Source organism: Euprymna scolopes, chromosome 1 (genome assembly GCF_053919585.1).
Source record: "Euprymna scolopes isolate OS-2025 chromosome 1, ASM5391958v1, whole genome shotgun sequence".
In the NCBI taxonomy this organism is placed as follows: domain Eukaryota; kingdom Metazoa; phylum Mollusca; class Cephalopoda; order Sepiida; family Sepiolidae; genus Euprymna; species Euprymna scolopes.
The window spans coordinates 113,773,770-113,845,858 of record NC_136482.1 but is presented as its reverse complement, the minus strand read 5'-3'; positions in this window follow the sequence as shown (position 1 = coordinate 113,845,858).

Genomic DNA, 72,089 nt, shown 5'->3' with positions numbered 1-72,089 from the left:
AACGCAGACCCCACAAGTTTATTATACCACCCCTATTTTAGTTGAAACATACTTATCAAACTATTCTTATGTACATCTATATCAAAAACCCTTGTAAACGTTTTTTTTTCATTTTTATTTCCATACTTTGGGGACCAGGCGCGAACGCAGACCCCACAATTTTTATGAACTACCGTTCTGCCAGATCAAACATATCTATTCCTGATCCTGGATACATCTATCATTATATGTAATCATTTTTTTTAAATAGTCAATCATATAGGAGCCTATTTGTGATCAGACACACACACACACACACAGACGTTCAGCTTTATATTATAGATATATATTTAACAGGCGTCCTAGTGCTGCCCGGGGAACCCTTCGTTTTTGCCTCCATACATGTCGCCATTCATGAAATCATAGATATATCATGTATGACATTATCTATGACGTCATGTATGACGTCATGTTTGACGATATTATGCCATCGTATATAGTATACCAGCTATGTCGTCATTGTGAACAAACCCAGAAGCAAAAACCATACAGAGAGGAAGAAGTTAATCGCAAAGGAAATTAAATTTGTAATAAATACTTCAACAAAAGCAACCGATACGTAAACTTCTCAATTATAGAATGCAATCTGCTAGTTATGATACCGATTTTTCAAAATGATCACATTTTCATCTTAGCATTATTTTATAGTTTAGAATGTAAAACAATTGTTTTAATTTAAACATTGTGTTGACATTTTGTTGAATTTAACGTTGAAGATTTGTGCAGTGTTAGAGTGGACTAATTCTTGAAGTCCAGCAGATAATCCACCGGACGGATAATCGAGTAGGCAATTATGTAGCTGGCACGTCGTAAGTTACTGCTTAGTGGGTAAAGTTTATTTTTGGTTCTTTGATATGTTGTGACGTGACACATACCATATGACTTCCGATCACCCGGAGATAAAAATTGTACACGGAGCATACAGAAGATTGCGTATTTTATTTAGAAACACTATATTGCACACTAAGGTGAATACAGTGAAATGCTGTCAGTGTAATTAGACAGTTTCTAGTCTCACGTTATGTCGCGATATTTCCTCAAGAGAGTACAAAATTCGTAATATTTAGAAGAGTCCATTACAAATGAAAGAGTAAGTCGCGATAACAAGACCTCTGCCGGTTTTTCCGTGTCTTTAGAGCTCCTCATCAATTGTCATCACTGAGGCGAACGGTACAACTACTGGTTACGTGTTATCTTTTAATTCGAATCTAGCTGACATTTGTGTGCATTTTCCCACACCAGCTGAGAAAACTTCAAGAAAACTTTCTTTTAATATTCATTTCAGATTGTCCATCTCTATCGTTAGCGTTTCCTAGTTTTGACATTTATTGTATTTATAGGCAGATCTATCGAATTGGATTATTCTATCCAATCTGTTGTAAACGGATTTTCTGTGTTTTTAATTTCTTTGTCGTACCGTTAATAGTAACATTAGTAATTAATTTTCCTTCCAAAGTATTTCGACCCAGTCAACGGTATCAGCTATCCTTCAGCAATGCATGATAACATTGACTTGCTGTTGACTTACTTTCATAATCAGTGAATGGCTATTTTTGTTGGCGTGGAAGACTCATTTCTTTTTAATTTTCTCTTAAGAATGCTGATTTGATTTTTTTTATGTATCTCCCTTATGTATAGGACGCCAGATTCTTAAATGTTCGTTGTGTCCTGGTTAACGCTAATCAATTTTGTAGTGTATGCTTTTGATTAGTTTTAATATTTAGTTCAATTTTGCGTCGAATTCCAATCCTTGTACGAATAACATGTATTTGAAATCGCCAGCACTCAGCTCAGCTAGTTTAAAATCGTCGCAATGTGTGCTGATTTTTAATTAAAATGCTAAATAATCCTCGTTATTTTCCTTGGGTTAAGTCAGGTATTTTACACATTTTATGAAATAATGATGTTTTTGGTGTTCTTTTAAATCTTCTACTGTTTTAGAACATTTGTGCCACACGTTTTAGCAATGAAATGTAATCCTAAATTATTTTGTGGACTGTTGATTCCAGTGTTCAAATAAATAAACTAACCTTTGTAGCGACCGCTTAATCAGTATAATCAGTGTTATACAAGTCTTCATACACTCTTAAGTACTAGGAAAAATCCTTGCCTTCGTTCGGGGCGTAAATGAAATTAACAATAGCGTTCAAATCCGTGCTTTATAAAAACGCTATGTTACTTTCCGTGGCCTGGCTTTATTTGCTGTATACAGTTTTAACTTTGGTCAAAATCGTTTGTTCCTTCTTTCATCGGATTTTTTTGATTAGCGATTATCGATAATTACCGAAAACATTCTGATATCAAACTAAGAATACTGCCGGACCTGTGAAATTTCATAAAAATCAGCCAGGCCGTTTTCGAGTCAATACGTTCATTTTATATAATAATAATAGAGATAATAGACATAATCATTAGGCTTAAGAATTTTCAAATGCATGAATATAATCTCCCTTATCCATCCAACGAAATTACGTCTTTTCTGTTTTCTTTTTTGGAAGTGGGTGAGAGAGGCTTAAAGAAAGAAAGACTTGTCAGGGGTGATGTCTGCAAAATTGAAAAAAATATACTTACGAGTAACCTTACTCTATCCGTCTATCTAATTGTCTGTTGTTCTTTCTCTTTCACAAGCGTATTTATGTATCTAATCTTTTTGATGTTTTGTGTGATTTTTCTCCTTTCCAAAAAGAACAGCTTACGTGTTTGTTTATCAGTAACCTAGATACTCGATGACAAGACAGTTGTCAATACCGCATGGGTAAGTGAACAATTTCGGAACCGTTTAATATTAATTTATATTCTAGTTTTGGAAACTGATGCTTGCCGATCAGGCTATCTGAAGATATTTGCTTTCGGACCTAAACTGCATCAAACGTTGATGTTATGATTTTATCATTTCAATTTGCAAAATTCAATCATTTTCTGCGATTTCAAAAAAAAAGCCAACCATTTCCCGACTTCAAAGCAAACAAACCAAGTACAATGAAGAAATGTTTGACGGTATAGAACGAGTTGAAGCGTAAAAAAGCTTTTTTGTACCGAAATTATGAATTCGGTAGTAAGTAACCTGAAAAGGGTTTATACGCTGTAAAACAAAACAATAAAAACAAACTCTATAAATAAATAGTTAGAGATATGTTTAACTTAAAGCATGATAAAATTTTTTTCTAAAATTACTGAAGATGGCATTAATTAATCCGAAAGTGGTGGACATGCCTTAAAACGAAACGACTAGACTCGCTTTAAAATGTTTAATTTTGCCTTTGTTTCATTAGAAGTTGAGGTTTGTTTGTTTTTGTTTTTTTTTTAATTTGAAATTGATATGATTTTAATTTGAAGTTCAACTTGTAACTACTGGCTAGTAGCTTTAACCTACAAATTGTATAAATGTACAATGAAATATCAGCTGATGCTTCCAGTCATTCCGATTCCCTGTGGCATAATTAAATTTGGAATTGCAAAGTAGCTATTCTATCAGAGAGAACGAGCGAAAACTGAAAAACATATTAGGTCTGCGTATAGCGCCTGGGAAATTAGCACAAAGAGCCCACATAAATATGACTGCCTATTTAAGAAAACGGGTTATTACACGCATTAATTATAAGTGGTCCGTTTAAATTTAGACGTTTCAAAATAGATTCATTCTATATTGAAACTAGAAAATGCAGACATGAGAATATTAATTGTAAAAACTATATTAATCTGTTTAAACACAACTGATAAAAAGGTAAATATAGTCAAATATATATAGGCAAGAATAACAGTAAACGTTCTATATAGACAAGGAAATTGTTAAGAACTAGAAAATACACATAAGCACGAATGCACACACATATACAAACATCTCTCTCTCTGCCTTTCTCTCTCTCTCTCTCTCTCTCTCTCTATATATATATATATATATATATACGAGTGTGTGTACGCGGTGTAGCTTGATCTAAAACATGGTTTTAAAAAACGTGAACTGTAACAATTTTTTTGATAATCTCTCTCTATTCCCCCTTCTCTCTCTCTCTCTCTCTCTCTCTCTCTCTCTCTCTCTATATATATATATATATATATATATATATATATATATATATATATATATATATATATATATATATATAAGCAATTCTGCCTTTTGGAGCATTTTGGACCATTTGGAATTTACCTGTTGGATTGGAAATTATTAATTCGACCGTGTTTGGATTTTACCATTCTTGGATTTTTTACCCTTCACCGGACTTACCATTCATGTTAAATATTTTTATCATTTTTCTTTTACCTCCTACTCCCCTTACCTCACCCTTTTTTAACCAAGTAAGATCTGTGACTTACTTGTAGTTTCATTAAATACTTTTACATGCAAAATACGATCCCGCATTTTGCTAATTCCTGCCCTCTGATGAGAAGGAGAATATTTCTTCGAAACTCCGCGGATTAAGGACTATCCACTTATCTTGTGCTTCCTTTTCAAAATTAAATAGGTTTTTAACTCTTTTTCAAGATGTCTTATAACATGTTTTATTAAGCATTTGTTTATATATATATATATATATATATATATATATATATGCATATATATATATTTCTGTGGCACTATATCTTCTTATGATATATACCAATCCTTATGTAGGAAGCTCAGTGTAATTAAAAAGCAATATATTGAATAAATGACAAAAGACTATATGGTAAATTTCATGATGTTGACCATCTTATACTTCATTCCTTTAATTCAGTTGACATTTACAATTCTTGACAGTATCTGTTTCGTAGCGCAAAATCAATCGCTTAATTATTATATCAATCAGTGAATATATTTGAATATATTATGCCCTTAACTCATCAGAAGAAATAGAAACAAACAATAAAAGAAATGAATTAGGTTTTGACATGATTAAAGTCCGATAATTGGAAAATAAGCTGAAAATACCTCATAATATGTTTCCATTGAGCTAATTCATAATATATATACATATATATATATATATATATATATATATATATATATATATAGAGAGAGAGAGAGAGAGAGAGAGAGAGAGAGGGAATTGTTACAGTTCACGTTTTTAAACTATATTTTATATCAAGGTATATATCTGTATATATAAATTCATATTCATGTCTTTGTTGGTTTGTTTGTTCACAAAATCATTTGATTAATAAATACAAAAGGCCCGTTACTTTATTCTTCCATTTATTTCTATATATATTATGATTCTCGCAAAATATACACTTAAGAGGTCGCATCATTTGCATATTATATTAAGGAAGATTGATTTTACTAAATAGCAATATGTTATTTAATAGAATTGTAGAAGGCGGTACAATGCAGAAGTAGCGGAAAGACACAAGCTGAAGCAGTTGAGGAATTTATTAATACAGCTTATAAATACATGTGCACATTTTCATATTTCATATACACAGTATATTTATATTTGCACAGTGGTCACCTGGGAAAGTCGGTCTGGTGGTATGTCCGTGTAATATAATATTTCGAGAAAAATCTCTTCGTCAGATATTTATTTGACTTTGACAAAATTGTTTTAAGTGTTCTATTTAAAATTGCTATATAATAAACCGGAAATAACAGTTATATTGATAATATATTAAGGGGATGAATTAATTTCCCATTAGAAACATCGTAGCATAAAAAAATTCCAAAAAACTCTACATCAAATAAAATAATTTGGCAATCTCAATAAGTTTATAGCGTGAAAAAATAATTCCGTGCAGACAGAAAAATATTTTCCTTCTTTCTTTTTAAAATTATTCAAACAAACAAAAACACATTTACGAATAAACTGAAAAGATTTCATTTGTTTTTTCTCATTATTATTGAAACGGATATACAGAATTTTTAAACTTGTCGGAAATTGAAACTTAAGCCACACTTTTAGAAACAAAAAAGCCTCCCCCACCTTCCAAAAAAAAAAAGCAAATCGAAAATGCCCTTTGTTTTAGAAAAAAAAAGCCAGTTTAAAAAGTTCCCTTACAAGAAAAAAGAAAAAAAAAACAGACGCAAGTCCCGCATCTATTAATATTTATCAATATTATTTAAAACACAGACACACATACAAACAATGTCGTAAATCGTCGTAGTCCAGTGAATATAATACATAGTAGAATCCGTTTTCTTTTCATTCGCGTTTCAGGTTCGAGCCTACATACGGCGATAATTTATTTTCTTTTTTTTTGCGGTCGCTCGTGAACTCGTTGCTATTTTTATTGAAACAAATGTTTTTATTTATTTTTCTTATTTTTGGGGACAATATATATATATATATATATATATATATACAAACATATATATATATACAAACATATATATATATATACTTGTTTATTGCTATATAAACATGCTCACATCCCGCTGCTACAAATAGCCACTTGTTTCAATCAAACAACAGATATCATCAGGCAGCGACTTGACTATTCAAAAGTTCAATGAATAAAGCATATATATATATATATATATATACATATATATATATATATATATATATATATATATATATATATATGCACACGGCATAATCGTGTTGACAAACCGGGTCTCGTCAGATCATCGACGATAAGCAACGTTAAGCCTGGTTAGTACCAGATGGGTGTCTATTTGGGAGGTCAAGTCGTATGTTCTCTCTGCTTATCTCGACATTTGTTTCAAATCCTACTGTACTTATCCTTCATTTGAAACTGGTAGTTAAGAGAGGTGTGGTTTGAGATTGCGCCCCTCCTAAAATTAAAAGTAGCCAAGAAACTGTAGTAGCGAGAAGAGGAGTATTCGTTTTATTGTTAAAATTAACTGGGGCATTCTTTAAATTACCTGTAACCTTATAAAAGGTGTTGAAAGTGTTCCCGGTTGACATCTCTGCATTTCTGGTCACGTTTAAGAACAATTGCAGATAGTATTTGTAGATCTTCTCGGGTGAATCTGATGATAGCGTTGCTAATGTTTTCCGTTTGTATCTAGATTGTGAGGATTATTTGCATTAACTTTTAGTTTCAAATCCACCAAAGATAAAAATCACATGACAAGTCCGGGGAACGTGGTGGCTATAAACCTTTGCTTATTGTTCTCTCTTTCGTAAACATGTCATGCACTTGTGTCCGTGATCTGTGAGACCTGTGGCATGTAGCCCCAACTTGTTAAGAAAAGAATTGCATTTTGTCTCATGGTGTTAGTTGGTCGTAAGAAAAAGATTAGAGATCGGGCTACTTTTAAGTTGGCCACTCTCTCTCTCTCTCTCTCTCTCTCTCTCTCTATATATATATATATATATATATATATATATATATATATATATATAATAACTCGGAATTATGTACAATATTTTTCCTTTTGTTGTTCTTTCACGTATGGAGGGCTTTTTTTCATACAAGAATCACCACTTATCAAGACCCGTAGGTCACTCGAGGATAAGGGTTTGTGGTTATGAATAAGTCAATGTGATTATAGAGTAGTGAACATAAATAGTGTAAATTTTGTAAATTGGATTAATTAGGGGGACGGTTCATCAAGAACTTGTTTACGTTGGACTTGAAGACAATTATACTGTAGTCAGCTGGAAGGTAGGCAATTGGAAGAGAATTCAACAAGCGTGCAGTTCTAATAAAGATGCTTTGTTCATGGAATCTCATTTAGTTTTAGGCACATATAAAGAATGTGGGAAATTGTTGGTAGTGGTTTTGGCTAGACGAGTGTTATTCCTGAAAGTTTAGCAAGGGGGAGGGTATAGATTGAAGCTCAGCTGAGCACTTGCCATGAAAATAACGATAAAGCAACGTCTCTTCTGTGGGAAAGAGGGTGCAGGGAAGAGTAAAAGGCATCCCCCATTAAGCTGCGAAGTCTATTTTGAACTCTGTCAAGGCAGAAAAATTAAGTTGGATTAATTTCGAACAATAGATAGTATGATTTGAAAATATATATGACAATTAACATACGCAGAATTTTTTCGTGTTTATTCATTGGGAGGTTTCAATGAACTTCCAGTATATATAAAATAGTGTGTATAAACTCAGGTGTATATAAAATAGTGTATATACTCCTGTGTGCATAAAATAGTGTATATATACTCCGGTTTATATTAAATCGTGTCTTCATGACGTCATGCTGATATCATCTATGACATCATCAGTTATGACGCTATATATGATGCCATTTCACACAAGCAAACAAGCAAACAGACATGAATACAGATTTATTATAAAAGAGATATGCGTGTATACATGCGTATGGGTATTTGTGTATGGAGTGCGTGTTCAATAGGTGACAAAACGATAGACCACTAAATAAGTCCGCGGAAAAATGATGTTCTCTTTCGTTTTATCTTTTTAATGTTCAGAGATTCGATACGGATAGACTGGCTTTTTGTTACCCAACGCACGTCTTCTAAGCGCCGCTTCTTTTGTGGCCCCTCTTCAAGGGTTACGAGGTTTCGTCTGAGGCGAGCATCAGACACAGATCCTACATGTCCCAAAACATAACGGAATGCCGTAGACATAAAATAAACGAATCTCAACCTGATTAGACTGTTAAGTCCACAGTGCTTATCTGCATTGGCTTGAAAGACGTATATCGCGAGGTGCTTACATAAGTACATGATGTAGCTGGTGACTGTATTATGGGTACGTTTAGATTGTCGATTATATAACGGTATTGCGTGTACACGTCCTGTTATATTATCGCAAATAAAAAATTGAAATTCCGAATGTATATGAAGTTATAACTGTGTACGTGAAATGCCTGCGATGTACGCGCTGAATGGGAGTATACAGTTTTATATTACATATACGTGTTACCAAACCATGTATATATATATATATATATATATATATATATATATATATATATATATATATATATATATATATATATAATGAGAGATAGATAGATAGATAGATAGATAGATAGATAGATTAAATAAAATTCTTAAATGTTGTTGGATTACAGATTGAATAATGCCGTAAACTTAAAATCCAAATAAATATTAGTATCACTATTCATAAAACAATTCCAACCAAATAAAGAAAGCTCATTATACGAGATAGAGCTATAGTATGGATAGAAATTCTGAATTTAATAATGAAGATTACCATCAAAATTTATTGTTTGACAAAGAATACAAAAAATTTAAAGTTGTCAATAGATGGATCATTTCACCGAATGAAATGTTATTAGGAAAATAGATTTATATTTAAATCATATTTAGAAACTATAATTATTATCCTCCGTTTAGAAAAGCGATGTATTGAAAATACATAATTTAATTACAAAAGCTTAATTTTTTGTAATTCGTCTTAAACAATAAATTTTTATTGTGAATCTACATAAGTTAATTCAGAATTTTATTTGCATATATATATATATATATATATATATATATATATATATATATATATATATATATATTCCATAGCTAAACATATATACATATTTTTAAACCAATATATACGCCGCTCCCAATTTAGGGGTACCAAATTCGTAAAAAGGAAATATTATTCTCAACTCGCATTTAGGTAAAAATGCACTTACGTATAAATATTTAAATTCACTCAAAAAGTATCGCGAAAAATATCAAATAACTATATATATATATATATATATATATATATATATATATATATTGAGGTGTTCAAAAGTTATAACTTATGAAGACAACGAGGTTGTTAAATAGTGCTCAATAAAAAAGAGCAAAATATATTTTACTATTTGAGGTAAACAGTTACATAAGGTCGCTACAAATAGACATCTGTTTCAGTCAAAGAGACTTCATCAGGCGACCTGGAATCTCTCGATGCCAAAAAGAAAAATGAAAAATGGGATGAATTAGAGATAAATTAAAAAAGAAAAATGGAGCTGCTCTTAAAAAAAAGTAAATAAAAAATAAAAAGAGGAGAAATCGCATTAGGACCTATTTGAAGATTATTCGACACTTTTCATAACAGAATGTAAATTTGAAATAAAAATAAAAATCGGTCATGATTTTATTGTACAGGAGGGTTGTTTGTGTGTGTGTGAGGGGGGGGTTCTACTTATATTGAACGTGTCACGGGAAGAAAAGGACTTTCCACGGGTGTGATTTAACTACGAGAGTTACGTGTCGTTATGCGTTAAGTTAGGGGTGGGGGGATAGACTAATGCAGACATATTCATGCTTGGGCATATATCTGTATGCATACATACGTACCAAATACACAAATACATACATACATGTGGGAAAGCGACACAAACATACACATGTAAATATATACATAAAAGAACGTACGCACACGCAAGAATACAGCTGTATACAGCTATGTATAGGTACACAGATAACCACAAGTACACAAATATACAAATACGTACAAATATACAGACATACACACACGTATACAAATATGCACACATGTATATCGATATACTTATACATATATATATATACATATATACACACATACACATATATAGAGACAAATACAAATACAGATATAGATACACAGACACACACAAACACACGCAGAAACACACATATAGTGTATAATATGTGGAGGTTCGTATTGTTTTGTTTCTTTTTAATTTAATCGTTCAGAACAAGAGTATTATTTGATAAGCTAGGATTGTTCAAGTTTTACTGATCTAAAAACAGCATCAATTAATCCTCATTCTTTAATTACTGATTTTGTTTTTGTTGTTGAATTCATTTTGCTAATCTTTGTTAACATATTTTATTGATCTAGAAACGGTATTAACTATATTGCCATCAATATAACTAAAATTGTGTTCCACGTTTTGAAACAATATTGCTAATCTTCGTTAAGCCGTTTTAGAGATCTGAATTTCTTATCTAATAATCCATTGTCTTTATTTCTAAAAATGTGTTTCTGGTGTAGAATATACGACTCCAGATTTGCTAATTTTTAATCATTCATCACATTCAATTTACACCTTTATTAGCTATTAAACTTCATATAAACTTTGGCCTTACACTCAAGAACCTTTCTGTTCAAGAATCTTTTTTTCTCTCAGTAATGTTTGAGACGTGATAGCAAAAATCTGACAAAGATCTGTTTGGTTACGCAGAAAACTCGGTTGTTATTATTATGTCAATATTGAATGCTGTCGTGCGCATACTTATCAGAAAAGATAAGGTTTTTATTAAGAATAATGGCTAATATATATATATATATATGTGTGTATAAATATATATATATATATATATATATATAATGTTTTCGCAGTCGAGTAACGTCGCAGCCTGACGTATGCGCCTATATAAGCACATTCACGAATTTGATATAGCGAAAAATGATATACGCAAACCTCAATTTTCTCTTCTCTAAGTCTCTTAGTCTCTCTCTCTCTCTCTCTCTCTCTCTCTCTCTCTTGATATATATATATATATATATATATATATATATATATATATACTCGGGTTTTTTTATATTCAAAAGTAATGGACAAATGAATTCAACGAGGTTGTTAGATAGTGCTCAATAAAAAAAGCTGATAATACTTGTTTATTGTTATATAAACATGCTCACATCCCGCTGCTACAAATAGCCACTTGTTTCAATCAAACAACAGATATCATCAGGCAGCGACTTGACTATTCAAAAGTTCAATGAATAATGGATTTTTATTTTAGGTAGGAACTCTTTAAAAGTTGGAGTTAAAAAACTTAAAACACAGAACTTTAATTAAAAAATGTAAAAAGGGAGCGGCAATTTAAATAAAGTTAAAAGATTATAATGGGGAGAGAGTGATTGAGAAGAGAAAAAAAAGAATAGAGAAAGAAATAGAGAAAGAAAATAGGGAGAAAAAAATAGAGAGAAAAAGAAGAGAGAAAATATATATATGTATATGTGTGTATATATATATATATATATATATATATATATATATATGATATGGAGAAGAAAAGAAAAAAAGATATAAATGGTTATTATAAAGAGAATAAGAACTAGAAGGAAAAGGAAAGAATAATGAGATCTAGTTAAATAGAGAAAGAGAGAAAGAGGGAAAGTAAGAATTTGACAGTATATAGAAAAAGAAAAAGAAAAAGATCTGCGTGTCAACCAATTTATGAACAATTATACAATTCAGTAATGAAACATATTATTACAAATACAAACAGAAGATACAATCCAAGCGTCAGAAATGAACATGTCAAAAAAAGGCAGTGAATGTATCCAGCCTGCATATTTATCCTCTCACATACGTCCACGAGTAATATCAACGCAATTCAAACATACGTCTACAATACAACAAAAATACATGTTTATATAACAATAAACAAGTATATATATATATATATATATATATATATATATATATATATATATATATATATATATATATATATATATATATATACTAGCCAGAATACGCCACGTTGCCGGAATTGAATGATAATCAACGAATGTTTCACAATCCAATATTTGTTATTATAATCGAAATCGATGAAATTGCACATTTTTCAATCAAATCGATTGGTTGCCATACATCGAGAGGAAGCTCTACATGCCTCTACGCAAAGAACAGTCCACAATCCATTGTATTCTACATTGTAATTGTGCTTTAAACAGAAACATAAATTTGGAACGCGTCCCTGGTATATCAAAGAACCTACTGTTGATTTTCTATGCTAGAATGTTCTGCTTGTGTTATAACCTCTAAAATACACTTCTACGTTAGGCTGTATAAGATGTTAACGTTGGTCCAAATCGCCTGTTCCTTTTTTCATCGAATTTTTTCGATTATCGATACTTATGAAGACATTCCGATACAAAAGCTATATGAAACCACTGCCATGCACATAAAGTATATTTATGTGAAGTTTCATAAAAATCGACCCTGCCATGTCGGAGTCCATAGAGACCGAACACACACATAAACAGCCAATGTTCATTTTGTATAATAGTTTAGTGTATCGTTCCAACGACTTCTTGAAGGTCTACGGGAGTCCTCTTGTGTGAGCGTGTCGTCATATCTTCTTTCATCTCCTCGATTGTCTCAAACTGACAGCTTCTAATTTTTTCCTAAGCTTACCTAATAGCTAAAAGTCACAAGCAGCAAGTTCTGCGGAACTGTATTGATGCCCATGACAATTGCTTTTTATTTATGATCTTCTCTGAGCACCCTGGAGAAAATTTCGTGCAAATATCCTTGTTCTTCGTAAATAAGTATGTGTACAATCTCCACACTGACATCAAATTATATACTTATTGCCTCTATAGACAATATGGTTTTTATCCATGACATTCTTTATTTGGCCAATCAACTCTGTTATTCTTACTTCCTTACTCCTCGCACACCGCTCTCTCCCTCGCAGACTCCCTGCCTTCCTTGAATCTCTTATAGCACTTAAAAACTGATGCTCGATTTACGCAAGATGGTCCAAAAGCAGTCTGAAGCATTCTATACGTTTCCATGTCATTTACTCCAGGGTTGAAACAGAATTTTATTTCATATCATCTGTGTACATTGTCCTCACGACAAAATTGCATTTTTAAAATGCATCATCTGTGGCGATAAGGCTTTAGTAGGATGTATTCCAATTTCTGCTGTAGCTTATAATTTAGAACCTGAGATCATAAAAATTGGTCAGTCATCTTGTGGAATGTATAACCATAATACACTAAATTTTCAAGAGTCTACGACAATTTTACATGCCTCTACCTAAATAGCTTGGAAAATTATTTAAGACACCTCGTATATATATATATATATATATATATATATATATATATATATATATATATATATATATATCAATTGACCTCTTAGCCAATTTTTTGTCGAAACATTTGAAATTTTACATAAAGTGTATTCAGACATGGGGCAAGATTTTAATCGTTTTCTTTTGGGGGGCCGGAAATTAGGTTGACAAGGGGTCAAAGTTAAAAAGATTTTTCCTTTGCGGTCTCTAGCAAATTATTCAGCCAATTTCGGGCCTAAACATACGAAATTTTACGTGAAGAGTATTCAGACATGCAGCTTTTTAATCGGTTTGTGGGCGAAAAATTGACGGCCCAGACGTCAAAGTGTAACCAGTGGACCTTTGCAGACTCTACCAAACTCCTATTCCAATTTTGGGTCCAAACACTTGAAATTTTCGATGTAGGTTATCTGGACATGAGCCAAACATTTATATATATATATAAAAGTAGGCCTTCCATATCAATTTCAGCGCGAGGAAAACTTAACAGTTCAGGGTGATTAATTAATGTCTTTGGTAAAATTTTCCATATATGTCGTCCCTGACATTGAGCTTCAGAACGATACCGATCTCGTCAGAATCCGTCACGTGTGTCGAAAGTTTTTGCCATACATACACATACATACATACATACATACATACATACATAGGCCCTTAACGTCGAGGACGACGATTGGCAAGGCGCTTCAGTCTTCGTAGTTGCCTGAAACGTCAAGCGCCGGGGCAGGGAAGTAGTGGATGAGTGCATGCCCAGAACAGAACATCCACCTCTGGACCCAACATTGCGGACCCCAGCGGAGCACAGGAGTGCGACAGCTGGAGCAGTGGTAGGTTGCCCCGCAGTACCCGCTAACTGGGTGTTGATCCCTGACCGTTGATCGTTCTTGATTCATCCGCTCAGTGATCCGCCATGGGAGACCGGTGGTTGAAAAATATATCAGCTGCGCTCATACCATGACTGCCAACTCCTGCTGCCGAGATGACATTTTGCTATTTGACCACATAGCTGGGGTCTGGATTGGTGTAAGCCAGGGCGTGTCCTCACGCCGGAGGGCCATGCACTCAACACCTCTGGGGCTCCAGACTACTCCGAGATCCCACATACACTTAGCCTGGGGCCGCAAGGTACCCAGTTAAACCGTGATGTACCACGAGGAGGTGGCATGCGAGTCTTGACCAGTGAGACGCTCTAACCACCAGTGGGCAGGGCTTACTAAACTGCCTCCCCTTCACTCTTGCGAGTATAGGTGGCGGTTACAGCTGGAAGCAAGAGGAGCAAAGCACCTGAAAGCCAAGCAGCTAAGCACTCTACACATTCACTAAGCTACAACACTACACGCTCAAAGGCCCTGTGTGCAACACACCACATCACATACATACATACATACACACATACATACATACATACATACATGCATACATACATACATACATACATACATACAAACCGACATTGAAATTTATAAATGACATAGATAACTAGTAGTTCAGTCCAGCTTTGCTCGGGCTCTATGTACTGTTAATAAGTTTATGGGTATATATATATATATATATATATATATATATATATATATATATATATATATATATATATATATTACAAGGTAGTCCCCACTTATCAAGGCCCAGGAGCCATTCGGGGATAAGGGTTACAGTGTGTACAGTACGTTAGTTTTGGAGATCTGATAAAGTGTCTTACTTAAGGAGGCGGTTCATCAGGAATTTGTTCACATTGGACTTGAAGACATCCAGGATCTAAGAAAGAAGCTTTGTTCATGGAATCTACGTTTTGATTTTGGAGTGGGGAAAATTGTTGACAGTGGTTTCAGCTTGACGGGTGTTTTTCGTGAAAGATTGGCGAGGGGGGCAGAGATTGGAGTTCAGACGAGCACCTGCCATGGTAGTAACGATAAAACAAAGACAGGCTCGCAACGTCTCTCCTGTGAGAGAGAGAGAGGTTACAGAGAGGAGAAAAGGGCATCACCCACTAAGCCCCGAAGCCTATTTTGTACTCTGTCAAGGCAGGGTAGCCTGTTATTAGCAGTTCCTGCCCAGATGTGGCAGCAGTACTCCATCCTTGAACTTACTTGGCTTCTATACAGATAGAGTATGTATATATATATATATATATATATATATATATATATATATATATATATATATATATATATATATATTCTGCTTCCCCATATATATACGAAAAATATATTGCTGTGCTAGAACGGTTTCGTTTTAAATCCTACGCAATTATGCAAAATGTAAAACTAGGCATGAATATAAGTCAGCGTATTAGTGAAATGAAACAAATCTAATAATCTTATAAGAAACCATAAAAAATGGACCATAAATTACAGTTCGTTTTACAAAAGAATGTGCAAATTAGTTAACTTTTCACATATCCATGCCTTAGTATATTAAGTTCCTTTTAATAATTATTGAATAGAAAAACATAACTTTTTAATATTAATGTCAGAGCGATGCCTCCGTTCACTCTCGAAAGGCAAAGGATGCCCCTGTAGGGGGCGCTGCACGTGTAATTTTATGGCAAGGGTTGTGCAATTCCCAACCACACCTCTCCTGGATTAGTTCAGAGCGACTGGAAATAATGCCTAGATACGCGGAGTGCACATGCAGCTCATGGAAGTCCTAAATGGTCACCCAACTGGTACTAGCAAGCCTCATTGTTGCTTATATATTGTATAAGAGGATATACTCATAACTAAATTCTATACTCCTCATAAACCTGGCTTCACATTCATAGCAGAGCATTTAATGGCAATATGTCAGTTTGGAGTTAGATAACACCAAACAAGATAAGGTAATCAATGGATGTCTCCGTGTTAGAAATCCATCCCGGGACGAGTATTTCTGCTAGTATTTATATGAACACACTTTGGAGAAGGGATGAGAAATAGAAATAATCCGTTATGTAAGTGTGTGAATATTGAGCACGTTCGCAGTTTCTTCGTTTTACTGATAAGATCTTCATTTCATTAAAAAAAAAAAAAAATACGTGATGGTTCCTATAGCCATGTTTTCTTTTTTAAAAGCGATCTTTTCTTGTGCGTTTATGTTTAAAAAAAAAGAGGGCCTTTTTTATGTCGCATCTTTAATGTCTACTTACAAGCTCACAACATTTACATTGATGTCTGGCAATCTTGTCAGAGGTGTCGGATAGCTTTACACCACGGGGAGATATTTATCTTTGGCGCAGTTACGTTCTGGATAGTGTTTCTCTTTACTTACTTCTCGTTGCTTCTCCACTAACTCTTCCTTAACGTGTCTATCAATATGCTATAATTATATCAATCCATTTATCTATCTTAACCGCTCTACAAACACATCTATCTATATATCTACCCCCGTTTTCCTTTGCTTTAATGTTAATTGATTTAATTTATAACATTTATTTATTATTTTTTTTAAACTTTATTGACGACAAACTTGGCGTAATAAGCTTGTATTCTCAGCGGCCATATTTATAAAGGGCATCATAAGGGAGAAGTCAACGGATTTTAATGCTGTTCGTTCGATAAAAGTATTATGTCTCATAAATATTATTCTGTTATATAGTCGTATTCATTTCGGTCTGTCTGTCTGACTTGCTCTCCCTTTCTCTCTTCCTGTATCTTTCTATTTCTTTTTCTCCCTCCCTTCAAACCAATCTTTCTGATTGATCTGCCTATCCTCCAACTCTTTAGTAAGTTATGACAATAGATATGGCAATTGCGCTACACAGAATCCTCCGTGATTAATCACCGATGACGAGTGGCTGCACGGATGAAACACGCAAGATTCCATGGAACTTAACCTCTCTCTCTCTCTCTCAATCTCTCTCGCTCTCTCTCTATGCATATATATATATATATATATATATATATATATATATATATATATATATATATATATATATATATTATATATATATATATATATATATATATATATATATATATATATATACATTACTGAACATCGGCATAAAAAATATTGAATTTCCTTAAAATATTTAATGTGAATATATAAAATAATAATCTGTATTTATTTATTTAATTCTCTCTATCTCAATCTCTCTCACTCTCCCCCTCTCTCTCTCTCTCTCTCTCTCTCTCTCTCTCTCTCTCTCTCTATATATATATATATATATATATATATATATATATATATATATATATATATATATATATATATATATATATATATATACATTACTGAAAATCGGCATAAAAATATTGTATTTCCTTAAAACATTTAATGTGAATATATAAAATAATAATCTGTATTTATTTATTTTATTCTCTCACTCTCTCTCTCTCTCTCTCTCTCTCTCTCTCTCTCTCTCTCTCTCTCGGGAGAGAAAGCGTGTCTTTTTCACGTTCGTCTTTCTCGCATATCCATATACTAATTTGCAATGTAAATAAAATATCACCCGCATTATTAAAAATATTGCTTGCTTAAATGTTTTTCAATGTCCGTGCATAATATAAAGAGATTGAATGCAAAACGGGATAATCCAATCACTTAATACATGATTCGCTCTTCACATTCGCAATACCCCAAACCATGCTTTCCATACTATGATAATGGCACAATCTGCTTTGAATTCAAACACGCGTTTAAATGATGCCGTGAATATATTCCTCATTTTATTGTTTATTGTTTTAATTCACACAAACTGGATGTAACTGGAGTCAATTATAAATACTAGATACTGTATACAGTAATACGTAAACAAGAATAATATATACACGCACACACACACACACACATATATATATATGCATATATATATACACTAATAATAATAATAATTAATATTAAATAGTAATATTAACAACTAGAAATAAGATATGTGTAAGGCTCCTAATTCGTGCAGGTATTTACGCGAGGGCATTTGGCGCAGTGTTTAGAATATTTGGAAAAGCAGATGTAAAATTGATATTCTCCTGAGGGTTGAAGGTTCAATTCTCAGTGTAGCCAACCTAAAAAATACAACTGCGGATTCCTTAGGATCTCCAATCATGAAAAGAATGCTACCGTTGTGAAGCAAATAAAGTGTTTCGTTTCAAATTTTATCCAAGTTCACCAGAAACATTCAAGTTCGACAAGATATATGCGATGAAGGTCGGAGGTTACATCGATCGAAACGCAAGGTGAGAACAGTATTCCTAAGAGTTTAGATAATGCACATCAGATTTATCGCATTTTGCATTCGAATTTTTCACATTGATTAAATGCGGAATTTCATAAAAAGCCTCTAGAAAATTAAGCAGAGTAGCACCGACACCATATTGCTTTCAATTGTTGTCGAAGATGTTTTAAATTGTGGTCGAAAATACCAAAAGGTTGATTACTAAAAGATATTTTTAAGTTCGCCCCTTGCTAAATATATTTTGCGTACTTTGTATAAACAACAAATACCTTCACAACTCCTAGGACTTATCTCCTGACAATTAGTGCCTCGATTGTTCCAGTAGCTTTTAATGTGTGTCTCAGATTTGGATCATAAAAAATATACAGAAATAACTAAACAGTATAATTGTAATTTTCCCGCCGCGAAGATTCAAAGTTTTTATTAATGATGGTTTCCAATCTGTCAAAGATCAGAGATATCATTCGAGGATAAGTTTTAAGAAGATTTTTCAATATGAAAGCAACCACCACCACCACGTGAGAATTGAAAAAAAAATGGCCCTAATGAGTAGAAAATTAATTGAAAAAATTATAATGAACCGTTCAACAATCATTTGTTTTCACGACTTAAAAAGGACCAGACTCGTATTATCATACAGAAATCTCTTGGTATGTTGTTTCTATAAATGGGATGCTCTAAGAAAATTTATTTATTTTATACTAAATTGTGTTTGAGTTCTTACAAAATGAAAAAGAGAGTGAGAGAGATGCTATTTATTTATTTATTTTTGTAACTAGACGAGATCTTAATGTGATTTTCTTACAGAGGGGAAACCAGTGATTGTAGAGCTATTGAACATCTTCAATAAGCATAGTAATACATAAGAGAAAGGCTCACAACAATGTATGTCGGGAGATACATTTTCGGCCACGTCTTTAACTGAGATATCTGATGGCGTTACGACAGATGGTTTGTAGATGTGACGACGATGAGGACACCGTTGCGAAACTCGTTTTTAAATTTCAAGTAGATCGAGAGGAAGCCCAATGATTTGATGGCCAGGCGCTCTGCACAAACATGTTTGCTAAACTGGCTTTCACCAAAATTGTAGCTCTGGATTAACGTAAACAACAGAAAAGGAAGAAGAAAGAAAAGATAAAGAAAAAATAAGAAAGATGGGGAAGCAGAAAAGGACTTTTTTATTATTTAATTTACTACGAAATAGTTAAGAAGAGAATAGAAGTCTTCATATATATATCCGCTCAGCACAACGAATTTATATCCCGTAGAGTGATTTTTTTTTAGGTTTTGCTTGATAATATTCGGACCTGCTGATGATGAACAAATACATTTGCGAATAAAAAATTAAAAAAAAAACAAATTAAATACACGGATTAGTAATTTAATAAAGACAGAGTAAAAATTGACGCCGTATGAAAATAAAATTGAAATAGAAAAAATTGAAATAAATTGCTACAAAGAATAACAAAAATATAAAATAGAAATAGTCGTGATACTAAGCGAAAACTAATAAACTCCGGGTGTTCCTTTCGACTTATTAGTTTTCAGACAAAGATTCTTATCAGAACTTGTCGATCTAAAACTCAATTGCCAACTTCCGGACTATCTATATATTCCACTCACTCTTACTTAATTTTCCTATATATATATATATATATATATATATATATATATATATATATATATATATATATATATATGTGTGTGTGTGTGTGTGTGTGTGGGTGTATGTGTGTGTTTGTGTGTGGGTAGAGAGAGAGAGAAAGAGAGAGAGAGAGGGGAGAGAAAGAGTCAGAGAGAAAGTTATGATATTATATAATATATATATATATATATATATATATATATATATATATATATTCAAATATTAAGCTACGCACAATAATCCGCTTTTTATTCTGACCAAGTCTCCCGAGAATGAAACGAATAATATTGCCTATATTTGTATATATAGTGTCCTGGCAAGCTAGTTTCAGTTTTACTGTTTGGGATGATTTTTGCTTAAGGACTTTTTTCGCTTATTGTCTCCCTTATGGCCTTGCCAGGCTATTAATATATCCCCCCATGTATATATATATATATATATATATATATATATATATATATATATATATATATATATATACGATTACTCCATTTAATCACATAAATTAAAATACGAAAGGATAATTTTATGCGTAAATTTTCATTATTTACTTCAAAAGTGTTCGATAGGTAGAGCTAGTTAATAAGTTATAAAATATATATAGCAGTTAAACTGGCGAGAATGAAACGCAGAATATTCTGTGTAACTTAACAGCCATATATATTTTTCTAACTTACTATATATATATATATATATATATATATATATATATATATATATATATATATATATATATATATATAATCAGTTCCCAGATTGATGGCTTCAAAAGCATGAAAAACCAGCGTCTGTAGGTATAAACAATACTATTAATATTTAAAATTACATGCCCCTTTAAGTTTTTTTTTAAATTTCAACTCTCTCTAGGTAATTTACAAAATGCGACCAACTAGTATTTTAAAACAATCCATCTCCTAATGGTTAGAATACTCTCTGGCTGCTTTACTGTGTTATACTCGCATTTGGCATTTATAGTTGTTTAATTTCTTGTAATACTCGTGTTAATTGTTAGTGGTCAGAGGTGACGTGCTAGCAATTGGAGCAATTATCAATTTCTACACTGACGATTGCGCAATTACGAAAACATAGTCAATGTAGGTATAAAACTTATTATTAATATACCTATAATAAATCTTCTAATATGCCTATAGCCAGACGTCGCATTAATATTCTGTTACTTAGCACGTCTCCTCCATTTCTGATGAGAAGCATTAGGCTTCGAAATGTCTGGCATAAGGCTTTGATTATCCCTACGCACTGTATTATATTTCCTTGTTTCAAATTGATAAATAAATCTATTTGTAATTTAATTATTGGAATTCTTTGGATATGAGTAATTTCTATATATATATATATATATATATATATATATATATATATATTTTTTTTTTTTTTTTTTTTTTGCTGACTAGTAGTCTCATCATTAATAGTTGTTGTTTAACGACGTTTCGGCCAACTATTCCTCTGGCCTTCGTCATTTTGTTAACCGCAACGAGGTAAGAAGGCTGAATCTTCAACTGTATCTTCAGTAATTACTGAGTAGAGACGCGTGGCGCAGTGGATAGAGACGTTGAATGTCTACAGTTCCAGGTGAGCATTGTCTGAAAATAGCAGTCTCAATCCTACCGAAAACCGGCTCGAGGATTATTTGACCAAAACGTAGTGAGACGACAACAACTGTGAAAGGCAGTACTTACTGAAGATACGGTTGACGCTTCAGTAGTCCTATCCCGTCGCGGTTAACAACCTGGCAAAGGCCAGAGGAATAGTTGGTCGAAACGTTGTGAACAACCGCTACAAAAGATGCAGATAATAATGTGTGTGCGTGTGTGTATGTATAAATGGAAATTCTTAGTTAACTTATACAGAATCGCATCCAAATTTATTGTTTGACAAAGCAGTATAGGCAGTTATTAAAGGTTTTTTTTTCCTTAATCCATGGATTTTCATCGGTCAAAATGTTGTTTGTAAAATAGGTGTGAGTAATTATAAATTTATGCGATATTGTGAAAAGGATATATATATATATATATATATATATATATGTGTGTGTGTATATATGTGTGTGTGTGTGTGCGTGTGTGTGTGGCTATTCACTTCTGTTTCATCTACAAAATACGTACATACATATGTTAAACGTGTTCAAATTTTGTGAGTGTCCGCAGAATATATAAGAGAATAAATGTTTTCTCTTTTGATTTATTAGTTTATAAACAGCTTCTTCCTACTTTTTTTCTTCTTTACTGACGGCCATCCTAAAGTGACGCTAGTTCAAAGGTGTTTCCTCTGCCACCGTCCCAGGTCAGGTTGTGCAGTATTTAAGGAGAAGCTGGTCACGGCCGTCGGGCAATATAATGAGTAATCACATGCGACGAGGAAAGCTTCTAAGGGAACAAAATCTAAAAAAAAAACAAAAAAAAAACCCAGATATTTTATTATGAAATAAATCACTAAATGAAAAATATAGTCCCTTTCAACGCTCCATAGAAATACTCAGAATCAAGCTTAATGTATCCATCATTTAATAGTGGCAGTTGCTTTACGAGATGAAGGGAGATATCGCGCGTACATATTCTTTATACTATGCTACTAACCAAAGTAGGGGGTAACAGTGGAATTTATTTCCGACGGTATATTATGTATCACGATGTCTTTTTGTCAGCACACGTGTGTTCCTTGGCAATACAATTAAAGAAAGGGTTGCTTTTAAAAATAAACTTATCCTCATCAAAAAAAAAAAGTGTACGACAGAGAAGACTACGTAAACCCAATTACCAACACGTTTGAAATCATTTATTTCTTGTAAATTTATTTACACACATATGTAGGTAACTGAAATCGTGTTTTATATCATCACACCCACACACGTAAACAAACGTGTTTTTTTTTTTATTTCTTAGCGGTGGCAAGCTTAAAGTTGGCATCTTTATTTTCTTTAATTGCAGATTTGGTAACCATCAGTTATTTTGCGTTCAGCTTGGTTTGGCAATTTATCGAAAAATGCCCGATCGACACATGAACAACGTTTGTACATTACAAATGATGCGATAAATTTACTGATATAAGCATTTGATATACGAATAATTTATGAAATTGATCTGTCAACTGACCAACTAGTTCGGGCGATTATGCCCCGTCTGCTTATATACTTTGACGATACAATGGCCCACTCATAAATATTGCACTATATGTTACATTACAGGCTGATTTGTGACAATCTTATTGATGTTGAAACTAAAAACAATCATTGAACGCATACATAATTAAAAAATAAAAGGGGCGTAACTCTAAGAATTAAGTTTTTGAACGGAAATAAATGATGTATAAAACCCAAAACAATGAATCATAATTTATTTTAATTCATAAAAATATTTTCGACACTAAAATACACGTTTACATTTTTGTTTTGATTTTCTAAACTAAATTAGCGATCAAGAGTGATTTCGCTTGAATGATTTTCAATTGTGTAACTGTTTTTTTTTTAATTTTTGAAACACCATGTTATATCTTCTTGATAACCCATAAATTGAATTTCTTGAATATTGACGTGTTTTGTGATATGTTTTATATAAAAGAACGTTCAAGAAATGTGTGGCATTTGGTTGTTCTAGCGGATACGATACAAACAATAGAGAATGCTCCATATTTTTATTTTCATTTAGGAAATCCGATCTTATTTAAAAATGAATATTTTTTTTGTTTTCCTACGAAGAATTCAGTTCTTTGCATCAAGCATTTTGAGGATAAATATATTTTCAAAACAAAAAAAACAAAAACAAAGTGAATTGAAATTTGCAATTAATACCAACAATATATTCAGATCAAATAATAAAACCATCTTATTTCACAATCACAAACAACAGAAATGGAAAAGATATATAAGAAGAGCATCTCTTAACTGACACTGTAACTGATTATATCGAAACATGTTATTTCTCTGGTTGGGAATAAAAAAAAACATGAAGATTATATTTTAATCCATAGAATGGTCTTTGACCGTAAAACACATTTTTCATCAATAAATGAATGTATTCGAATTGAACGAAAAGTTCATATCCAACGTAAAAATTACCACAACTTTTTACATATAGAAATAAGTCTAAGCTTACAAAAGTGTTCATGTTAGAAAATGTTCAAACCTACATCAAAAACGTAGTAGAAGAAAAGTCCTACGCGATTTTGAACAAGTTACAAAAATACCACATTGAATAAATATAAACTAAAAGGCCGTCTCCCAATTTCTGCTGATTTAATAAGTTGTGTATTACTATTGTGCTTTATCTTAAAGCAAGCTTATAAGTTACGTCTGGAGAGGTGGTATGGGATCAATTAGAGCAGTAAAATCACCCTTGAAAAAAAGGTTATTATATATATATATATATATATATATATATATATATATATATATATATATATATATATGCAATAATATAAAAACAGCATTCTAATTCGTTCATCATATTTTCAGAATAAAACGAAGCTCCATTTTGAAAGCATATTTAAATAGGGTTTTTGTTTGACAGCACAATATGTTTCTTCTTTACGGCGTGTATTTGCTCTTGGTATGATGTTATTTTTCTAGAAAGTCATTCAATGTCTTTTGAACTGCCAATAAATTATAGTAGAACACAACTTTGATCTTTCATTACGTATATATATATATATATATATATATATATATATATATATATATATATATATATATATGACTACTTCATTTAATCACATAAATTAATATACATAAATATAAATGTATGCGTAAACTTTAAGTATTTACCCCAACCGTGCTCAATACGTAGGTAGAACTAGGTAGTAAGTTATAAAATGTATATGGCAGTTGAGCTATACAGAATATTCCGCGTTTCATTCACGCTATTAGTCATCAGATTGGCTAACTAAAAACTAAAAAAAAAAAAACTCAATAGAATGTGCGTATATAAAAACGCGAAACTACCACAACTCCTCGCATAAGCCTGATGAAACGGGGAATATTCTGTGTTGCTTAATTGCCATATATATTTTATAACTTACTATATATATATATATATATATATATATATATATATATATTTATATATATATAGTAAGTTATAAGATCATCATATATATATATATATATATCATAAAATCATATATATATATATATATATATATATATATATATATATATATATATATATATGATGATTCGTAGATGACGAAATACGTGTCAGTGATAATTATATTTTTAAACCAATATATATGTCGCCCTCTCCCCATTTGGGGGTACCAAATTGGTCATAGGGAAAATTATTCCCAACTCGCATATAAGTAAAAATGCACTTTCGTATAAATAATTGAATTCATTCCAAACGTATCGCAAAACAAACAAATAAACACACACACACACACACACACACACACACATATATATATATAATTATATATATATATATATATATATATATATATATATATTAATATTTATATAAGATGGTTTAAGAAATTCCAACGAGAGAAAGATTTATATTTAAATAAGGGGGGGGTCACCAACGATGTATATTTTTTAACATTATTTTATTATTCCGTGTTTTGGTTTTTTTATTGAAAATTATGTTTGGATCATTGTCATTATGTTTTTACATCACTGAAATAGTTTTTAACGCGTTTCAGACGTTCTGTGAAGCGTCCTCTTCAGAATGCTATATATAGATTTATTTTAACATATATATATATATATATATATTTGTATAGATGTATTTCTAAATATATTTATATATATATATATATATATATATGTATATATACACATGCATATGCATATATTTATATCCATATAATAAAGCTGAACGTATGTGTGTTAGTATGTGTGTGTGTGTGCCTATATACGAATAGGCTCCTATATGATTGACTATTATACTAAACTGGCCGCATACAATTACAGATGAGATTTCTAGAACTGGAAATTGGTACGTTACTTTTTGAACAGTGGTGGTTTATTCAAGTTGTGGGGTCTTCATACGCGCCTGGCCTCCAATGTATAGAAATAAAAAATTTGAAAAAAAAAAACTTTTGCAAGGTTTTGGATATAGATGCGCATAAGGATACTATTGATGAGTATGTTTCAGCTTGAATTGCATAGTATAATAAAATCGTTCGCGCCTGACATCCATAGAAAGGAAACATGCCACAAATTTTGACAAATCTTTTGATATCTATCTGCGTAAGTATACTTTCATAATTATGTATCAGTTTGAAGAAATACTGTATAATAAAATTATATGGTCTGCGTTCGTGTCTGACCTCTATAGAATGAAAATCACAAAGTTTAAGAATGTTTTTATATTAAAAAAAATTTGTTAAACATTGATTAATATAAGAATATTATGATAAGCAGGTTTCAGTTTGAAAAAGTGTTGTATAATAAAATTATGGCTTTCATAAAATAGTTTTTATTTTTGTTACTACAATATGGTTTAAAGAGAATAAGTTGTTTATGAGTAATGTCGGAACCAATTCAGATAATGAAATAAGATATTTTAATATTTTATGATAAAAATGCAAGAGTTAAACTATTTGATATCATGTTCTGTCGTTGTTCTTGATTTCATTAAATAATTGATTTTTTTTTTTAATATCAAATTACTTAAAAGCGTTCCCATTTTCAAATATAAAATTTGGTCAAATTGAATATTAAAATTTGGTCAAATTCTTTTTCAGTCACGGAAATTGGTTTTGAAAATAATCTCAAACAAATTATGTTATTTAAACTATGATTAAGGAAAATAAAACAGTTATATTTTAGATGGCGATTCGTTCATTATTGTTTAATAAATAAAAAATAATTAAATAATGAGGTAAATAAAGTATGCCACAGTAAAAAATATGTGTATGTGTCTTCTAGCAAGCCACCCGACGTTGCCTGGTCTTAAAATACTCTTAAATGTAATATTTTAATTCATGCAGATTTCGTATTTATTATTATAGAGCCAATTCTCTACTATATTGTACTCATTATATTAGTGATTTAAAAGGTTTATACAGAAATGATTTGGGTGCTATCAGTTAGAATCGAAACCAAAACATTTACCTCTTCAGTGATATTTGCTATCATCTAAGTAAAACTCACATGCATACCAAAAATTAAAAAAATTAACTGATTTAAACGAATAAATATATATTTGAGGATGCGTAGAGGATACACCGTTATCGACGTGCGCATTCCTTGTTTTAGATTTGATCTCAAAGCAGCTATTTTAACCGATTACAAACCAAATTTGAATTTGTTTCTCAGGTTCAAATCTCCTATACATCTAATTTCAAGTCTGTGGGCAAAAAAATGGACAGAATATATTTGTAGAGACCGTCGTACAAACACAAATAGAAAAGGTCATATTTAAAAAAAAAATGATTCCTTTGTAAATAGGATATTTGAAATACTCGACTTGTTCGACTAAATATTTGGTGTGCTTCAAAAACGTTTAAGTCTACTTAAGATTCATCTCGCCTCGGATGACAGGGACTATCACACTTTTGCTTAACAAACTCAGAAAAATGTGTGCAGTGAACGTTAAGTGTTTAGATCAGTACTAAATTACATTCTTTAATTTACTTTGTTGCTGCTTTCTGGTTCCTCATCATTTTTTTCGTGTGTGTGTGTGTGTTTTCTGTGTGTGTGTGTGCGTATGCGTGTGTGTGTGTGTGTTCTGTCAATGTTGAAAACTTTTCAAAAACGACTGATTTTAAAAAGAAAGATTTAATGCAAACAGGAAATAGCAGAAGAAACGAAAATGAAACAATAAATCAATCACATTCAATGAGCAGAGAAAGAAATAAAGACGAAACATATTTGGTATTCATAGAACTGTATGGCATCAACAGTGTTGTTTAAAAATAGGCAATATCACGGCGTAATTATAGACTAGATTGTCTAATAAATGAAACAAAATAAAGGTAATACATTTTTCTTTTCTTTCGCCCCAAACATATTTTCACTTGAAACGTAAGAGGCTACTATTTAGGGAAATATGAAGAGAGGTGATTTCATGTGAATGGATAGTTCAGAGATTTCACGTGAAATCACCTTTTTCTTCGCCCTATTTATTCTGCTCCATTATTTGTTACTAAGTAAGATCTATGGCTTACTTGTAGTTTCATTAAATACTTTTGCAAGAAAAATCCTATCCCGCATATTGCTAATTATTACCCTCTGAGGAGAAGGAAAGTATTTATTCGAAACTCCGCGGATTAAGGACTATCCACTTATTTCGTGCTTCCTTTTTAAAATTAAATATGTTTTTAACTCTTTTTCAAAAGTGTTTTTAACATGTTTTATTAACTACTTGGTCTTAATATAAGCTCCATTTCCTATTTAGTTTTATCAAGCTTTTACATCTGGTTGAGATTATTTATAAATAATTTTAATATACTTTAGTTTTGCCATCTTGGATTATTTTGGTAAACTTAACTGTAATTCTTATTTCCTTTACACACACACACACACACACACACACACATATATATATATATATATATATATATATATATATATATATATATATATATAATAGTACCTGGCTTTGCCCAGGTTAATATGAAGTTCCCTTTTGAACACACCTTCTTTACTAATCATTTTCATCATGGGCAACGTCGATCCCCACAAGAATTTCAAAAATTAAAGGATAAAAATATGTAAATATAATCGCCCCAAAAAGGAAGAAGTACGTGATGTCCTCACCACCAAATAATTTGGTAGAATCGATAAAAAGAGAAGAAAATATTCTACGGATATTGAGCACTTTTTGTCGCCCGTGCACTGGAACGAGCCCTTCTCCAAAATAAATAGATAAATAAAAATAAATCAAAACAAATTTTGTTTCTATAAAAATAGCAAAAATATATATATATATTAACCGAATAGGCATGCTCGAACCTGAAAGGCGATGAACGGAAAAGGTAACTTAGGGGCTCTTTTGCCCACTATCCTAAGACGACTCATGATTTTATAAACGTAAAAAATAACGTTTATAAACATTAACGCGTGCGTTTATTTTTTTATTTTTTGTAAGGACAGTTTTTTTTTAACGTCCTTTTTTTATATATAAAGGAAATTTTCGATTTGCTTTTTTTTTGGGGGGGGGCTTTTTAGTTTCTAAAAGTTTGGTTTAAGTTTAAATTCGAAGCAGTCAAATATTCTGTGATAAATTTTTACGACGTGCCGCAGTGTCCTTTAACCCCCTAAAAATGAAAATATACCAAAAATGTATTTAAAAAATAATTAAATGAAATTCTTCGTTTTTTATGTTTCTAATGTAATCCCCCCCCCACAAGAAACTGAATTTTTCATATTTTGGGGTTCGTTTTGTTTATGAAATTGTTAGAACAAACTACAGTCTCATAAAAACTATTTAAGTGTATTTCCCTTAAAAATTGTATTTGTAATGTTTGCCCCCCTCAATCGCCAAACTTGACAAAAATGCTAACGGAGACATGTCTCGTTGAAAGATTAGTGGCCAAAAAGTGAGTGCTAATTTTACGTTGGATTTATATAAGAAAGAGATACCCCATTCTAAATAATTTTTTTTCAAAAATTCTTCTTTCATATTATATATAAAGGCTGTTTAAACCTATTAGGTAAAAAAAAAGTAGATCTTCATTTTTTGGAGGTTAAACGATGCTGGGTCACGTCGTATGCTATCAATATAATTGTTTTTTAAGTTTATTAAATAACACTTTTAAATAGAATACTTAATAAAACGATTCTCTCGCTAGAAACATTAACTAAGATACCTTTATTTAGTAAAATCGATTTTTCTTAATGTAATATCCAAATGAAGTGATCTGTAAATTGTATATTTTGTAAGAATCATACTATATATATAAATAAATGCAAGAGTAAAGTAAGTGACCTTTTGTATATATTGATCAAATTGTGAACAAATAAACGCACAAACAGACAGGAATACGAATTTATATATATATATATATATATATATATATATATATAGAGAGAGAGAGAGAGAGAGAGAGAGAGAGAGAGAGAGAGAGATACTTGTACATATTTTGTGTATTTTTAGTTAACAAAAAGCTTTATTTCATACCTTAATAAAGAAAAATCTCTTAAATTTCATCTCTATGTATATATATGTATATATGTGTCTGTGTGTGGCTTTTTAAGGGTACTCAGAGTTCGCGTTTGGGCGTGGGTTTATTTCTGAGTCTGTTTTAACATTACTTGAACTGTTATATTTCATGAGCCATAAAAGTAAGACAATTTATAGACACTTTTTTAAACGAAATATTAATTCCTAGTCTTTAAGAGAATGCCATACATTATACACACAGGCGATCACTTGCTTCCAAGCATAAGCATATCATTACTTACGAGCACCGTAACATAACATTCCCGATTACCACACGCATACGCAATCATTCCGCAAAAGCAACACATAAATGAATAAAAGCAACAAGTCTTCCTTTTGATTTTGACAAGGACAAAAAAATGGGTGTTTGCCTTTAAAATGTCTCTTTTGAAGTAAATAAGTATTTCCTGTGTGTACACCCTTACCCAAATAACCACTCGAACAGAAATACATAATCAATCAATCTACAGTGTAATAAAATATTAAAACATACACAAAGATATATATATATATATATATATATATATATATATATGCATTTGTGTATCTTTCATATTTCAATTATTTTTTTTTTAAGATGTGTTACAGCCGAAACGCGCTCGTCCGTGAATGAATGCATATGTTCCTCATTTTTCGTGGGTGGAGCTCTTTGGTAATGAAGGTCGCTGTCTTTTGCATAAAAAAGTATGTATAACTATTTATAAAAGAATTAAAAAAAAAAGACTGGATATATTCACCAGAATGTTTACTGTCTTTATAAGCTCTGGTATATATTGATAGTAGGGTTTTGAAAAACAGTATCTTCCTTTACATATCTCAGTATTATTGTGTCTGATAATGCAAAATTTGAACACAGTATCCAAAAACAGAATCAATAAAAATAGTGAAGCATTTAATAAACTCTGGAACAACGATGATGTGCTCCTGAAGAGTAAAAATGGCGGTTTTTCAATTTTTTATTCATAGTCACCGCAAACAAGGCACATTGCCACTAGGACATAATGAGCTATTATTTGTGACCATCTTAAGTTGATATGATCTAGATAGCAGTTGACATTACATTTAAACTTCTGTTCCTCACTACTGTCAGGAAAACATATATCACGTAGGGGGTTATAAAATTTAGCAGCTCGAGGGAAGAAACTAGTAGAATAAAAGTCTTTCTGGCGTCTAAGGACATCTACAGTTAAGGAGCGTTCTTTTGTTAATGAACGGATTTGCCGGGAGTATTACATAGACGGGGTGCAAGTGTGATGAGTTCAGTAGAGCATACTCCATTAAAGTATTTTTAAAAGAAACACAGGGATACACCATTGAGCAGATGGGACAGGGGTTGAAGCTTAGTTGACAGTGCGAGACCTATTAGATTTGATATTGTTGTTTGGACCCTGTCCTAGAGGGAGGTACTACTGGTAGATGTACTAGCCCAGATATAGTAACAATATCCCATGTATGGGCGAATAATGACTATCTAGATGTATAGGATACTCTCTAATGTGGGCAATATTAAATCAAGGTAGAAGTTGTTGCAGCAGCCTTCGCAGTATCCTCAATGTATTTGTACCAGTTCATGTTGCCTGGGAATATTAAGCCGAGAAGTTTGAACGAAACAAATCTCAGGTATGGGTGTAATTATTCATGGTTATCGGTGGTTGGGAAGACTTTTATCATTCTTAGATGAAAGCACTTAAGCTTAATAGTATAAGAAAACTACTTACGGCTGACAGTATCATGTACCTCTATAAGGCCACCATTCGCCCATGTCTGGAGTACTGTTTTAACATTTGGGATGGTGCATCTGTTATTGTATCTCACTCCTGAACAGGGTTCAAAAGAGAGTCGCCAACCTGATAGATCCTAAACTATCATCTAGGCTTCAGCCTCTGTCCATCGACCAGATGTTGCATCCTTCTACTTGTTCTACAAGTACTTTAATGGTGAATGCTCTGGCGAACTACAAGGACTTGTAGCCCCTCGACGTGAATGCCCCTGACAAACTCGACAAGCAGCTAAATCGCACCCCTTATCAGTAGAGATTCCTAGGTGTAAGAAAGCCGTCTACTCCAATAGTTTCTTCCCCAGAAAAGCTAGACTTTGGAACGCCCTTCCAAGATTCTGCTTTCCCAACTGTACTGATATGCAGAAGTTCAAGTGTAATGTGAACAAACATCTTGTTACTCACCTCCCTTCATAACCTCCCTGCACCTTCTCATCAAACCTGGACTGCAGACGAATGGTGGCGTGTAATCTTTTCCGATGACTCTCGATTTTGTATCTCCTGCAGCGACCAAGGGCCACATGTTTGGCGAAGTACCACGGAACGGTATAACCAAGAATGCGTTAAGAAGCTTGTGAAGTTCCCGCAGTCCTGCATAGTTTGGGGCTGTATGAGTGCTAAAGGTGTTGGTAATTTATGCTTTATCAAAGGAACTATGAACGCAAAAGTGTACCAAGACATCCTGGAAGCTAATTTACTGCCAGTGTTGGATAACCAGTTTGATACGGAGACTGCAGACATCATTTTTTTACATGACTTGGCACCGGCGCACTCTGCCAACACTACGTCTTCCTGGCTCCGAGAATGATCGACCCCTGTTCTTGAATGGCCGGCGAACGTTATTGAAGCCTTGTGGGACCAAATAAAGAGGAAGCTCCGCAAATAAAGCCTACTGCCCTTGCAGCCATGAAGATCACAATGCAGAACACATGGGATTCAGTATGGCTCTCGACTAGGGGAAGCTCCATGTTTTGATAAGCTTCTGGCCTTGACCTTTACTCCTGACCTGAAATGGTACACGTACATCAAGTCTATTGCCAAGGCTGCTGGAAAAATGGAAGGATCAATCTACCGCTCCAGAAGATATCTCACTGCTAATGCAATTCTCTATCTATATAAAAGCCAAGTACGTTCAAGGATGGAGTACTGTTGCCACATCTGCGAAGGAGCTGCTAAAAACAGCGTATCCTTCCTTGACAGAGTACAAAATAGGCTTCGTGGCTTAGTGGGGGATGCCCGTTTCTATTCCCTGCAACCTCTCTCCCACAGGAGAGACGTTGCGAGCCTGTCTTTGTTTTATCGTTACTTCCATGGCAAGTGCTCGTTTGAGCTCCAATATTTGATCCCCTCTCGCCAATCTTTCACGAAGAGCACCCGTCTAGCTGAAACCATTGTCAAAAATTTTCCCCACTCTTTATTTGTGCGAAAACAAAAACGTAGATTCCATGAACAAAGCTTCTTTCTTGGAAGTGCACGACTGTGGAACTCTGTTCCGTCTGCCTGTTTTCCAGCTGCCTACAACCTGGATGTCTTCAAGTCCAACACAAACAAATTCCTGTGAATTAAGTAAGACACTTTATCAAATCTCAACACTAACGTACTGTACACGCAATAACCCTCATCCCCGAGTGGCTTCCGGGCCTTGGTACCTGGTGACCACCTTGTAAAAAAAAAAGAATTGCGAGAAGCTTGTTGATTTCATGCCCCGGCGAATTGATGTTGCCATCAAGGCAAAAGTTGCTGCTACTAAATATTTATTAATTTTATTTGTATTTATATTAATAATAAAAAACTGTTTTGTTTACTTACCTGCGTTGTTCTATTATTTGGAAACACAAAATATTCAAAAACTGACATTGCAATTCATATGAAAATAACAGTCTGCCGTAAAACAACTATTTCAGTTAGGTAAGCATGATAGGGATATTTTAACACCAATTACATCTCACAGATCGTCCTCAATAAGAATTTAGCGCTAAAAGAAACGATGTTCTATTTTTTTTTGTTACCAGCACGTTTATATGTGTATCCGATTTCCTTCGCCCCCATTAAAATGCGGTGTATCTTTGACAAATATACCAATGTCAGACACAATGCCGTTAGAGTGTCGCATAGGAATATCAGCAATAATAGAGGTCCTCTGATCGATCCTTAAGGTACTCCCGCCTTAATATTATTATGAATGAATATACCCCCTTTTTCTTAGAAAGATCTAATTATATTTAGTATTCGCCCAATAATACATAGGATTTCATTTTCATTTGGAGCTCTTCATACCTTGTCAAAGGCATTGGATATACTAAGCGCTACAGCCCTGGTTTCCACCGCTTTATCCAGTGCATGGTATATGCAGTCAGAGATGACCGTGAAAATATTTGCAGTAGAACAGTATTGCCAAAATCCATACTGTTGCTTAATAAGAAGACAAACACACACACGCACGCGCGTATATATATATATATATATATATATATATATATATATATATATATATATACACGTGTATATGTGTTTATTATGTAACTCGTAGGAGTTAAATGCTTTCGCTTCAAATCGGAAAATTAAAATAATTTTACATTATACAGTGTAACAGAGCCGCTGCCGCATGTGCAGCAACAACATCTCACATATGCAAATGAGTAAGTCGGTGCGCGAGGTGACGCACAGCAGAGGAAGAGAAGGGAAACCACGCGGAACGAACAGAAACCACATGGGCGATGAAAGGACTTAGAAGCGCATCAGTGCGAGAGAAACATTTAGAACAAGATAAAAGCCAAAATTTGAAAAAAAAAAAAAATAGGACGTAAAACCGTGTGTAGTTGGACGCGCTGCAGGCATACAAGCGAAAAGAGAAAGCGGTATTTATAAAGAATACATCATTGCGGGACAGTGAGGCGAAGACAGGCAAACCAGAGAAATTGAAACTCGCGTCCCGACAGGACAAGCAGATATATAAACCGAGAGAAAGAAAAAGAGCGTGATTGACGACTAAGTTTTGTAAACTACATGGTGAACAAAGAATCATTTTAAACACGACCCAATGTGTTGCTTGGAAAGTACCATGAATATATGCCTTTTATTTCAACTTTTTTTTACAAAACGGACACCACATGTCAAGGCCCGGAAGCCATGCGAGGATAAGGGTTAATGTGCGTTTTGTAATCATTGGGAAATTTGCGTAATAATTGTTTGTAGAAGTAATTTGGTATAATTAGATCCTTTAGGAGGACGGCTCAACAAGAACTTGTTTACGTTTGACTTTAAGATAATGATATTGTAGTTAGCTGGAGAGAAAACCAGTGGAACAGAGTTTTACAAGTGTGCAGTACTAGTTCATGGAATCTGTGTTTAGGTTTAGGCAACGAAAGGGAGTGGAGAGATTTATTGATAATGATTTCGGTTGGTCGAGTGGTTTCTTTTTGTGAATGATTAGCGTGAGAGACCATAGATTGGAGCTCAGTCGAACACTTGCCAGGAAAATACCGATAGGGCAGGGGCAGGCCTACAGCATCTTTTCTGTGCGAAAAAGGCTGCAGAGAAGAGAAAACGACATCGCCTAGAAGATTACGAAGTCTGCTTTGAACTTAAAGTCGGATAGGATGTTTCGAGCAGCTCCTGTCAAGATGTGGCAACAATATTTAATCTTACTTAACTCTTATACAGGTAGACAATTGCTTCGGCAGAAAGATATCTACTAGAGCAGTAGAATGCTCCAACTATTCCTCCAGCGACCTTGAGAAAATATGCGGAGTAGAATTTTCTTTTTTGCTTCTTTGCCACTGTCTCTGCATGCAACACATGGGTCCGAGTGAAAATGTAACGATCACGTTACAACATGAGATATTTAATATCTATGATGTATTAATTAGTTGCAATGTTTCTCGCGGTAGATCAACTCAGAGATGTGTAAAAACCGAAAAATTCTTAAGTGATGGTGGTGGTGTTATTATTATTATAGCATGGGTACCCAGCGTTGCCTGGGTTGACATGAAGTTCTGTTTGAAACACACCTGTACAGTAATCGTTTTCATCATGGGCAACGTGGATACCCCCCACAACAAAAATAAAAGAACGGATGAAAACATGTAAATGTAATCGTCCCCAAAAAGAAGTACGTGATACCGTCTCCATCAGATATTTCAGCAGAAGGGCTATAAAATGAAGAAACCATTTTCCGGATATTGAGCACTGGAAAGATCCCCCCCCCCTGCAAAGAAAAGATATTTAAAAATAAATCATACAACTTTTGTTTCAATAAAAAATAGCAGCGAATGCCCGTCCGATCGTAAAAAAAAAGGTGGGGGGAAAGGTCTAACAAAAATGAATTCCAAAAACAATTAAATGACATTTTTCGTCATTTTATATTTCTAATGTAATCCCCCCCAACGAGCAAAATTGAATTTGTCATATTTTGGGGTACGTTTTGTTTATAAAATTGTTAGGTGAAAGTACAGAATGGTTTCATAAAAATTAACATAATTTACCGTTATTTTATGTTCCAAATGTAATTCCTGCCCCCCACCACAAAAAAACTAAAAGTTTTTGTATTTGTCATATTTTGACCCCCCCCCCATCGATCGCCAAACTTGAAAAAATGCTACAGATGACATGTCTGGTTGAACGCTTTGTGGCCAAACAGTGGGTGCTCATTTTACGTTAAATTTATATAGAAAAGTTATCCCCCACGCTAAAATATTAATTTTTTTCTCAAAATTTCTTCTCTCATATTATTTATAAAGACTGCTTAAACGTATTAGGCCACAAAAAACAGGTCTTAATTTATTTGTCAATGTCAAGTTTCTTTCCAACTCCCCCAAAAACTTTAAAATGACGATTTTTAATGGTTTTCTGTGGTGCTGAAAACGAATATTACGTTTAAAGTTTGGGCAGATAAGTAGTTTTCATAATATGAAGAAATTATTTTTTCAAAAAGTGGGGGATCACTTTCCTATATAAATTAATGAGCACTCACTTTCTGGTCACCACTTTCTGGTCACGTAGTAACTTCTTCATATCATAAAACAAATTTAACTGTGATATTCGTTTTCAGCACTCCCGAAAATTGGCGTTGTTTCTTTGTTGCTAAGAGATGCGTTCATTTTTTCATTTCATAATTTAGGACGCTAAATATGCTGTTAGTAAGTTCACAAAAGTATACTTTTGTTTTTCGTTCTTTTTTATTATAGAAGTTGTATAGTTGTTAACAGGTGCCTCTGCAGTTACACATTTCACAAAAATTCTGTTTACATTAGGAGGTGGTTAAGTAAATACAGGAACACCTGGTAAAAAATATACAAAATCTGTAATAGATTACCCACTTAAATATATATATATATATATATATTTGTACACCGCTCGTGTAAGCTTACTGACACCATTATTTACGTCCTAAATTATGAAAACGTAAACGAATCTCTTAGTAAAAAAACAGCGTCGGTTTTCGGGGGTGCTGAAAACGAATATCACATTTAAATTTGTTTTACGATATGAAGAAATTATTAGGTGGTTAGAAAGTAGATGCCCATTTTACGTTAAAGTTATATAGGAAAGTGATCACTCACTTTCTGAAAAAGTAATTTTTCATATCATGAAAACTACTTACCTGCCCCAAATTTGAATGTGATATTCGTATTCAGCATCATCGAAAAGTTAAAAGTTGTCATTTTCAAGTTTTTTGAGGAGTTGTAAAGAAACTTGACATTGACCATTTTTGCTAGGGGTTAAACGACGCTGAGTCATGTCGTAAACATTGAGCATTTTTAATTTAAGATATTCAATAAATTATAAAGAAAATCTGTTTCGCAGGCAATTAAACACATTTGCTATGGTATAATTATTATAATAAATCCTGGGCAACACCGATTAAATTCTATAAACAAAAAGAGCAGAGGATGATGGATTTTGTTCACATGTGTCTCTGACTAACTATGCCCTCGTGCGGATGCAAATAAATGAGGACATTAGTTTTAATTATTTTTCTCTAACAAATAAAAAAGGTTACTTCAAAATTAAGAATAAGCGAAAAACATTTCCTCAGAATTAAAAATAAAAATAATAATTCAGCTTAGAATAATATTTCGAAATGAAAACAAATATTTGATAACGTGCTCCGTTTCAATTAAACTATCACATTTATTTCCTTTTTTGGTTTTCTGGGTTTTGGTTTGAAAAGAAGACGGTTTCAGATTTCAGATAAAATCAGTTAAATCAAATATAATTTGAAATTTAAATAAACTAAATAATTCATTTTTTCAATTGGTACAGTTGAAACTAAACGATTATGTCGAATAAGTAATGTCATCGAGGTAATTATTTAAATAGATTTAATTTAATGTGATATGTTAATGACCGTATCTCATTAATGTAAATGTGGTTTGAAGAATGCTTTATATTGAAAGTCCGTATACAATATAATGTCTCCTTTGACAGAAGTATCCTAATATGGACATTAATATTTCTTGACAAGGAGAGGTGTACACACATTTGGCCTTTATATTTCTTTGGTCATTAGGAGTTGTACACACAGACACAGACACACACACACACACACACACACACGAACGCTACTACTTTATATATATAGATTATTATTATTATTATTATTATTATTATTATTATTATTATTATTATTATTATTATTATTATTATTATTGGCTCTCGGGGAGTTTTTACAGGTTATCAAAGATCTCATTGAATACAGCCTGCTGTGTGCTCTGTACGCTGAGTGGCAACACGACTCCCCAAATTTTCCAGTACTCTCCACCTCTTTCGATATCATTTGCAAATAACTTTGCATTATCGCAACAACTGCTTGCCATTTATTTCTCGTTGGCACCGACCATTGGTCTTTACTGGAATTTGAGTGACAATAAGTCTCCCCAAGGTTCCAGCTCTCTTCGCACTTATACAGCGGGGGTCTGATCAGTGCTCACTTCTCCTTCTTTCATTCCTCCTTGATTACTTGGCTATTTTGTTTCACTCTTTTTTTTGGGGGGGGCAGAGATGTGGTAATGTAGGGATAGGGGTGTGGTTAGAGAACTTATAGGTATGCAGCTTCAATGTTCTTGGTTCCATGTGTCGCTTCGTGTTTTATCTCTGTGGCAGTTTATCTGGTTTACGCTTTTGGTTCGTGTGTGTTAGTCTCCACATTCAAGCGTTTTCCTTAATATATCAACTGTTTTCATTATTGTTGTTCGTTGTATTTTTCCAGTCATTACTCTGATTCCAATTTCTCCCATTCTTTTTTCCAAGCTTTTCGGGATTGTTCCTAGTGCTCCTACTATTATAGGTATTATTTGTATTATTATTATTGCTGTTGTTGGTATTGATATTTTTAGGTATTTCTCTTGCCTCTTTCATTATCAACATGCATATAATGAATATGTCTTTTAGATTCTGCCAATTACTTACACTCTCTACTTGAGATATAACAAGTAAAAAGGCCATTAGTAAAAAGAACCGCCTTACTGTTCTGCTAGAATTTAGTATATCAGTCGAAGGCGTCAGCTTGAGTGATTATTTACCGCATAATCTGCAAAAAAATCACCACTAAATCCATAGTGAAGGCCTCATATGCATTTGTAAATTTTAATTGTCATAACAGAGACAATCACTGTTAAATACAGTTTCTGGTGAAATGTCTTGCGTGCGTATCTCTAGTATTTTTGACTTGAGATAGGATTTGTATAATTGATCCCCTACAATTCTGCACTGAATATTTCGACAAAACCGATCAAGATTTAACTTCTCAGAGCGATTAATCGACATTCAGTTATGCAGGCTTTGACTTGTCCGTTTATAAAATAATACACAAAAAAACTACCAAGTCACGAATCTTTTTGTATTGACGGCCATCCATACGGATGGATAAGGTGGAGCCCGGTTTAACGTTTGGTAGCGTTTTTTTAACACTTCTTGCTTTGATGCGAACATCATTCGAAAGCTGTCGCTGACACACTCGCACTCGAACAAATATTATAGTAATTACTACACTACATTCAAAAACACGCTCTAAATAAGGTTTTGAAAAGTATAAAAAATTGGTGACTAACAAACTCGTATGAAAAGTAATCACCTTATAATAAGGATAACGACGGCATTACTTTAAAACCAACACAATTACATTTTTTTAAATATTGTACAAACCATCTGTGCGAGCTCATAAATATCTCGTATTGCAAACACACTAGAGTAGACTAAACAGAATACGAACTCCTCTTTGCTTACAGTCACTCATACACATCATAGACAGTAAAAACTGGAATTGTGTTTATTTCTTTTATTGCTTTAGCTCACATATTCCATAACAATGTTTCCGCCTTGAATGTGTTATATGGCGAGAAACGGGCTTGTATTACTGTACACATAGATCCGAAAAAGTTGTCAAAAAACAAATATATAACAAATAAATGTCATCAAAGGCAAGATAAGTTACTTTTCTACCTAACTGGATATATTTTTCGCGTTTTTATTCAATGTCACATGCTTATTCAGATCGAAAAGCATACAGTGTTTACCGATGTATTGGAAAATTCAAAATGGCGCCCGACACTCTCTTAAACACGGTAAGTTCAGGAAAAGATGTTATAAATAATAAACTAGGCAAAATACTGTTAGAAATTTGCTCATTATATGTTACCGTGACATAAGTTGACATATATTCGGTGTTTTTTTAATAGTATTTTGTCTAGTTTATTATTTATAACACTTTTTCCCAAACTTACCATGTTAAAGAGAGTGTCGGGCGCCATTTTGAATTTTCCAATACATCGGTAAACACTGCATGTTTTTCGAGCTGAATAAGCATGTTACATTGAATAAAAACAAACATATTGTATCCAGTTAGGTAGAAAAGTAACTTATCTTGCCTTTGATAATATTTATTTGTTATATATTTGTTTTTTGACAACTTTTTCGAATCTATGTGTACAGTAATACAAACCCCGAGAAACTTTTTACATCTTTACCATATCATTAATTATCATGATATCGTATGAGTCCGAAGATTCTATTTTTGGCATTGGTTTCCCTAATATTTTACTAGTTATTTGTAGAAATACACTAGGTACCAACGAGGTACTTACGAGGGGAAACACGTGAAGATTTCTCACATCCTAAATAAAAGTGTTTTTTTTTTTTTTAATGAAACGAGCTGGATTCGAACGCGGGACACCCAGGTCTCTAGTCCGTGCCGTTTACCACTGAACCACTGTCAGCTCTCATGTCACTAATAAGAATGCTATAAGTGGACCCTTACGCAAGAATTACGATACTCCAAGAGTCCTATATGAAAGTAGTTTATATGACTTCTGTTTTATCATGTTATTCTTAATACCGAGACTTTTTTATTGTCATTTATTTAATAGATTCTGAACCAAGCAGCGAGGTTTGAAGGAGGGGTTCGCTTTGCGATATTATTGAGGATAGCTAAAACCTATCTTTCTTCAGTAGGTTTCAGCTATAGTTTTTTACTTATCCTATTGTCGTTCTGCTAACTCTGAAGCCTCCGTCACACATTTCTATAATGATTATTTAATAAACAATTGACAAACTAAACCCCAATTCCTCAAATACTAGTGGAAATCCCTACTGACAGGCTTCCGTTATCAATATTAAAGTCTACGTTTCAAACTTCCATCAGTTGAAATCGAATTACATGAGAACAAACCAAACTTCGATATTGGCGATTAAATTCTAGTTGGTGACTTCAACAATATCCAATACTATTCTAACATTGTGGTTAAATGAGATCTACAACTCCGCAAATTAACTTGACTTTTGAGTTTACGTTTGGGACAATTTCCCAAAAGATTGCGACATCTCAAATGTAGACAACGTTGTCCTTTCGCGCTCACAGATCAATGGAGTTACTGCTATTGAGTGAATCTCCTAAAATATTTTATAGTTCTGCTAATATTCTAATTTGTGTCGACTTTAATGCGATATTAACATCTCTCTGATAATTCGTAGAATCTGTCTCCAAACAGAAATAGGTATTCTCAAAGGATCATCAATTTGGAATATTTTTCAGCTTTAAACATTAAACGAAGAGTTCGCACATGTAATTTCCAACAAACGCGCAGTCGGCACATCCGCATTATCGGCAGTGAGCAATTAAAACTCATCAACAAAATAAGTATTTTTTTACATACGTGCGCGATCACCGGTCTTCCATTTTTTTTCTTTTTATTTTTTTATTTATTATCTAGTAACTCTTGATCGGCTATTTCAGTTGGGCGAATAAAATCGATGTATGGAATCACAATGGCGACATATTGCTTGTCAAAAGTTTTATTTAGAGAATGGAAGAACCATTTTATTCCGTTTACTTTTTCAGTTTTATTTTCTAACTTAAGGATTCACAGACCAGACGGCAGATATGGAGGTGACATTTATTTGGATTGCGATTACCTTTTTAGGCACATGTCGCCTTTCTACCTCCTCGTGTCCCACTGCTAGAACTACTGTTTTCCCCCGGACACGTGACGTCATTTCTTTCTGATACTAGTGGACACCTGAATTTCTAGCGAGTTTTTTCAAGAGAGGTAGTCCTTGACCCCGCTTAAACCACGCCTGCTGCATTGGGTCTATTTCCGTTTATCGTCAGGTTATCCTAACATGTACTTATGCAATCCTTGCCGAATGCCATAGTAGTTAACTTACCGGTGTAGGGTCCCAATATATAACACCTTTAGCATATATTTTTACTAATAAATAATCACTTATCAAGGCGAAAAGGAACTCGAGAATAAGGTTAGTAAAAAGGATAGATGGGGAAGTATCAATTCTATGAATGGTAATCGATTACTTATTAGGCGGTTTATGACGAGGAATTGTTGACCTTTGGGTTTAAAATGATTATGTCATAATCTGAAGAGAAGTAGTCTCATAGCACACATTTACAAATAATTTTGTTAATGAAATGATTCTAGCTTTCAAAAAAGACTTGATTTTTATTTATTTTTAAACACGATAAACGTCTACGTTAAAGAACAACTTATTTACATGACATAAAAGCGTTGATACATCGGGTTAGGCTTAGATTATCGAAGTTAAGAGGAGTCGCTCCTTGCCAGTACTAAATGAATAACTAATTAGAAATACGAGACGCTTCATATGTGATGATTCTCCGCTCATTGTGGCTTTGTTTTCAGTTGTCCCGGACATTTTCTTGTCACAGAATTTAGGCAATACTGGTTCTGAAAAAGCGCAGCCTTATGTAACATCGGAGTCTCTTACAGGAGATATCCATTTTCTTTTTAGACTAAACCGAAACTTCTCTTATCAATAATTAGCCTGAGTGCTCAGTATTGTCCAGGTGTTTGTGGGGTGTGGTGGTAGTCGGCAGGCCAGATTGAACCCGTACTGTGAAGGAGGAAAAGAACATGAAATAAAACGTGACGTATTTGCTATTGCACTCATTGTCAAACCGGAAGTGACGTATGTTCAAATTAAGGCTAGACAAACTAAAAGAGATGATGACTTTCGAAAATATAGGCGAAAAAAAAGCTACCTTTCCCTGTAGAAAAGTGCCCAGTTAAGGTTGAAGTAATGAAGGTTTATAGCCAATTTTTCGATATTTGTTGTCCGAATGGTCGGACTTCAAAACGATATCTATCTAGTGAAAATACGTTGAAAGTTTTAGAACTAAAGGTGAGATTTATGTTTTAGAAGATAATTACTACAAAGAATGTTCGATTCACTAATGTGTATCTACAGACAAAGACCCAATATAAGCAATGCATTAAGGCACGTTCTTCCGGATAATTTAATATTTAAAACTGTGTTGTTAAATCAGAAAGGTAATACATAAAACCAAAAAATCACCAAAATTAATCGCTGAATTAAGTATTTTTGGAAAATAACAGACACATAGAAAAGCATAACAAACTATTTTTATTGCGTATTTTGGTCCTTTAAAACCAGTGTTTGACGGAAGACCTTCATGGAGTTAGGACATAGCAAAGAAACTAATTCATTAGTAACGGTTTTAAATGCAAAGTTTGTTCAGTACCACGTAAAAACTTTAGATTAGAGACAAGAAAGGATTCTGATTTTGCGTTAGAGCTAATAGAGAAAAAGTCAGCAACATATCAAGAACTTGTGTACAACATGAAAAGAAACTTGAATCTTAGAAATATCTCCAGTATTCCATGAATTATAGCAGCAACCGAATACATGAAACGGAATTTCAAAAACTTCCTTTCAAATATACATGGTGAGTCAAATATAAAAGAGAAACAAACAACTGCATTTAAAGAGGCGGTAAGAATCTTTTAAAAGGTCTCTGGGTTGGGATGTATGAGATAGAGCATCCGGTAGGCTGCCATATCCCCAACTAAAATAAAATGATAAAAAAAATCCGTAATACTTTTTAAATAAATTAAAATATGCATTAAGTGCGCTTGAAAGCCAAATCACAGCGTAAAATCAGGAAAATGTTTGAAAATTATAATATAAGTATATTTTGGATCTATAGTCCATCCTCAATATGTTGGTATCTTTCTTGTTAGCTCCGTTTATATTTGTGTTATAAATTTCAAACAAGTAAAATATTTGTTTATTTTGCTGATATTACGTTGTAATTTGGCTTTCAAGCGCACTTGATTCGTATTTTATTTTATTCAAATGAAATCAACGTTTCTATATGGAACTCACGTCATTGAGGTGTTACTTTTGTTATTAACTGTTTATTTGTGTGTATACCTGTTTCTTTGTGTAGCTATGTGTGTATATATAAGTAGAGTGCTTTTGTCTGGGAACCCCAAGTACTGAAAAATGTTGGCCTATAATGAAGTATACGTATTGAATTCCTGTCCATTCCTTTGCATACTGCTACGTGTGCATACCGGTTTTATGCGTTTATTCGCGCTTTCGAATGTGCGTGTCCAAGGTGAGACGCGTAGTAAATCCCCATTTAAGCGTATCCACAAAGCTCATGGTCAGTTAGGCACAGAATTGTTAGTAGTGGGGGGTACGTCTGATGCTGGCGGGCGTCGGGTTGGGAAACGATATATAAAAAAAAAACTCGTACGATCGTTCTCTTCTTTTTTCTCTTCTTCTGGACATTAACATATAATTTTCGGAAGAAAGAAAAAAATGGATAGATAGATAAAAAAAATGTCGGGGAAGGTTGAGCCACAAATAAAAGCTACCCTAATCGTTTCCCTTACCAGGAATGACCGACCCACCACTGATAATTTCCGGGTAACAAAATTCCAGGTTACTTGAGATCCGATTTGACAGAAAGGACAAAAGATTAGAAGGAAAAAAAAAACATGGATGTATAGGAGCTGCATGGGTCTTTATCACCTGCTTTTTATTTGGTTTTGTTTCTTTTTCTTATATATATATATATATATATATATATATATATATATGTGTGTGTGTGTGTGTGTGTGTGTGTGTGTGTGTGTGTGTGTTTCGCTAAATTAAAATAGGAAATGTTATTGGATGGGAATAACCTTTTCGTAAAAACACAAAGAAATCGACCAATGTGAAGTACAAAGTTAAATGGTTTTTTTCTTGGTTTGTTACATTTTTTTGTCATCATTTCGTTTTAGTATGGAACTCATAATACATCGTCAAACCCATTAACGTCAAACTACCTACTAACATTATTAAAAGCACACACTTACATAGATCTATAGATACACACAGGCACGTATATATCTATATATTATATATAATGTTTTTTTTTTAGCAGAATAGATTACGAGACTCAGGTTTTAATAGTAAAATTATATTTATTACAACTTATTAACTTTATTACACATAATTATTTAGCATTCATACGTTAGTTAAATAGTATGGTGGATTCTTTTTATTTTGTTATTCTATTGTTACTTATTATTATATATTGTTATATATTATTATATATTGTTATATATTATTATATATTGTTATATATTATTATATATTGTTATAAAGTAATTATATACTGTTATATATTATTATATATTGTTATATATTATTATATATTGTTATATATTATTATATATTGTTATATATTATTATATATTGTTATAAAGTAATTATATATTATTATATATTATTATATATTGTTATGTATCATTATATAGTGTTATATATTATTATATATTGTTATAAAGTAATTATTTCAACTAGAACGCTATGACTTCAACAACTGTTTTGTTTTTAAATCTCCGAAAATATTATATGGTAAACTGCTAACGTTTCCTGTTTTCTATCTAACAATTTAGGTTAAAGTTTTGTGGGTTTTCTCTCTCTACTATCCTTAAATTTCGTTTTGTAATTATTAGCTTTCTATAGGTAACTCGGCTTATGCAGATAATTCATCTGCTAGATAATGAACTTAGTAATACAATAGATTTAAACTGTACTTTCAAAAATTTTTTTTATTATTATCAATTTTCTTGATTAAATACACAAAGCTTCTTAAAGCCATATGTATATAGAGTATGCAGGTAATGAGCCCACTTTAACTTGGATAGGGGCTCTTTAATAACCTGTCGACTTTATCGTAACGCAATGCCCGAGCGTCTGCGTGAATACTAACTAAATATTTGTAATCATCCGCTTGCCTGGACATTATGTATAGAACTTTAATCTTTCTTATCATAAATTTCGATGATCAAAGTGTTAATTATTGAACTAGAGGGGGGCAGTAATTGTCACTTCCTACACTGTTAATGGCGTAAGAATGAACAACCAGTGCATGTAATTTATAGTTTATTTATGTATAAATATATTATATATAGAATAACTAATGTTATATAATACTGAATACACATACACACACACACACACACACACACACACACACACACACATATATATATATATATATATTTAAGTTTGAATTGGAGGCGGAGAGATCTAGAGGCTAAACGTTTCACCTTTTTAACTGATAGTATAATTAGCATTATAAGTCTATGAATTGATATGGCGTATTTCACATCTGACGGACTCTATTACAAACCTAAGTTTGGATTACTCATCGGCAATCCCCTTTATCGGGATCTTGGCATGTTTATTTTTGGAATTCATAGAATTTGGATCCTTGAAATATAAATTGCCCAACGGCACGTCTTATTATAAGTACGTAGACGACATTTTAATTTCCCCACACAAATCATCCAAGATAGAGAACATTACTAACAAACTAAATAAAATGGAACCTACCATAAAATACACTTATGAAAACGGAAACAATAATTTCATATTTTTCCTAGACATCTATCTTATAAATAATGAAAACAACTAAGTTTAAGGTTCATCGCAAAGTGACTAATATAAAATGATTGCATAAATTTCTACTCACATCACAATAATTGGGTGTATCTTAAAGTCTTAAAATGTCCAACAAGTAATATATAAATGAAGAATTTGATTGCCTAGGACACGCTTTTAAAAATTTACAATGTCCTCAATATTTTTTTACTAAACGCAAATAGAAAAGCTCCTAAAATTTTCTGTAACCGGAATCAGGACATCCATCAAAATAACACATAGAAGAAAATTAATCTTGATCACTAACAATGATAACAGCGTTATTTACAAAAATCTAAACAAAATCGGCATCCTAAATGTTACCAAAAACACTCCCGACAATTAGAAATCTAACCCGTAAATCTGTATCTAACACTAATACTTAAATCAAAGCCGGAGTATACTCTATACCTTGCCTTGATAATATACTCCCATACATCGGATAAACGCAATGCGATCTTAATAAGAGGTTATATGAACACAACAGATGTAACAAATAATAATACACTTAATGTTATTTTCTGTCACATTATGGAGAGTGATCACCAACTTGACTGCGATTCTCCTAAAACGCATACACAATAAATCAACACGCCATTTAATCGAATCTGCTCTCATTTGCCAATCTACTAATATTATAAACCAAAGAAAAGGTTTCTTCATATTTCTCCTCACATGTCAAAAATCATTATCAATGAAAACAATTTAGATAAGGATAAACCTAAATACTCCCCTCCATATTTCTTTTATATAATTTATTCTTTTACAACCATCATAAACTGATATATGTATATAAATGTTTAATTTGCATAAAGCTCCCCCTATTAGTATATATAGCCCTAAACATTCGATCCTCTCCTCATTTACTATCCCTCTTGAGAAAACCCTAATAAGAGAGTAGAAAGGTCGAGCCCCCAGGTCTCTCCGCCTCCATTTTAATCTCATATAGTCGAATTTTATCCATTTAAATATCATATATATATGAGGAGGCATGGCTTTAAAATCGTTTTACCCAAATACGATGTTCAGTATGTTAAAAATATACCTTTTGTTGTAAAAATCTAATAGATAAACATCTGAAGAAGATGATAGGGACAGGATATTTTTATGGAAACATAAATCGTAAAATTGCCTACTCATCACTGGAACAGCTGTAATGGAAAATCCAGGAAATAAACGTTCTTTCTCCTCTAAAATCCTCCGACCACTCCGTCGTATCAGTTAAGATAAAAATGAAATGTAATAAGTCCCCAGGCGTACTCCTCCACCGTACTGTATACCGATACTCCATGGCTGACTGGGATAGCTTCCGTACATTTATATCTGATCTACCTCTGCCTTCCATGTATAAAAAGGATGTGTCCTCTATAGTATCAGACCTGACCGAATGGTTAATTGTAGACATAGACCGATTCATACCATCTAAAAAATTCCAACAAAAACCTAACAGCCAGCCATGGTTCTCCCCAGGATGTGCTGCTGCCATCGCGAACAGAAATCACTTTTTCCATAGCTACCAACGTAATAGATGCACTGAGACTAAAACTGCTTTCAGGAACGCCAGCAATCACTGTAAAAGAGTAATAAAAAATGCAAGAGAGCTATATGCCCAGTCTGTTAAATCTAAAGTAGCTGATCAGCGGCTTGGTTCCCACCAGTTTTGGCAAATAACAAATAAGAACCTGAACAGAAGTGTGAGTTCTATCCCAACTATTATCTATGAACCAGAGTTCATCTCATCAGCTTCAGACAAGGCCAAACTATTTGCAAAGAACTTTGCAGCTAATTCTACCCTATGCGACGAAGGCCATCAACTCCTTATATTTCCTCCTATAACACAGAACACGCTAGGTAACATACAAATATCCGTGCATGAGGTCGCCAAGCTAATCAAGAACCTAGATTCCAGTAAAGCAACTGGCCCTGATGGCATCCTAATTATGGTGTTAAAAAAGCTTCAACCAGAACTTGCTGCCATACTTACGAAACTGTTTAAGCATTTCCTTAAGGAGAAGCGCTTTCCGACTCCCTGGAAAACCTCATCAGTATGCCCCTATTTAAGAACTAAGGTGATAAGTCATCTTCCTATCAGTACAGATTAATAAGTCTCCTGTGTGCCATGCGTAAGTTGCTGGAATCCATATTAAATAGAGAAATAGTCAACCACCTCAGCAGAAATAACGTTCTTAGTGACATGCAATATGGTTTCCGTTCTGCCAGATCTACAGCAGATGTGCTAACGGTTATATCTCATAGGATTAGTGAATATCTTGACAAAGCCTTCCTTTCTAGGGCAATTGCTCTTGACATATCAAAGGCCTTCGATAAGGTATGGCATAAAGGCCTACTTCACAAGATTTCCAACTACGTCATTAAATCTTTTCTCTCTGATAGGCTCATAAGAGTAGTGGTCGATGGATAAAAATCAGAGACCCACAGTATTAATGCTGGAGTCTCTCAAGGGTTCATCCTCGGCCCAACTCTCTTCCTGATCTATATCAATGATCTCCCTAAACACATACTTAAGTCATTCATTGACATCTATGCTGATGGCACGACCATCTACGGCAACACATCAAAGGATGTAAATGCCAAAACTCTCTCTGATTCTCTCTCCTCTGATCTCGAGCGCGTGGTTCAGTGGGGGAAGACGTGGCTGGTTACCTTTAATGCATCTAAAACCAAACTCCTGTCTTTACATCATCAACGCTCTTTTCCCCATCTGGCATCAATTAAAATGAATGGCTCTCGTATAGGAGAAGTCCTATGTTTTGACAAGCTTCTGGGCTTGATCTTCACTCCTGATCTTAAATAGAACACATAAATCAACTCTGTTGCCAAGGTCACTGGAAAGATGGTGGAATCTTCTACGCTCCAGAAGATATCACACTACTGATGCAATTCTCTATCTATATATATAAGTCAAGTACGTCCAAGGATGGAATACTGCTGCCATATCTGGGCAGGAGTTGCTAAAAACAGCCTATCCTGCCTTGACAGAGTACAAAATAGACTTCTTGACTTAGTGGGGGATGCCCTTTTCTCTTCCCTACAACCTCTCTTCCACAGAAGAGACGTTGCAAGCCTATCTTTGTTTTATTTTATTTCCATGGAAGGCGCTCGTCTGATTCTAATCTCTGCCCCCCCCCTCGCCAATCTTTTACGAAAAACACCCGTCTAACTGAATCCACTGTCAAAAACCTTTCCTCACTCTTTATCTATGCCTAAATCAAAACGTAGATTCCATGAACAAAGCTTCTTTCTTAGAACTGCACGCCTGCTTCCCACCTGACTACAATCTGGATGTCTTCAAGTCCAACGTAAATAAATTTCTGATGAACCGCCCCCTTAAGTAGACACCTTAATAAGTCTCCACACTAACGTACTGTACTTAGAATAACCCTTATCCCTGAGTGGCTTCCGGGCCTTGATAAGTGGTGACTACCTTGTTAAAGAAAAAAGGTTATAAAAATAAAACGTGAGTCTTTGAATTTTCAACAAAATTTTACACTGTATATATATATATATATATATATATATATATATATATATATCGCAATTCAATGTTGTTATAAAAGTGATTGTTATAAGAGAACCAATACTATCTAATCACTTGTCTAATAGCATAGATACTTTTATTTTTCGCTATGTGTTTTCAAGCTCTTCTCTCGGTATATGCAGCTTCCTGTTAACCTGAGAAACTCCATCCACATTAAGAATATTTAATGTCTTTTATTCATCACAATCATAAATGGCCTGATGACTCGTTCGTATATTTAAGTCATTTAGTCCCCTCTATACTTTATGAACTTAGACGCCATAGTTGGAAAGTGGAATTGAAAAGCCAGCGTCCTCGAGGAGTGCACCTTGACCTTAAAATATGCTTGGGCAGCCCTGTCGGCATTCCCCGATAAGGGCGTCTCAGACGATTAACTATAAACTAATCTTTTCTCAAAGAGAGGAGGGAAAGCCTGGGAGAATGGACGTCCTAGAACTGCACAGAACTAAACTCTCACCGTAGAATCAATAGGGATTCGATCATTACTGGAATGGTCTAATCTCTGTTGATTTTGGGGGCCTAAGATAAACATCCTTGAGTTCCCTGTTTCCCTGAAGCAGAAGCCATTGATGAATAATCAAAATAATATATAGTATACAATACATAACGTGTATGCGAGTGTGTCTACATGTGTACTCCTGTCCAACCTTCGTTAAAACTTAGGAAAATATAAGTATGATTCACCAACGTTCACACTCTGCAATTGTGTGGACATAAAATGATAGAATTACATTGGTAGTTTTATTTTTCCTATAAAAATTATAATTTCTGATGGCCTAATAAAACACATCCGCCGTTAGGTATAGACTGCTTCATACCCTACAAAAGCTTTCAGCTAAATCCAAATAATCAGCTGTGGTTCACTTCAGAATATGCTGCTGCCATTGCACACAGAAATCCTTTTGTCCATTGCTTCCAACGTAATTGATGTACTGAGACTAAAGCCGGCTTCATGATTGACACCAGCCACTGGAAAAGAGTAATAAAGAACGTGAGAGAGTTGCATGGGCTGTCAAGTCCAAAGTAGCTGAGCAGCGGCTTAATTCCCACCGGTTTTGGCAAATAACAAATACACTCCTAGACGATATAGTCAAGGTTACATACCCCTAAGCCTACAAGCTGTGTTCCAAATGTCATAATAATGGATTTATGAATTAATTCTATGCATCTTATTATAGAAACATGCGCACAGACCTTACGTAATTTAGATGCACCAAAAATGAATGCGGTGGTTAAATCGCCGTTGTAAAATGCTCTCATGGTTGTCAAGGGGTAAAAGTAGATATATTTGTAAGAAAAGTGCATTAAAATAACTTAAACGTAATACGGAAATGAACGATGTAAAAAAATGCACAAAGTATTAACAATTGTTTATTTAGATAATTTAAACGCGGAAAAAACTTTTGGGACGCTGAAAACGTACACAGTAAAACAATACGTGTGATTGTCGCGTTGATTATTTGTTTACGTACGCATGCGCAACCGGAAGTCGTCAACCGGATAATAGGTTACAACACCTGTTACAAGGTCATTTGAGTTTTATAATTATATAGATTTCTTTGATGATATAGATTTCTTTGTAAGATCAGCAAGGGGTTCCATCCCCTCCATTTTGACATTTGGAACACAGCTTGTAGGCTTACGGGTATGTAACCTTGACTATATTTAGTTTAATTTCATTTATGCAAAATTGAGGGGATGGAACCCCTTGATTAAAATTCATACAATAAAGAGTTTAATTAAAATTTTCCATTTGATATTAAAGATCAATTAATACCAATTTCCACATTTTTTTAAAGTATGTTTATAGGTATTTTCTGAAGCATAATATTGAAATAAACTTCCATTAAGAAATTGAAAAGTTTCAGATTTTCATCAACCGCGATTACTACTCTTTAAACACCAATTAAGCAAGTTACTGCCAATTTCAGGTTCTTTCTAAGGCTCCCTTAAATTGTAGTCATTTTCTAGAATCGAAATGATATCATATATAATAGATTTTGATCAAAATGGGAATAATGTTTAGTATTATTATATATTGATTTTAATGTACGTAATGGCACATAAAAACAAGCAAATCTATTCTGCACGAAAAATTAAATTTACATATCCCGAGCTGTTCATCTATTTCGTATTTTATGTATTAAATTACTTTGTAGAAGACATAAGACGGTACAAGAGATCAATATCGACGCCTGTGCAGGTACGTTTGAATTGGTGATTTTGGATGACTAATGAACTCCACACACACACACACACACACACACACACACACACACATATATATATATAGATCTTTGATGATATAGATTTCTTTGTAAGATCAGTGGAAAAGAACACCAACAGACTGATCTATCTATTATTAAGAAAAAATAAGAGCGTCACATATATTTATGTAAGTGCTACCTGAGATCACGACAATATTTGTACCGTCGGTTTTTAATACGATGAGAATAACAGCCATTGTTGACAATAGAGGGTGAAAAGAGCCCACAAGGGTGGTAATATGCTGGTTCCTTTCAACAGATTTGAAATCAAAAGTACCAATATTGTGCTGATCTTCTATAATAAATACACACACATAAAATTTTTAAGCGAAGGGACCGCGTTAAGGTTGTCAACATCCTAAGTGAAAGTGATTTTTGTAGAACTCACTGTATTCGAACTTGGGAAGCCCAGGTCGTCAGTGTATTTTATTAACCATTGAACGATCTAATAATTGAATAAAACAGTATAAGATAGCACAAAACTTTTAAATATTATGTTCTAGCATATAATTCGGAAGTTCTGCGCATGCGCTATTCATCGTGCTAACTTGACCTTTTCGTTTCATATTTTTCGTTTTTCTTTGTTTTGTTTTTTTTTTAGGCAAAATAGAAATAATGTTGCTAATAGGTCGGGATACTAAGGTCCAATTCTCCGCCGTGTCATCGATCTCTTGTTTTCTATCTCAACACTCAGTTCGAGGATTAATTATAAGTTGAGTAATTCTATAAAAAGAGCATCGCCCTTCTCTACACCTCGACGGAGAAGCTAATTTAGAGGGAACCTTCGGGTCGACCCGACTATGATCCGCAACTGTATTTTAGCTTTTACTTTCGCGTTCAGACTTTAAGTCTTCTGTACGGTACGGTTTATTCTTCGTTTCGTCTTAAAATGAGTTTGAGTTTTTACTTGAAATTTTCTAAGTGATTTCTTCATCAGCATCTTCCATTCCCTTATCTCGTTCTTTCGTGCCGGTTTTTAGCTTTGTTATTTTTTCATTTCTTGCCTTCACCGTTCAAGCCACTACGATTTTGTTGGTTGTTCTACCAATTCTTGCACGCTGCACAGTGTCTAGTCTCTTCTATGCTTTTATAGTGATGTGTATGATCGCATCAGATGAAGAGGACAACTTTAGCGATTAACACTTACCCGATGGTCATATGTTCGGGTCTGCTTGACACGCTTACCTGCGATCCCTTCAGAAGCCATTGTCTTTTCGATTCTTTGTTAATTATTGATAATTAACGTGAGAACATTTCTACTCAAAATACATAAGCAAGTTATTTAATTATTTTAGTTACATTGTTTTGTCAGAAATTTAGAGAATGTGATTTACATTATTACAATGGCTATTTTAAGAGCTACGTTTTACTCGTACGATTCCTTTTTTTTTTGCTTCAAAACGAATTCTGTCAAGTAAACAGGGTTCTCAATAATAATGCTTAATTTCTGTCTAGCCTGATCACATTCATCCAGTTTCTTCTCTTAAAGATTTTATCCTTCTAAATTACACTTTAATATATTAAAATATAATTTAACAGCTACTAAAAATAAGAGAAACGCAGAGGCACTAAAATTTGTTGGTTCAACGAAAGATAGTTGTGAAAGAGCTCATTCTATTTGCTCACCTCCTGCTGCTAAAGCACAGAAGATGGCTGACTTTGGTTCTTTCAAAATTGCCTGAACATCCTTTTCAATATTACTCTGTGAAGAGGAAATAGACAATTTTCTATGAGCTAACTTTTTTTTCCAAAGCGAGAAGGTAAGGCATAGGATGGTGGACTTCCGAGAAAATTACATAACAAATAATAGACTGACAAAACCAAGAAAATCGTCATTAATACTTAATAATTCGTCAGACTTATTATCAGGTGGATCGTCCATTGGTAATGTTGGCGTCAGTCTGAAACGTATGAAAATCATGGAAAAACGATCAGGAGCCAACATAACATAGTAATTGATAAGAAGGGCACGGAGAGTAATGAAAAAATGGAAAGACTTCTTCTCAGTCACACAGTTGTTTAAAATTACAGATTTTATTTGGATTTAAGCAACGTTTATAGAGGAGACAAAAAGCTACTTATTTAAATTCCGCAACTACGTGCGTTTGTTTTTTACTAGAATTTAAGAATATTTTTTTCTTTTTACCGTTATAAATGCTTGCAGACTTAACCGTTCTGTATCTATACACAACCAGAAATGGCGAAGGAAGAGAAAATAAATACAAACGAAATGTATCCTTGAAAAAATTGTCATCTAAAATTCAATCATAAAAAATAAATATATATTTTTAATCCTTAATTATGTTGGCTTTTTACAATTACAAATTATTTTTAAAAGAAAACATTGGTTTGTATTAGCGAGAAATCATACATGAATTATAAGATAAGTAAGATTGTAAATTATAAAAACGAGTTCAATTTTGAGACACTTCAATTCCTTTTTTTTATCACAGTTATTTCTTTCTTTATCAATATATTTACAAAAATCATTCAGCTTACTTCCGTGAGAAAGAGCAAAAGGTAAAGATTAATATTGATGGGAGTTGTTATAAAAGCTGAGTGTTCTAAGTCAATCAATCTAAAACAGAATGAAAAATTCTTGTAATTGTTTTAATGACAAACCGTGACATTAGTTCCAACTTTAGAAAAAGAAATGAAAAGATGGCGATCCATTTCCTGATCGTTATATATATATATATATATATATATATATATATATATATATATATATATATATATATATTAGTGGGCTGGCAAGATTATAGGAAAGACAACCAAGCAAAAAAAAACCCTAAGCAAAATTCATCCCAAAGCAGCAAAATTAAAGACTGCATCCAAGACAGTATATATGCAAATGTAGGCAGATTTGGGCAGATTTAATTTGTTAGAAAATATAAGGGTTTTTTGTTGTTTTTTTTTTTTACCAATGGTCATGAAATTTTAACAATATTATAGAATGATAATCTTTAAAAAGCATAAAATGTTCATGTCGTTTCGTCCCATAGAACCAAAGATATAAGCATTTCAATATTCAATTTTGTTATGAGTATAGATATATACATATATATAGATAGATATATCACCTATTTTAGCAATTTTATAAGTTCCAAATCTCACAGACTATTCATCCGTATTTAACAAATTAAGGCTCATTGGACCTGAATTGTGTAGTGGGTTGTATGATATTTGCCCTTAAGGTCGTATATTAAAGGGATCATCCATCATTCAGGATCTTTTTTTGCACCTTTGACAGCCATTACATGTTTCAACCATTGTAATTTGTTTTCCTAGTTTTGCATACAAATTACAAAATATTCGATATTTCCCCAAAACCTCTGACTTTGATGGAGGGGAGACGTAAACTTGCTGCCATGGTTTCAAATGATCTAAAGTAACTGCAAGGATAAACTTTCTATATGTGTACATGCATGATATTTATAAACTCTTGGTCTCTCTATATATACATGCATATATATGTGTGTGTGTGTGTTTATAAATATATAATATTTATACATTTCTCTCTCTCTTCTCTCTCTCTCTCTCTGTATCTATATATATATACATATATATATATATATATATATATATATATATATATATACTAATACCAATATATATGTGTGTGTGCGCGTGCGCGTGTGTGTGTGCGTGTGATTGCCCTTTCTTCCCTTTTGACGTATGAGCTCCACAATCCTAGCTTGAGGTAGTTGCTAGTCTAGACTCACCGATGAGCTGTTATACAGCAAAACAGTGTGTCCGGGGATGACTATACCTTGCCTCTGCTTGAATTGAGAAAATTGGAGAATTATGTAAAAAATACTTATAATGCAATGCTATTTGTGTAAACAAATGGAGCTTAGGCGTTTGGATAATGTTTGATGATTATAATTTCACATGGCCATCTTGGCAACAGTATAATAGCGTAAGGATCGCAGAACATTAAACAGTCAGCATTACCTGTTTTTGGTGCAACTCTGGTTTCGAGAAGTGTCGTGAAGCTTCGTCGACGTCTAACCACTGAGCTGAGCGTCGCCGGTTGTACTAAAGAACCCACTTTTAATCGCAAGTCATAACCCGGTCGCGAAACGAGTCGTGTTTGTTTCGTAAAAGGAGGGAAGTTGGCACTTCATGAAGGCGTTTCTTTTAGCAGAGTTCACTTCGTTAGGCACCCATTCATCAAGTTTTTGTCTTTCGAATTTCTTCTTGAAAATCCTCGTATACGTTACGTCTAATTCAAAAGCAAGTTCTCGAAAAGTTGTGTCTAAATTGGCTTTGACTAAAGTCTGTAAGAACTTTCTGCTCAACCTAATATTTGTTGTACTGACATTGATATTAAATACCTACTTTTCTAATTCAAAAATGAATACAACTTTCATTATATATTTTCTTGTTAATATAGGCGCGATTTCTAAAAGAATAACTACTTTTCATATTCTTTTAAAAATAAACTCGTTCAACAAATTTATTGTTCATTTATTCTTCTGTTTCCTTTTTAGATAATTAATTTCGTTTTCTGTATCATGCACGGTTCTTCTTTTTGCATATTTTTTACAGTATACATAATTGCATAGCATTTGCATCAGAATCTGATTTAATAGCAAATCTCTGTCGCTATATGTGGAACACTGTCTACCAAACTACTCTGTCAGTTTTTAGTCAACAGACTTAAAATTTGTATATGGGATATTCAGACCTGTGAAACGAAATCGACTGGGTTTTTAACCAGAAAAAATGTGCTGCTAATTACTTACTTAGCAAGCCGAGTTCGATGTAATGTATATGTTCTATGCATGCGCAAATATATATTTATATGTTCAATGCCGTTTATTTGTAAAGTATTGATATGGATGTGGGGTTTCATATCGTAGTGGTTATCGATAGAGAGATAAATACTTTAATTGTCATATTTAAAAAGGTTTCAACGCACTACTATAAATCGGGTACAATATAGCAATCAATAGATAATTGGCTTTATAATAATTAATAGGAAATATGTCTGAATTAAAATATATTAAGCGTACTTTACGATTATATATATATATATATATATATATATATATGTATGTATGTGTGTGTGTGTTTGTGTCTGCATAAATAGAAAGTATATGATATACACACGGATATATGTGAGGTGCATAACTGTAGAAACATATGTATATTTATAAACACATATGTATGTGTCGATGTATTCATAAAACACTTTTAGGCACAAACGCGCACATATTTATGTATGCGTGCGTGTGTGTGTGTTTGTGTGTGTAAAAGGGAAATAAAACCCGAGAATAAAAAAGGTGATGACCACAGTGGACCGATTTTTTATACTTAATTCCTTTTTAACGGCAGGAGGGAAATTGCGAACACCAGCTGAGCTGGAATAGAGGGAGGGAGAGAGAGAGAGAGAGAGAGAGAGAGAGAGAGAGAGAGAGAGAACCGACAATAATCAGGCAAAACGAAAAAACAGAAAGAATAAAAAGATATATAACGTATGAGGAAATCCGATGTGTTTGATCTGCATCGTTACAAAACGTATATATATATATATATATATATATATATATGCATATATATACACACACACATATATATATGTATATATACATATATATACACACACATATATATGTATATATATACATATATATACACACACACACATATATGTATATATACACATATATATACACACACACATATATATGTATATATATACATATATACACACACACACACACATATATATATATATATATATATATATATATATATATATATATATATATATACATACACAACAACAACCACAACACGAGAAAACGACTGGATCTGGACAACCATCTGATCGGCAGTTTGATCCACCGTCTTGATTGCTTCGAGGTGTCAGACCCCATAATGGCACGCTTAGATTTTTCGACTGCCATTGTGCGCCTTTTCGCGGGTGACCGAGATGTGTTGACGTTACCGTCGAGGGTCACAGAGATAACAAAAAAGTGATATATAGGTATGTAAATATATGAAGATCCCCCCCCTATAATAATAAAGAATTATTCGCGGTATCCAAACGACCTCCATTGTGAGCGGTTTTGAATCATTCACGGCATACCTTGCTCTAATGGTGGTAATAAGCGAGCAAAGGGATGATGAGGGGGGGTAGATAGTCAAGGAAATAAAATAAGGAATAGATAAAAGAAATTTGTTTTATTGAACAAAAAAATATCGAATAGTAATTCACACCAACAAAACGGGCTTAATAGATACATTTTACTCTTCCAACACTCTTTGTTAGTGCATTAATTTAAACGCAAAAGATCATTTTCTAGGACTGCTCGACTGTGGAACTCTATATCGCGGAACTGCTTTCCAGCTGACTTCAACATGGTCATTCAAATTCAGAAGTAAACAAGTATTTCTCAAGACAACTCCTTAAGTAATCAAATTGTACCCAATTCCCACCAATAACGACGTCTGCTATTGGCTCACTTACTACAATGCTAATTACTTTGTATATATTAAACGAAAAAATAATAATCTAATGACGTCACTGATATTTTCCTTAGATTCCATCTGAATTAACGAGTGGAAATTATGGGTTAGTTCCATAAAATACCTGCATTATATTAAAACGTAAGAAATTTAACTATTAAGATAGATTTCCCTCCTTTCATAAGAAAAACTAATGTCATACAAAATATATTAGTGACTAATATATCAAAACAGCTTAAACATTTTAATACTTATCTTACATCTTTACATTTTGAAAATAATACAGGAAATAAGAGAATTTCATTGATTCTTTTAAGCTATTTATCATTTTATAGAAACATTAAGAAACGGAACGGCAACCGGGTTAAATAATTTTACCTGATTTCATATGGCAAGTTTTACATTAAAACTTTTATTCAAGTAAATGTTGTAAACATGCATACATTTGAAATTATCATTTACATATATATATATATATATATATATATATACAAAAGTTAAATTATATGCTTGTCACTGTGTGTGTCTGTGTGTTTACAATTCCCTACCAAACTACTCTGTCAATTTTCAGTCTACCGACTTGAGATTTGACCTAAGCAGTTTTGGGATTTACGGAAATCTTTTTAATCAATTTTCGGCTAAAAATGTGGCCGCCAAAGAGTCAAAATTAAACGATTTGACCTTTGAAAACTCTACCAAACTCCTCCGCCAATTTTGGTTCTAAACACTTGAAATTTTAGATACAGGCTACTTGGACATGCCTCAAACTTCTCAATTTGATTTAAGCCCAAAACAATGAATATTGCTGGGGCAAAATTAAGGTCAAAGTTTTAAAAAATGTACATCTGAGGTCTCTACCGGCCAATTTCCGGTCTAAACATTTGAACTTTTACATAAAGTGTATTAAGACATAAGGCAAGCGTTTTAATCGGGTTTCCGCCGAAAATACGCTTCCAAAGTGTCACAGTTTAAAAGATTTGATATTTGCGGTCTCTAGCAAACTATTTAGCCAATTTTGGGTCTCTAACATTTGAAATTTTACATAAAGAGTATTCAAACATGTAGCAAGCTTTTTATTCAGTTTGGGGGCAAAAATTATGCTGCAAAAAAGTCAAGGTTGATAGCTTTTCCCTTTGCAGATTCTACCAAACTCCTCCGCCAATTTTGTGTCTAAAACTTGAAATTTTAGATGTAGATAATCTAGACATGAGTCAAACTTTTTTAATATACATATCGTACACACACATATATATATATATATATATATATATATATATATATATATATGCACATAAAGTTATGAACAGTACATTGAGCCCGAGCAAAGCTGGGCCGAACTGCTAGTATATATATATGGTGTTGAGATTAGGCATCAGAATTGGTAATCAAAAATATCGGATCTATTTTAGACATCGGACTCGGTTTCGAGATCGGAAAATTTGTGCCTATTTTCCGATTCATAAAACAATAATGTTTTTATTTTTTAATTTTTTTTGTTATTTCTTTGAATTTAACTCTGCATGGCTTGTATTAAGGAACTACAATAAATATTAATTTATTTTTAACTATCAGTAAAACCATAAGCTATAGGTCATATCTATAATTATATTTTTCCATTTGCGAAAATATATGCAATCATAATGTGAGTTTTTGCAAAAATCCACCCCCAAACTTTAAAGAAATATATAAGGATGAGATGTGGGAAATTATGGATCTATTTCTTGCTGGAACTTGGTTTGGAAGACATTGGCAGTGATATTCAATACAAAAGTGATATGACCATCCGCAAATGAACAAAAAGTCGGAAGGAAAAGGTGTTTCGGACCAAAACACCAACTATCGATTAAAAATGTATTTTTAAAACTGCAAAAGGAGAAAAACAAACTCAAGTGTAACTTGGATAGATTATAAAAAAGCTTATGATAAAGTGCCGTATTCGCAAGTACTCATGGTGTTGGAAAATGGCAGGGCTGGCTGAAAATATAATTTCATTGATAAGGAAAAGTATGAGAATTGGAAAACCAACTTTTAGCCAGATGGGAAACTACTAGAGACAATACTCCATCAGGCGCGGTATCTTCCAAGGTAATTCGTTTTCGCCACTTCTATTCTTGATAGCATTTATATCATTTTTACATATATACAGAATAAAATGTAGATTATTATATTTATTTGTTTTATTACAAGAAATTGTTAATTTCAACGGTTAAACAGTTTCATTTTCTGTTTCTTCTAAAAATGGTTAGGGTGCCCTCAGATACCTTTCGCACCCTGTATATTATTTATATAAACGACACTAAACTCAATAGTGTATACAATAAACATCTTAAATCATGATATCGTTATTAAAATAACAAAGGAAAACATAATTTTGAAAGTTACTCACGTTTTATAATGTTTATAAAACAGACATTAAATTGTTTATATATTTTTTTATTTTATTTTCATTGGACAAAATCTAGGTAATCTTGGGGGGGGGGTAAATCAAGCCAGAGTCGATGTGTAATGGAGGTGTGTGTGAATTGTAGGTAAACGCTGCCCGAAAATATAAGAAGATGAAAGTTTTGCGTCATGAGTCCTTTTCTGTTGACACGTTTCAAATAGTTTTGTTGATATTTCGTCACTGACTTTCTTCTTTTGTTTGTTTCCTTCTGGTTGCTAGTTATAATGGGGAGGGTGTAAAAAAACAAAACAAAAAAAAAACAAGCAAGATTAGCTTCTAAAGTTTAGTTTACTTTATCCAGTAATTTACAATGATGTATATCTAGATGGGCTATCATTTCCCAGTTTTGCCACTGTAGCATTTGTGAGTCTCACAAATAAATCTATTCTCACTTTGACATTGTAAACCTAAAAAGAAATCTATATTGATCAAACTCAAAATCAATGAATTGTCAGTTCTAGTTGGGTACCTACCTCCGTGCACCGGGAGGAAGCTTCATATGCCTCCCCTCAGCGAATTACTTCATAATACATTGTAGTTTAAATTGCTTTGTAGAAAACATAAGATTGGTTTTATAAAACAATATTTTATATAGTTTGTATTGAAGTTTAAATGCAAATATTAAGTATCATGATTAAATGTTCTCTAAAAAAAACATTAATTTTGAACGCGCATCTGTCTTATCAAAGAATCTACTGTTAATTTTATGCGATGAGCTCTTATGATTGTGCGGCGATAAAACTTCTAAAATACAATGAAGCAGTGTGAGCTTTGGTCGAAATCGGACTGTTTCTTCTTAAATCGGATTTTTCGATTATCGATTTTTGAAACTTATAGGAGATATATGGATACAAAACATTTCTAAGAAAACTCCCAGATACATGATGTGCATTTGTGTGAAATTTCAAAAAAGTTTGTCTATACCAAACAAACTGACAAACACAGAGAGAGAGAGAGAGAGAGAGAGAGAGAAAGAGAAAGAGTAGAGAGAGAGAGAGATCTCAGGCTAGCTAAAAACACTGCCACTTCTCAAGAAAGTAACTATTGTGTGAATTCGCTTTGTTTGTTCACGTAAAGCAGTAATCGCAAAGCATTAAACAGATGCAATTTACGTATATATAATATAAGTAGTTCATTGTTTAAAAGCGACAAAATTTCACTAGCGGGACGTGTGGAAATTCCACAGGGGACTCATTCATATGTAATATATTGATGTTGGCATCCTGTATATGTTCAGTGTAAATGGAGACGCTCTGGTATTACTTTAGCTATTTTGTAAAAACTGCAAAAGTATTTATCTAAGCTAGCACGAACGCCCGGTAAAGCCCGGTCGTAAAGTACGCTTAAATGTGATATTTTAATTATGTCAGAGTTCGTATATATTATAGTTAATGTTCTATTGATTTTTTATATATTATAAAGTTGCGATTTCAAAAATAAAAAAAATATATCCATATGACTTGGGTCCATTAGCTTGAATCGAAACCGAAATAAAAACTTATATATATATATATATATATATATATATATACCTTGAGTTCCTTCAGCCATAATCAAAACCGAATCTTATGAAAATCAGCTATAGTCGAAACCGAAATCAAAACTTATGAAGAATTCTTGGTGAAATTATTTATGACGAGAAATAGAAGATAACAATTAAACGACCCGGATATAAGCGTGGCACACTAAAGAACACACACGCTTGCGTATTGATATATAGATAACTTTACCTATTTTTGATTAGTTCATCATTATTAGATATTATCATGACAATATTTGACCTATCTTCCAACTTCCAGATCTGAGCTGTACAGCTCATCCCTATCCTGAGACTATAATACCACGTGTTAAATCATAGTATCTTATCATACCAATGCTGGATTAATCGTTCGACATCAAGATTACATTCTATCGAATTTTAATCAGTACAAATAAGAGCTTGCTTTTTTCCTTCAAACCTTGGATCTTACTCGATTCAGAGTAACCCAGTAATCCCTTACTGTTTCATGTAGATGTTCCATAGTTTCAACCATAACTTAATTCAAGTAATCACTACAACCATTCCATCCCACGATACAGTAGTTTTTTTTTTCTATGAAGGCTGATGGATATCATCTCCATTTATTATATTTTGATTGCAGAAATTCCTCTCTAGACCAACGTACAGTAAGTTTGCAAGAACAAATACCACATACAAATTCATTATGTCTAGACTATTAGCCACTCTCTTATGTAATTTTAGAACGCCATTTGAGACAGATTTGGTCGTCACAGTAAAATCCTACATTTCGTCCTAGGAGCAACATCATCACAAACGCAACCATTTATAGAAGAAGTAGTTCTTATTTTTCCTATAGATATCAGGTCCGTTTACCGACCCCATTCAACACCGGAGTTACACATTATACATATATTGTGCTTGCACTCTTCGTAACTGGTCATAAACTCATAGATATAACATTACCTTTTCCGATTCAAAAATTATAAAGTCACCCTAGAATAATTCCTCTCATTCTGATTGGCTGGGCTCTGACCATTCCTATATTCGGGATTAACGATATTCGCATGCTAAACGAAAGCTTACGTACCATTCAAATATGGTGTCGCAATGATAACTTCTTTCCCTCTGAGTAAATTTATGCGCCCATTTTCTTACATTTTGCAACGTAAACAATATCTCCTCCAGTTTTTTTACTCTGTCTCTCTCTCTTTTTCTCTCTCTCACGCTTTCTATCTCTCTCTGCATATATTCTTCCCAACTCTCTCTCTCTCGCTCCCCCTTACGCTCGCTCCTTTTTTATATTTTATATTTCTTTTTATGCCAAAGAAAAAAATTCACGCGGATGCAACCATATTAACCGTTCATAAACAGACAATTAAATACTGATAACCTTCATTACTTGACCAAAAGTTCGCAAAGAAAAAAATGAGCTTCATATACATAACGTTTTCTCCGTCTGTACTTGCACGCCCCGAACTCTAAAAGAAAATGTAAACACGGCAATGGTTTGCGAATGTACACATATACAAAATACCAATACGGCAATCCTACCACAGAAAATAAAAAAAACATGTTGAAAAGACGAAAACACTTGAATAACAAACAGAAAAAAGCTAAGACTGATACCATTGATTTCGATTACTCTAAACAGTCAATATACAGTGAGAATCCCTAACTTCTAAAACTTTTGTTTTTACATTGAATTATAATTCTAATGGACCCTTTTTCGTAATTGTATTACTTAATACCGATTTACGCATCCCTTTAATTGCTCTTTTTATTTAATTAAAACAGTACCTGTATATTATGGCACCAAACCAGCACTAATCTCCAGTGAAAGTCAGGTTATTTCATTTCGGCAACGGCCACTAGTGCCCGCAAGTGTTCAGAAACGTCAATGGCCATCAACAAAAAACGTAGTTTACTTTTTTGCGAGGGGGTGGGGGCAGGCTTCCATCGTGCAACGCCGGTTAACGGTTCCTGCTAGTTTAAAATATTTGATGTATTGTTTGAAATGAGAAATTTCTATATCCGTTTTCATATACGAACATTGTTTCTGCGTTTGCATGGTTTATTTTTATGTTTTTATATTATAACGCTGTTCCCGGACGAAGACTCGTCGACGCAGTTTCAGTTTAGAAAATAATTACAACTCTCTTGTTCTTTGTAGCAACAGCATTTATTTTCTCCTTGATACAGCCATGAGATCTTCAACGTTAGCTCGTTTCTCTCGTGATCGTCCTCTTTCTCTTGTTTATATTTCTTTTTCTCCTACTGGTTACGTCACTTTGCCGTAGAAAAGACGACGTGATTCAATTTCCGTTTGATGAAAACCGTTTTTTTGTAGGCCATCTACTAGTGGGACAGTTGTGTTCAAATCCCAAGAGCTATAGGAGCCTTCTATAGTGTCTTAAAGTGAATCAATGTTCATGGAGCGATATCGAAAATGCACCGCTGGACATCTTTTGCGTTCTACCGATCCAAGTGGTGACAATAGGACAATTACCAGCACGCTCAAAATTCAAATTCGTGGATTTCCACGAATAATAGGGACAGGCCCAGGGTGATGAAAACTGCTTTTGGCTACGGGTGTGGTTTCAAGTTAGGGCCACACCATGCCACATAATATCTTCGAAGTGGACTTCAAAGTCAACACCAAAGGTTGCCTGGGTGTGGTGATTCCCTGGTGGACTCGGCGCCCGTCAACAAGTTCAAAGAGAATTAGATTTAGCTTCAGAAGGAGTGCTACGACTTTGTACCCTTCTCTCCCTGTCCCCCCCCGACCTGAACCCGCTAGATTACTTCGATTAGTCATTCGTCGAGGGCATTACGATCATGACCTCAAATAACACCAAAGCCATCCTGATCGCCTCCAGTTTCCGAGTATTGGCCGAGCTTCCTCCGGCGCTTGTGTTAAGGAGAGATACGGGCGATCACTGTGTCCAGGCAAACAAAAAGAACACAATGGAAATCCCAGCCGATCAAAGGAACAATGGATCAATCCCAGGAAAGGTGATCTAAGCTGCTATTCAGGCAAACAGGAAGACAACAATGGAAATCTTGGGATTAAGAACGACCTAGATCCATGACGTCAATCGGTCATGGGTCAGATCAAAACCAGCAAAAGTGCAATAAACAAGCTGGCGAGAAAAAGATTAATAGGTCGAAGTGATACCAATAAAAAGAGAAGAGAAAGAAAACGATACATACAGACAGAAGCGCCGTCATTTGTTGAAATGTATATAGCAAATGAACAAAGTCTTATTATAAACAAAAGTGTCTCGTATTCTTTATAAAATTAAGTGACTGCCCATTCTCTTTAGCCTAGATGATCATAAGCCAGACTTATATGTAGCACTTGTGGAAAATGCGTGTTCCTAGTTCCGAATGCGTGTCGAGGTAATGGTTGACGCTGAAGGCGGCTACATTGAATAGAAGTCTGATCTACTACATAATCAAGTTATCTGAATTCATTTTTTCAGCAAAAGTTTCCAAATAAAAATGTAGAGTATTGTTTTCTTTAGGGCGAGAATGGTATCGTTCCATCCTTATAGTAAAGGCCAAAACCGAATTCAAAATGTAAATAGCTATGCACTCACGATCAATTTTGTAAAAAAAAAAGCAGATAGAGAAACGTCCCGTCTTTGAATAAATCTATTCCCATAGCATAATCCCATATAGCATCTTTTAAATAATAAACTATTGACACTGACACATCCAAAAAAAAAAAAGATGGCAGATTCAATTGTACTTTATTGCTACTTTGCACCAAACCATTAAACAAACGATTTGCACTTTTTATAGACGTTTTGTCCATGGATGTCTAGTTATAAAGACCTTGGGCAACTGAAGAACTAGTGTTAAAACGATTGTCAGTTGTTGGATGATAACAACTGCGGGAGAACTTGAAAGCCATGGATGGAATTATCAGAAAGCTTGGCTTAGAAGAATCATTAATCCAAGAACACCTTATCAACAAGTATTTAATTGCATTATACTTGAAGACAATCATATTGTATTCGCTTAGAAGACAAACTCGAGGTATTTTGTTCGACGGATCGAAGGTTATCGAAAAGTAATTTCGAGTTATGTTCTTACTTGTATGCTGAAGTAAGAGAAAAAATAATTTACCGAAAAAAAGTTTGCACCATTTTTATACTTCTCTTTTTACGAAACGAAAAAAAGGATCATAATATGAGGCTACGAAACTTTATCCAATGATAGCCACACTCATTTAGATATCTATACTGGTGCGATTAATCTCATTGACTAACTTCGTTTCTTTTAGTAAAACTAATTGATAAAAACTTGCTGTAATTACACGGTCAGACAGTAAAAAAAAAATAATAATTTTTCTTAAAGAATAAGATAAACTTTTTTCCTCGTTTTGAGACACTCATGTATGCTAGTTATATATTCCAGTTTATTTATACTCAACCATATCTTTTTGTCATTCACAAAAGATTCATACTATTTCAGTATCATCAATTGCTTCTTCTCGATACAACGTCTACTACTACTACTACTACTAGTAGTAGTAGTAGTAGTAGTAGTGGTAGTAATTTCTACTACTTCTATTAATTCTACATCTTCCGTATATATATATTTTTTTCACTGTTCACCTGTTTATTCATATTATATAACAACAATATCCACAGGTTGTTAATAAACAAATAAAATATGTAATACAATTACATTATTCTTTTCTGACAATATTTCTTCTTCTTCTTCTTCTTCTTCTTCTTCTTCTTCTTGCTTTTTCTCCCATCTATTTCATCTTCAGTCTCTCTTTATCTTTCCTCCATTTTCGTACCCGTTTCTTCTCTATTCCTCTCCGCCCTCACTCGCTTCTTCTTCACCTTCTTTTTCTTTAGCGATATAAAACATTCCTATCATTCCATTCGTGATTTGTGACGTTTCTTTAGACGTCTTAATGTATCAATACTTGCCGATAAGACCATATATATATATATATATATATATATATATATATATATATATATATATATATATATATATATATATATATATATATATATATATATATATATTCTTTTTTATCGCTATGGGCTGTTCATAATAAATTCTTCCAAATCGGTTTCTCTGCGATAAACATCACGCTAAACAGGTGTCATATTAGAATTGGCCGCAAAGTATCTAGGAGACAACAGAGTGAATTTGGAGAATCCTTGCAGATTTATACGTGTCCAGGTGCGCTATTGTTGTGATATAATACAATTACATATGTGTATATTTATATACATAAATCACTTTTAGTACACACACACGCACACACACACACACACACACACACACATATATATATATATATATATATATATATATATATATATACGTGTGTGTGTGCGAATGTATGTATGTATTTATTCAAGAATTACGGTCTGACATAAATCAAATATATAGATAAGTACCAATGTGTATTTCAATTTATACGCATGCGTAAACTCACAGGCATTTCCTAAGTCAGGATTAGTTCGTTTGCTTTCATTTTACTAAAATCGAAGTTCTCAGTAATTAATTGTCAACCATTCATGGGGCTAGACATTCGAATAGTTTATTAAAGTTCTCATTTAGCTCGCAAACACCGAGTTAGTAAAGATGTTGAAAACTTTATATCTCTCTACCCAATTGACCATTAGATTATGTTCTAATATATATATATATTTTTTTTGTGTGTCACGTAGTTTTAATTGGTTCCAGGACAAGAATACATCTAGTTTGGTCGATTATCCGTTTTTGTGCTGTTACTCGAATAAGGTCCATTATTCCTCGTGAAAATCAGTGTGGGTTAGGTATATAGATGAGCTCTTATTTGGACTGAGAATGCTACGTGATTTTGAATATTTGTCAGGTTTTATTTGTAGGGAAATATATTCTGATGCAAGGTTTTGCTGATAAACTCCCGCACGGAGAGACCTTAGACCTTCAAGCTCTCTCATATTAGTATTGAATGAGACTTAATGCGTGACAGATGAAAAAAAATCATTTCTTCCATTTGAGAAAGAGATGCCTGCATTAGCACATAAGCTTTATTGCGTCGCCTGACGAAAACTTTTGGTTCTTGCCAACCAATTATCCGAAACATTAGCGTGTTTAGTTTAGTGACTATGTAATACTTGTCTATATAAATAAAAATATTTTAACACTGTCTTCAGGTTTTTACGCAAGTATAAATGATGTAGAATATCTGCATGAATATAATTACACGAAAGTGTAAAGACGATCATCCCATAAGGAAACCGAACAATTAATAGGGAATTAATTAAAATTAAAAGATTAGGTAGATCTGTTGCTACTGACAGCAATTCAATGACCCATAAATGACAAATTTGTATTGTTTTTTTAATAAATAAAAAAAGGGATTGTAATATAAATATTAGTGTTGGAACGATTAAATGGAATCGGAATCGGGAACCGGAAAAATCGGAACTTTTTGGGTATCGGGATATGTATCGGAATCGGAAAAAAATTGTATTTATTTTTCGATGCCAAAACGATTACTTTACGTATCTATTTCTTTATTTGATTTTGTTTCAAACAAAATCTTCTGCAGCTAAAAGTAATTATATAATACTAAATCTGTGTTGATCTTAAACTACCAGTCAAACTAAAATCTACAGATTACCCCCAACAGTCTATTTTCACTTTTGAGAAAATATATACACATTAACATGTGTTTTACGGTAAGCGGAAAGAATAACATCTTTATATATAGTAAATGTTTAGAGATTTATGAAAAATTGGCATCGGTAATTGTATCAAAATTTGGAATTTATTAAGGAATCTGTAATTGTATCGGAATTTGGAATTTATTAAGGAATCGGTAATTGTATCGGAATTTGGAATTTATTAAGGAATCGGTAATTGTATCGGAATTTGGAATTTATTAAGGAATCGGTAATTGTATCGGAATCGGGAAAAATGTTAGAATCGTCCCATCACATATAAATATAATACGCATAAACCCCAAATTTATGGGAGTATAGATTACGGTTACATTAGTGCACAAGCAGACTGCATGTATATTTTTAGTTATCTATTACGTGTAATTATATTTATGCATATATTTTATATGGTTTATACTTGCATAATATTTGGATAAATATCACGTCAGCTGATACTTGAGTTTGAGGATGAATATTCACTTCTGATTAATGTTTAAACGAAGAAATGATTTGCGGCGATTTTAAATGGTATGTTTTCTTTTATCGTAAATTGAACTCATGATTAAGAAAAAAAAAATAAAATAAAACAGTGAGGTACATCCGAACTTAAACAGGGGATCAGTTGATAAGTAGTCGAATGCTCTACCACTAAGCTATTTTTCCAGATGACAGTAGTTCTGTTTATTTTTTCAAGCAGACATGATTTAAGCTGCGAATTAAATCTCACTTTATTTGCTAGGAATTTTTCCCCCTTAACCAATGCAACGCAAAATATTACCCTGTAATAATTATTTTTTTATCTATTAGAAAGAAATACTACTTTTATGATTGGATTTTTCGATTTTCGATACTTACCGGATGAATTTCTGTACAAAACATATCTAAGAAGACTGCCAGACATATTCATTACCTGTGTGTGAAATTTGCCAAAGATAGACTCAAACGTTTCGAAAACTATGAGGAAGGGACTCACACACACACACACACACACACACACACACACACACACGCACACACACACACACAGAAAGTGACGTTTATATATATATATATATATATATATATATATATATATATATATATATATATATATATAGAGAGAGAGAGAGAGAGAGAGAGAGAGAAGAGATTAGAACAACAGTCTAAAGAGCTGAGTGTATTTCAATGTAACAGTGAAATTACTAGTTTAATTAAAATACAGGAAATAGAAAGTGCTCGTTGTAATTTAGATATATAATAAGCTCGATAGTTAAATGTCCTAGAGCTAATTCAATATTAAGTAGTGTGATTTATAATTTAAAATTTAAAAATCAAATTTTAATTAAATTAAAAATCCGTTTCAATATTAAGTAATGTGATTTATAATTTAAAATTTAAAAATCAAATTTTAAATTATAAATCACATTACTTTATATATATATATATATATGTGTGTGTGTGTGTGTGTGTGTGTGTGCGCGTGTGTGTGAGTGTGTGCATGTGTGT